Raw genomic sequence first — 72,089 nt, 5'->3', positions numbered from 1 at the left:
ACTCTGTGTGTAATGACTCTATATAATATATGTGTTTCCCTTATTGTATTGAATTACTGAAATAAATTAACTTTTTGAGGATATTCTAATTTATTGAGATGCACTTGTATATTTTAAGGCTATGTAGAAACAGAATTTTCTTAAACGCTTGCAAAACACCCCCAGCGCTACTTATCTGAAGTGAAATACATAATCCAAGTGAGGAAATTCCAACCCTTATTTACCCCAAATGAGATTGTCTGGGCAAACGATCACCAAAATGCCCTATTTCTATTTGTAAATAGTCTTAACAAAGTTTTAGAGAAATGAGTTTCCAGGGCGGCTTGAAAGAACCTCTGGCAATATGTTCAAGATGACAATGACATTAATCCTTGCAGAAGAGTAACAAATTGAGACATTTAGAAATGACAAGTTTTGTAACTTTTTGTGTAACTTGTATGTTGACATATCTTTATTAAAGGGATATTGTCACGCTCCCCGGGTCCTCACCCCCGTTCCCCGGCTCACCTGCCACGCTCTCCGCTCCCCAGTCACCGGATTCCGTCCGTCCCAGGGCTCCGGGCCCCCGATCCCGGCGCCCGACAGCTTCCCTGGACCTGGCCGGCTCCCCTGCGTCCTCCTCGCAGCCTCCTTCCCTGGCTTCTGGCACCCGGGCGGCGCGCATGCGCATTAGGGCGCGCGCGCGGTCACTGACCCTTTCTTAAAGGGCCAGCGTCCATTAACAGGAAATGAGGTTGCACAGGTACAGGGTATATAGGGGGTCATTGTCCAAGGGGGCGGGGCCTGATCTTCGTGTTCCCTGAGCTAGGAGTCAGGTCTCTTGGTGTTTATGTGCCTGTACTCACCTATCTGTCTTTGTAGAGCCGTACCTGCCTCGCCATCCAGTCTGCCGTGTCCTGATCCCCGCACGCTGTCCGTCTGCCATCTGACAGTCCGTACCATCCCGGATCCCTGCGGTGACCCGTCATCTTGCTCCAGAGGTTCCGGACCCCGCCTGATATCACCTCGGCCTCCGAACCTGAGCTACGTCACCAAGACCACCTTCTGTGACTCCGTGGTCCCTGGGACTCCTCCGCTGCCTTCACTTGCACGGACTGTTCTACTGCCCATCAGTGCTTCAGCTGCCGGACTCCCTACCACCATCTCAGAGAGTTCGGTCCAGTGGATCCACCTCCTGGGTCTGCCCGACCGCCCGGCCGTGACAGTAAGATCAGGCCATGGATCCCGCTGCAGCACTAATGGCTCTGCAAGAGGAACTCCAACGCCAGCGTGAAGTCCAGACCCGCATGCTGCAATTCATGACCTCCGTGGACACCCGCCTGTACACATTACAAGCATCAATGACGCCTGCGGCACCCAGGTCCCCCGCCAGGCAAGCCATGGCCCCCGCACCAGTGGCAACCTCGTCAGATGCTTCCCGACTCCGTTTGGCGTCACCTCCTCGTTATGCTGGAGATCCCAAGACCTGCAGGGGCTTCATAAATCAATGTTCCCTTCATTTCACGCAGCTGCCACATCTGTTCGCCTCCGACCAAGCCAAGGTCGCCTTTATAATGTCCCACCTAGAGGGCGAGGCGCTGGCGTGGATGAACCCCTTGTGGGAGAAGGAGGACCCCATGACCAAGGATCTTCAACAGTTCCTGCAGGCATTCCGCAGCACCTTTGACGAGCCGGGACGCGCTTCTGCCTCTGCTTCATCACTCCTCCGCCTACGTCAAGGAACACTGACGGTGGGCCAATACGCCATCCGTTTTCGCACTTTGGCTTCAGAACTCGGGTGGAATAATGAGGCCCTAACAGCCGCCTTCTGGGAGGGACTCTCGAGTCGCATCAAGGATGAGTTGGCGGGTCGGGACGTGCCCTCCACCCTAGATGCCCTGATTGCCCTAGCAACTCGTGTGGACATACGTTTTCAGGAGCGCTCCAAAGAGCTATCTCGTGAGAGACGCCCGTTACGGCATTCATCTCCTCCTCAGAAGCCCTCCGTACCTCAGTCATCAACAGCTGGGAGTCCCGTCCACGAGCCCATGCAGATTGACCGAGTGCGTCAGTCTGCACAACGTAGAGCAGAGCGGCTTGCCCAGGGTCTCTGCTTTTACTGCGGTGAGGGCACACACCTCCTCCGTTCCTGTCCGGAAAGGCCGGGAAACTCCAAAGCCTAGGGTTGGTAGGAGAGGCCACCCTAGGTGCTGGGACTCTCTCTGATCCGGTCACATGGACCGTGCAAGTGACAACGGGAGAGACGCGGTTCACGGCTGAGGCCTATCTTGATTCCGGGGCAGCAGGCAATTTCATCCAGCAAGCCACCGTGGACAAATACCAGGTGCCTGTTATCCCACTCAACAAGCCCCTGGTGATTGCCTCTGTGGATGGGAGACCCCTTTCTGACACCATCTCCTGGACCACCAGGCCGGTTGAACTGCGCATCGGTGCTCTTCACACCGAGAACATCGCCTTCTACGTCCTTCCGCACATGTCCCATCAGATCCTGCTGGGCCTTCCATGGTTACGGACTCACGAACCATCAGTCAGCTGGGGCACTGGCGAAATCACCCGCTGGGGTGCTTCGTGTCATGAGAGATGCCTAAAATCCACACAACCCATCCGACGACCTCCGGTTCCTGAGAACCTACCGGGGCTGCCCTCGGCTTATTGGTCCTTTGCTGATGTCTTTGATAAAAAAGAATCCGAGGTACTGCCGCCACATCGCCCCTACGATTGTGCCATCGACCTGCTCCCTGGAACAACGCCACCACGAGGACGGATATATCCTTTATCTCCAGCCGAAACAAGGGCTATGTCGACTTACATCTCAGAGAGCCTGGCTAGGGGATTCATTCGGAGATCCTCCTCTCCTGCTGGAGCAGGTTTCTTCTTTGTCAAGAAAAAAGAGGGCGATTTACGTCCCTGCATCGACTACCGGGGTCTGAATCAGATCACTGTTAAGAACAAGTACCCTCTGCCGCTCATCCCCGAATTGTTTGACCGGCTTAGAGGAGCTCGTCTGTTCACCAAGCTGGATCTTCGGGGTGCTTACAATCTGGTGCGCATCCGCTCTGGTGACGAATGGAAGACCGCGTTTAATACGCGCGATGGACATTATGAGTACTGCGTGATGCCCTTCGGCCTGTGTAACGCCCCTGCCGTCTTCCAAGAACTGGTGAACGACGTGTTCCGAGACCTCCTCTACACCTGTGTGGTAGTATATCTAGATGACATCCTTGTCTTCTCTCCGGACCTCCCAACCCACAGAGAGCACGTACAGCTGGTTCTACGACGACTAAGAGAGAACCGTCTGTACGCAAAGTATGAGAAGTGTGTCTTTGAGCAGTCTTCTCTCCCCTTTCTGGGGTACATCATCTCTGAGACTGGACTGCAGATGGATCCCAAGAAGGTCTCCGCCATTCTCAACTGGCCTCCCCCTTCAGGACTGAAGGCAATCCAACGCTTCCTGGGATTCGCCAACTACTACCGCCAATTCGTCCCTCACTTCTCTGCTCTGACTGCTCCACTTTCCGCTTTGACTAAGAAAGAGGCAAATCCAAAGGACTGGTCGCCTGCGGCCGACGCCGCGTTTGGCTCTTTGAAGCGGGCTTTTGCTTCCTCGCCTGTACTTCACCGTCCGGAGTTGAACCGCCAGTTCACCTTGGAGGTGGATGCCTCCTCCTCAGGAGCCGGAGCAGTGCTCATGCAGAAGTCCTCCTCCGGGAAGATGGTGACTTGCGGATTCTTCTCCAAGGGCTTCTCAGCGCCTGAACGCAACTATACCATCGGGGACCGAGAGCTCTTGGCAGTCAAACTGGCACTGGAGGAATGGCGCTACCTCCTGGAAGGTGCAGTGTATCCCGTGATCATCTACACGGACCACAAGAACCTAGAATACCTGCGGTCCGCTCAGCGACTGAACCCACGGCAAGCCAGGTGGTCCTTATTCTTTGCCAGGTTCGACTTTCAGCTTCACTTCCGACCCGCGGACAAGAATGTACGCGCTGATGCCTTGTCCAGGTCTTTCATGCCCATGGAGCAGGAGGAAGAGACTACCCAACCCATCATCTGTCCTAGCAACATCATTCCGGTGGCCCCTGTTACCCTAGCCCAGATACCGCCCGGGAAGACCTATGTCTCCGATACCGACAGGCAAAAAGTGTTACACTGGGGTCATGCCTCAAAAACAGCCGGGCATGCTGGTCAGAAGAGAACATGGGGTGCGATTGTACGCCATTACTGGTGGCCATCCCTTCGCACGGACGTCGCTGCTTTTGTCTCTGCCTGCTCCTCCTGTGCCAGGAACAAGACGCCCAAACACTTGCCCCATGGCCGTCTTCTGCCTTTACCGATACCCTCAGTCCCGTGGCAACACATAGCAATGGACTTTATTACGGACTTGCCATTATCCTCCGGGCACACAGTCATATGGGTCGTGGTTGATCGATTCTCCAAAATGGCCCACTTCGTTCCTATGGCCGGACTGCCCTCTGCTCAGGAACTCGCGGAAGCCTATATACATCACATCTTCCGCTTGCATGGCTTTCCATCCCACATAGTGTCCGACAGAGGAACTCAGTTCACCTCCCGCTTCTGGAGGGCTCTATGCAAACATCTGGGAGTGACTCTGGACTTTTCTTCTTCTTACCATCCTCAGTCTAACGGCCAAGTGGAGAGGGTCAATCAAATCGTGACCTCATACCTACGTCACTATGTCAACGCCCATCACGACGACTGGTCCTCGCTTCTGCCTTGGGCTGAATTCTCCCATAACCACCACGTCAGTGAGTCATCCTCCGAATCTCCCTTCCATGTTGTTTACGGACTCCAGCCCGCCGTCCCATTGCCTATATCCCCTTCATCGGATGTCCCGGCTGCTGATACTGCAGTTCGTGACTTTGCTACCATTTGGGACTCTGTCAAAGCGTCCCTTGGGCGCGCTTCCCAGCGGATGAAGAAACACGCTGACAAGAGACGTCTGGATCCTCCGTGTTTCTCTCCTGGTGACCTGGTCTGGCTTGCTTCCCAGTACATCCGATTGAAGATACCTTCCTACAAGCTGGGTCCTCGCTACATCGGGCCGTTTAAGGTCCTCAGCAAGATCAATGAGGTATCCTACAAGCTACAGCTCCCGGCCACGATGAGGATACCCAACTCCTTCCACGTCTCTCTGCTCAAGCCGGTTGTCCTTGGTCCCTTCTCCGCTGCTGCCTGTCCGGCCCCTCCTCCTATTGCCGATGATGACATCTATGCGGTAAGGGATATCGTGGCCATGAAGACCGTACGAGGTCGACAGTTCTTCCTGGTGGACTGGGAAGGGTATGGTCCTGAGGATAGGTCTTGGGAGCCCAGGGAGAACGTGGGCACTCCTCTTATCCGTGCCTTCATGTCCCGGTTGCGGGGAGGGGGGCGTGGGGGGGGGGGTACTGTCACGCTCCCCGGGTCCTCACCCCCGTTCCCCGGCTCACCTGCCACGCTCTCCGCTCCCCAGTCACCGGATTCCGTCCGTCCCAGGGCTCCGGGCCCCCGATCCCGGCGCCCGACAGCTTCCCTGGACCTGGCCGGCTCCCCTGCGTCCTCCTCGCAGCCTCCTTCCCTGGCTTCTGGCACCCGGGCGGCGCGCATGCGCATTAGGGCGCGCGCGCGGTCACTGACCCTTTCTTAAAGGGCCAGCGTCCATTAACAGGAAATGAGGTTGCACAGGTACAGGGTATATAGGGGGTCATTGTCCAAGGGGGCGGGGCCTGATCTTCGTGTTCCCTGAGCTAGGAGTCAGGTCTCTTGGTGTTTATGTGCCTGTACTCACCTATCTGTCTTTGTAGAGCCGTACCTGCCTCGCCATCCAGTCTGCCGTGTCCTGATCCCCGCACGCTGTCCGTCTGCCATCTGACAGTCCGTACCATCCCGGATCCCTGCGGTGACCCGTCATCTTGCTCCAGAGGTTCCGGACCCCGCCTGATATCACCTCGGCCTCCGAACCTGAGCTACGTCACCAAGACCACCTTCTGTGACTCCGTGGTCCCTGGGACTCCTCCGCTGCCTTCACTTGCACGGACTGTTCTACTGCCCATCAGTGCTTCAGCTGCCGGACTCCCTACCACCATCTCAGAGAGTTCGGTCCAGTGGATCCACCTCCTGGGTCTGCCCGACCGCCCGGCCGTGACAGATATTCTCAAGTTTGGAAGTTATCCCCCATCTGTGGAATATTGGATCGCCGGGGGTCCGATCACTGGGACCAGCGGTGGACATATCATTGGTGCAGCCAGGGGCTCAAGAGGTCGGGGGCCCATTTGTACACCAAAGCAGGTGGAATTATGTATTTTTTTGAGCTCTTGGGCTGCAAAGGGCCCATCTATTGCTCTTGCACTGGGGCTCTTTTCTGTCTATGTCTGCCAGTGACTGGGACCCCCAACAATTCCAAGAGGGTCCCTCCATAGACTCATATGACTACAGCAGTGGCCAATTATGAACAATGCCATTCCATTCATCCCTAATGGGACCGATGGAGATAGCCGAGTGCTGCACTTGATTGACTGCTCTCAGTGGACAATCAAAATAATAATCTTGCCGTTATGATGTCTTAGGCTATGTGCGCACAGTGCGTTTTTCGCGGCGTTTTTGCGCGTTTTTCGGGTGCGTTTTTGGCCTCAAAACTGCAGGACTTTGCTTCCCCAGCAAAGTCTATGAGTTTTCATTTTTGCTGTGTGCACACATCTGTTTTTTTACCTGCGTGTTTGAGTTAAAAAAAAAAAAATGGACATGTCAGTTCTTTCCTGCGTTTTTCTGCGTTTTGTTAATGGCTAACAAAAATATAATAAATGATACACGCAAGCTTTCCAGACTACTTGGTCTTAGGTGGTCCTATAAAAATAAATAAAGCCACAGAGAGCACTGTTTGGCCACCAATCCATTCAAAAAGGGCTCTTTAAGACCTCGATTTTTGGGGGTCCCAGTGATCGGGATGTTCTTCTACACATCAGAATACCCCTTTAACTGCACTTCCAAAGCTGCGACAGAGACCGTACAGCCATGTTACCCGATTCTCTGTGCTCTGACGCCCCACAGTGGTTAAACTTATTTTTGTTTTTTACTTTAAGATGACCGATTGTAGCTAATTGATAACTCGTCGGCACCGAGAGGAAATCTTGTATATGGAAAAGCAGCCTTGGATTCTCATACTTAATACTTAGGACGTTCTAACGTTACGTAGCAGAATTTCACACAATTTTGCCCAATCACTAAAGAACACGTCTGACGGGAAAAACTTGAGAAATGTCACATCTGTATGGCCGCGAGGAAAGAAGGCAAAGGAGCGTCGAGAATGAAACTTTTAAACACATCAAAATGATTTTCCGGTTGTTAAAGCTAATAAAGATTGATGATTGGGTGTCGAAAAGTTGGAAACTCTCTAATAAAATTTGGGGGGAAATTCATTAAGACTTGTATTTTTAAACAGAAGGCTGTAGAAAATGCGCCAAATGTAATACTGATTACTGATACAGTCATGTGCGAAAAAATCTGTAAAAAAACGCAGCATACCCCAAGAAAAATTTGGTATGATGGGGATTTCAAACCCCCACCACAGGTCAGTTTACGCTGCGTAAAAACCCCACAGTGGGCATGAGATTTCTATAAACTCCATCCACTTTGCTGGAACTCTAAGATGCTGCATTTTTTGCTATCAAATACTCAAAGTGTGAACTAAACCTTAATAAACTGTACAGTTGTATATGGATACTTGGAGGATAATCAAAGTTTCTTAATAAATGAGGCATAATCACCTAGAGCAGACCTGAGCAAAGTGGGCCTGCTGGCATCATCTGGCCCTGAAACAGCTGAGGGGCTGAAAACAGTAGCCCGTGGGCCGCATCATGCCCTCCGCTGCCTTAGAATATCACCGCTATCTGCATCCTCGGGATACCGTAGCGGTGAATATATTGGTGGAGGATGGAGCCGACAGCTCCTTCTTCCACCAATCACCGCATGCGACAGACATCAGACACAATGACGTCACTTCATCACATCTGCTGTGCGGAGTCAGTGCACCGGAGAAAGGAGCGAGGTGGATATGTATTGTGGTTTTTTTTATTATGTCTGTGAGACTGTAAATACAGAGGCTATGTGGGGCTCACATTGAATACAGTAAGGCAATGTGGTGTTCATACTGAATATAGGGGGCTATGTAGAGGATCATACTGAATATAGGGAGGCTATGTGGAGCTCATACTGTATATAGAGGGCTATGTTGAGGTTCATGTTGAATATAGGTAGGCTATGAGGGAGGGGGCTCATACTGAATATAGGGAAGCTATGTGGCTATGTGGGGTCTCATGCTGTATATAGGGAACTATGTAGAGGCTTAAAATTTATATAGGGGTATATGTGGAGATCATACTATATATAGGAGGGCTACGTGGAGGCTTATGCTGTATGTAGAGGACTATGAGGGGTTTATACTGTAGATAGGAGGGCTATATGGAGGCTCATATTGTATATAGGGGGCTATGTGGATGCTCAAACTGAATATAGGGAGAATATGTGGGGGCTCATGCTGTATATAGGGAACTATGTAGAGGCTTAAACTTTATATAGGGGTATATGTGAAGCTCATACTCTATATAGGAGGGCTACGTGGAGGCTTATGCTGTATATAGGAGACTATGAACGGTTTATACTGTAGATAGGAGGGCTATATGGAGGCTCATATTGTATATAGGGGGCTATGGGGATGCTCAAACTGAATATAGGGAGACTATGTGGGGGCTCATGCTGTATATACTGAACTATGTGGGGGCTCACACTGTACTCTATATAGGAGGGCTACGTGGAGGCGTGTGCTGTATATAAGGCACTATGAGTAGGCTCACACTGTATATAAGGGTTAATATGTGGGGCTCACACTATATATCTATATATAAGGGCTAAGTACAGGCTCATACTAAATATAGGGAAACTATGTGGGGTCTTATGCTGTATATAGCGAACTATGTAGAGGCTTAAACTATATGTAGGGGTATATATGTGGCTCATACTCTATATAGAAGGGCTACGTGGGGGGCTCATGCTGTATGTAGGGGACTATGAGGGGGTTTATCTACTGTTTATACTGTAGATAGGAGGACTATGTGGCTCATGCTGGAGGCTCATTCTGTATGTACTGGACTATGCAGGGGCTCACACAGTATAAAAAAAGGCTGTGTGGGGGCTCATACTGTATATAGGAGTGCTATGTGGACGCGCATACTATATATAATAGGGCTATGTGGAGGCCCATACTGTATATAAGAAGGCTGTGTGAAGTCTCATACTGTATATAGGGGGATATGTAGGGGTTCAAACTGAATATAGGCAGTCTATGTGGGGGCTCTCACTGTATATAGGGGACTATGTGGGTACTCACACTGTATACAGGTGGCTATGTGGGGGTCATACTTTATATGGGAGAGGAGAGCTATGTGAGTGCTCATACTTATATAGTGGGCTATGTGGGTATTCATACTGTATAGAGGATGGTTATGTGGGGGCTCATACTGTATATAGGGAGGGCTGTCTGTGGGCTCATACTGTATATCGGAGGGTGTCAGCATATTTAATTTTAATCAACATTAATGTTAATATTGAACAAAATTAATTTCGGCCTATTGGTGTGTCCCTCTACAACAGTCATAGTTTCTCATGTGTCCCCTGGTCTACAGGCATTGCTTATAGGGAAAATGGTGTCTCACATGGGGATTCGTCTGCCGACATCCATATATGTGCCCACACGACTGCCATGGTGCACAATGAGGCAAAACATAAAGGTTCCCATTCACAGTGGAAATATAGAAAATGGTAAATAGTTCAAATAAAAAAGTATATAAGAAAAATGAAAAATCACTCATCATACAATGGATACATTTTAACACAACCAAAAAAGCTGAAGTGATATCACAGTTACTTTAGACATAATCTCAAGGCCCCTTTTGACTTTCTTGCTTCAAGGGAACAATAAGAGCTGTGTTCTGATCACGATTTTACAGCAGATTGCTTAAAATTTCATAGAGGTAACCAGCGTCTCTCCGGTTAGGTACACAAAACGCCTGTGCCCACTGTCGGTTGTGTATGTTCAGGGGTTATGCGCCCGACAGTGGGCACAGTGAGCATGGATGTCTAGGTCCATGGTAAAATAAGAACGTATAACGCAGGTTATAAAATTCTTTGCGGAGGCCCTCAGTCTGCTGCGCTCTCGTATACAGTAAAGCAAGCGCACACCTGGCAGACAGGGTGAAGGAACACACTTCTGGCCTAAATCTGGTGAATGTAGGCCTACAGGAACATTACATGAATGTAAGGAAAAGTTCCTAACATCTACTATAGGCTAAGTGTAGACGCATTTAACCTTAAAGGGGTTGTCCACTACTTTGATACTGATGGCCTATCTTAAGGATAGGTCATCAATGTCTGATCGGCTGCAGTTCGACACTCCGCACCTCGCTGATCAGCTGTTCTCGGTCCCAGCGGCAGCAGGCAGCCGGAAATGCTCAGTTCCAACGCTGCTCCGTTTTCTAATAGTGGCCACAGCCAGGTACTGCACATCCGCCTACTATTGATTAGAATGGGAGGCAGATGTGCCGTACCCGGCCGTGACCGCTATCAGAAGATGGAGCATCACCAGAAGTGAGCATTTCCGGCTGACGGATGTCTGCTGCCGCCGCCAGTTCCAAGATCAGCTGATTGGCGGGGGTGCAGCGTGTCAGACCCCAGCCGATCAGACATTGATGACCTATCCATCAATGTCAAAGTAGTGGACAACCCCTTTAAACCTTTTTTTCAGCAGCGAGAAATTTGGAGAGACCTAATCTAACACCAAATTGAGTGGATTTCAATGTGAATTTATCAAAGTAAAAGAATATGGATACAGATTAAGGGTCTGTTTGCACAATTTTTTTTTTTTTTCAGGCGATTTTTGAGTGGTTCCACTCCTAAAAACAGCAGAATAAGCGACCAAAAGAATCTTTACATTTCTATGAAAAAAGAAAAAAAAAACAAATTACCTTTCACATGTTCAAACTTTTGAGAGTCTTTAAGGTCTTCCGGCTTTCAAAATCACCTGGTTAAAAAAAGAAATTGCATTTCACTTCTTTGAAGTGTTTCCTAATAATGAAACAAAAAAACGCGTCTGGGAAACACTGTAAAAATGCTTGAAAAAACCTTAGCTAAGGCCATGTTCACATAATGAGTATTTGGTGAGTTTTTCACCTCTATCTTTATATACCGAGGTAAATAAGCTGTTAAAAGATGCTCAAAAGGCTAAATAAAAGAATTACAAGTCATTGTAACATAAAAATGCATATGATCATTCTTTTGAGTATTTAGTTAGATGTTTTTTTCAGGTGGGATTAGCGCAGGGGAGCACAATATTTTTTGTTCCAAGGTCCACATGATACTGAACCAATCCTAAGGGATTATAAAGGAATGCTGACATGAATACATCACCAGAACTATCATCAGTACATTAATACATCACCAGTAGCAGGTTTTGTGTATTTGAGGAGGATTTGGAGAGTTTGTGAACACATGCTAACTTAAACTGAATTTTTGGAGCAGAAACTCAACAAATCCTTCTCATAATCTCAAACCTCTAAAGTTTGTTGACTTTTAAGTTTTAACATACCTATGAAGCACGTTATGGATTGCTACATGGATAGAAGATGAGAACCAAGTGTCAGTACATGAATACAGTGCCAGAATCACCAACAGCACATATATATTTCCCATGCTGAACCTCACTGTACTTTATGCATAAAATATCCACCATCCACTCTGCCCCTCTCCATAATATTTGCCCCACACACTGCCCCTCTCCATAATATCTCCCCCACACACTGCTCCTCTTCATAATATATCCCTCACCCACTGCCCCTCTCCATAAAATCTCCCCCCATACACTGCCCCTCTTCATAATATCTCCTCCACACACTTCCCCTCTCCAAAATTTCTCCCCAACACACTGCCCTTCTCCATAATATCTCCCCCACACATTGCCCCCTTTCATAGTATCTGAAACACACACTGCACCTCTCCATAATATTCTCCATACCTCCATTATGCCCCCCTTTGCTTCATAATATCTTCCACAGCATCATAATATCCTCCATAGCTCCATAATATCGCCCACTACTCCATAATGTCCCACTCTGCTCCATATTATCTTCCACAGCTCATTAATGTCCTTCTTAGGGCCATTTCACACATCCGGCTTTTCGCGGGATTGGTGGATCCGGCGCACTCCAGTACAGTGTGATACAGTACAATGGCAGCGTGACATGCTCCGGTCACATGCTGTCATGTATATGAAGTGAAAGCTGCACACCAAATTCAGAGAAATATGGACAAGCATAACTGCTTGATGATACATAAAGAATGAAAAATACAACTAGCCATATGAAAAATGGAAAAAAAAATTAAATGTGACATTGCATTTTGAGTGTTATGCAGTTTTTTCTGTCTGAGAACCTAGTCCCGCCTTTTTGTCTGTATTTTTTAGCTAGCACTCTGTTCACATATGAATCCCATCCACTCTGCTTGTACTGTAACATGCGAAGTCAAAAACGCGAGTGACACTGATCGTGGTAATGTTTCTGATCTCATCATGCTTTTGCACATTGAGCAGTGGCTGGCGGGCGCTCCTCTGCCCCTGCGCTCCTTTGCTTTACAGTCCTCTGTTCTGCGCTCCTCTGCCCTGCGCTCCTCTGCTTTGTGCTCTTCTACCCTGCGCTCCTCTGCACCGCTCTCCTCTGCCCTGCACTCTACTGATCTGTGCTTCTCAGCTCCGTGCTCCTCCATCCTGCAATCCACTACCCTGCTCTCCACCGCCCTGTGCCCCTCCACCCAGCGCTCTTCTGCTCTGTGCTCCTCTGCCCCAAGCGCCTCTATTCTGCTCTCCTGTCCCGAGCTCCTCTGCCCCACACAACTCTGCCCTTCACTACAGTTAACTGTGCTCCTCTGCCAAGCGCTTCTATGCTCTGTGCTCTTCTGTCCTGTGCTCCTCCACCCTGCGCTCTTCCGCCGTGCTCTCCACCACCCAGCGCCATTCTGTTCCACCCCAAGCTCTTCTGCTCTGTGGTCCTCTGCCCTGCAAACCTTTGCCCTGCGCTCTTCTATCCCGCACTCCTCCACCCTGCGCTCCTGCGCCCCATGACCCGCTGCCCTGCACTCCTCTGCTCTATATCCCTGTGCCCCATGCTCCTTTGTTCTGCGCTCCTCTACTCTGCACTCCTCCACCCAACGCCACTCTTCTCAGCCTTCCACTGCACTCCTCAGCTCTGCGCTCTTTCACGCCTTTGCTCCGCGACCTTCTTCCCCGCACTCCTATGCACTCCTCTGCACTGTGCCCCTCCGCCTTGAGCTCCTCTGCTCTGCGCTCCTCTGCCCCATGGCTCTCTTCCCTATACTCCTCTACTCTCTGCTCTTCAGCCCCACACCCCTCTGCTCTGTCCTTCTCTGCCCCATGCTCCTCTTTACTGCACTCCTCCACCCAGTGCAACTCTGCACTCCTGTTTTGTGCTCCTCTGCCACATGCTTCTCTACCCCGCGCTCCTCTGCCCCGAACCCCTTTGCCCCATGCTCCTCTGCTCAGTGTTCCTCTGCACTCCTCAACTCTGCACTCCTTTGCTCCTCCACGCCTCTGCCCTGCACTCCTCTGTTGTGTGCGCCTCTTTTCCACCCCTCTCCGCCCTGAGCTCCTCAGCCCCACGCCGCTCTTCCCCTACTGCTCTACTCTTTGCTCTTTCACCCCAAGCCCCTTTGCTCTGCGCTCCTCTGCCTCATGCTTCTCCACCCCATGCTCCTCTGCCTAGCGCTCCATGCTCCCTTGCTCTGTGCTCCTTTGCCTCATGCTTCTCCACCCCACACTCCTCTGTTCTGTGCTACTCTGCCCCCTGCTTCTCCACCCCGCGCTCCTCTGCCCTGCGCCCATTTGCTCTGTGCTCCTCTGCTTCTCCACCCCGCGCTCCTCTGCCCTGCGCCCATTTGCTCTGTGCTCCTCTGCTTCTCCACCCCGCGCTCCTCTACCCTGCGCCCATTTGCTCTGTGCTCCTCTGCTTCTCCACCCCGCGCTCCTCTGCCCTGCGCCCATTTGCTCTGTGCTCCTCTGCTTCTCCACCCCGCGCTCCTCTGCCCTGCGCCCATTTGCTCTGTGCTCCTCTGCTTCTCTACCCTGCGCTCCTCTACCTTGCGCCCATTTGCTCTGTGCTCCTCTGCTTCTCCACCCCGCGCTCCTCTGCCCTGCGCCCATTTGCTCTCTGCTCTGTGCTTCTCAACCCCGCGCCCCTCTGTTCCATGCTTCTCAGCTCAGCGCTCCTCTTCTCTGTGCCCCTCCGTCCCACAGAAAATAGGAGGAAAGGGAGTCGGTGTCACCGGGTCCCATATGTTGTGCTGGCCTGGTTTAGCAATTAGGAGCAGAATCCTCCTCAAAAAGACGTTGTGTGCACATCCGTAAGGGTATGTTCACACAGGGCATTTTTGCATTGGTTTCATGCCATAAAAAAGCTGCTTTCAGAGTCCCAGCAAAGCCTATGAGATTTGAGGAATCTTCTGCGCACGCACACACCTAGTTTTTTTTTCCTCCTGGCTAAAATGTCAGCCTCCTTTTTTGCTGTGTTTTTGAAAGAAGCAGCATGTCACTTCTTTCCCCGTTTTTGCTGATTACCCACAGAAATCAATGAGGAAATGCAAAACCTAGGGTTATTTCCTGCCAAGAGATGAAGTTTTGCTGCAGAAAAAACGTCCTGTGTGAACATACCCTACCTAAAGGGTGACTTGTTATGGAGGATTTTTGGAAAAATACCACTACAAGTTTTTAAAAGCCGGAGGTGGCTTTAGCAAAAAAGAACAAACTGCAACAGACGCCATAATGTATTTTTCTACATCTCCTCTAATGGGAGAAAGACTTTCCACTTATTTACTACATGGAGTTGCCGTAGTTGTTCTTCAGGGCTCTGCCGTTGTCATCTCTGTAAAACGTTTTTAAGAAATTCTTGCTTTGTGAGATTTCAAAAACCTGTGATAGGGATGCAACCAAGACAATGGCGCCTTTCCTTCCCGCTGGGCGACATCATTCTGCCATGACGTCATTTACAAGCGACTCTAGTTCAGCTGTTGATATGTCGTCAAGTAGCCCCGCCCAGCATTGAAAACAACTTCCGGTCAACGAAGCAATGGATCCCGGCGGGCAGGGTGAGGAGAGCGGGTGAGGGGCTCGGTGCATGGGGTGGATTTGGGGGATTGCCGTGCTCTTAACCCTTACAAGGGCGGACACTGCTCGGTGTCCTGCCCGGAGGCGGTGCGGTGCTGTCACCCATCCCGTGGGATGACGATGCTGCGTGTCATGTCAGGAGCTGTCAGTGTGCGCAGCCAGACGGGAGGGGATAGTCCGCAGCACGGAGCACATAGTCACCATTGTGCAGGGGGAAAAGGGGGAGTACGTGTTGTCATTGAATGGGGGGCTGTCAATGTCACGTGCCTTTGGGGGGCGGGGAGCACATAGTCATGTGGTAACTACTGGGAGTGTGACACTGGGTGAGTGTTAGTGTGAGGTGGCGTTGGATGGGGCAGCTGTCAGTGTGTGGTGGGGGCCTTGCGTGGCTCCTGGGCAAGGGGTGGCCGTTTGGGCGTCGCGTGGCTCCTGGGCAGGGGGCGGCCGTTTGGGCGTCGCGTGGCTCCTGGGCAGGGGGCGGCCGTTTGGGCGTCGCGTGGCTCCTGGGCAGGGGGCGGCCGTTTGGGCGTCGCGTGGCTCCTGGGCAGGGGGCGGCCGTTTGGGCGCCGCGTGGCTCCTGGGCAGGGGGCGGCCGTTTGGGCGCCGCGTGGCTCCTGGGCAGGGGGCGGCCGTTTGGGCGCCGCGTGGCTCCTGGGCAGGGGGCGGCCGTTTGGGCGCCGCGTGGCTCCTGGGCAGGGGGCGGCCGTTTGGGCGCCGCGTGGCTCCTGGGCAGGGGGCGGCCGTTTGGGCGCCGCGTGGCTCCTGGGCAGGGGGCGGCCGTTTGGGCGCCGCGTGGCTCCTGGGCAGGGGGCGGCCGTTTGGGCGCCGCGTGGCTCCTGGGCAGGGGGCGGCCGTTTGGGCGCCGCGTGGCTCCTGGGCAGGGGGCGGCCGTTTGGGCGCCGCGTGGCTCCTGGGCAGGGGGCGGCCGTTTGGGCGCCGCGTGGCTCCTGGGCAGGGGGCGGCCGTTTGGGCGCCGCGTGGCTCCTGGGCAGGGGGCGGCCGTTTGGGCGCCGCGTGGCTCCTGGGCAGGGGGCGGCCGTTTGGGCGCCGCGTGGCTCCTGGGCAAGGGGCGGCTGTGGGTTGTTGCGTGGCTATGGGCAGGGTGACTGTTATGGCCTGATTGGATGTAACAAATAAGGGGGCTTGTAGTTTGCTCTGTCATGCTGTATGAAGGGGCATTTGTCCTGTTGTACTAGATGGAGGTGGCTGTTGGAATATCAGCTGACACTGTGTAGAGGTGGTGGGGTTGTCAGCGCACGTCTGGGTATATTGGTGGTGGGGTTGTAGCGCACGTCTGGGTATATTGGTGGTGGGGTTGTAGCGCGCGTCTGGGTATATTGGTGGTGGGGTTGTAGCGCGCGTCTGGGTATATTGGTGGTGGGGTTGTAGCGCGCGTCTGGGTATATTGGTGGTGGGGTTGTAGCGCGCGTCTGGGTATATTGGAGGTGGGGTTGTAGCGCGCGTCTGGGTATATTGGTGGTGGGGTTGTAGCGCGCGTCTGGGTATATTGGTGGTGGGGTTGTAGCGCGCGTCTGGGTATATTGGTGGTGGGGTTGTAGCGCGCGTCTGGGTATATTGGTGGTGGGGTTGTAGCGCGCGTCTGGGTATATTGGTGGTGGGGTTGTAGCGCGCGTCTGGGTATATTGGTGGTGGGGTTGTAGCGCGCGTCTGGGTATATTGGTGGTGGGGTTGTAGCGCGCGTCTGGGTATATTGGTGGTGGGGTTGTAGCGCGCGTCTGGGTATATTGGTGGTGGGGTTGTAGCGCGCGTCTGGGTATATTGGTGGTGGGGTTGTAGCGCGCGTCTGGGTATATTGGAGGTGGGGTTGTAGCGCGCGTCTGGGTATATTGGAGGTGGGGTTGTAGCGCGCGTTTGGGTATATTGGTGGTGGGGTTGTAGCGCGCGTCTGGGTATGTTGGTGGTGGGGTTGTAGCGCGCGTCTGGGTATGTTGGGGGTGGGGTTGTAGCGCGCGTCTGGGTATGTTGGGGGTGGGGTTGTAGCGCGCGTCTGGGTATATTGGTGGTGGGGTTGTAGCGCGCGTCTGGGTATATTGGTGGTGGGGTTGTAGCGCGCGTCTGGGTATATTGGTGGTGGGGTTGTAGCGCGCGTCTGGGTATATTGGTGGTGGGGTTGTAGCGCGCGTCTGGGTATATTGGACCTGCCAGGCACTGCTTATGTCTTTAGCAGACAAATGATTTGCTGAGTTACAGTCCAACCTGTTTGACCACTGTTTCTCCCAGTGAGAGCCTTGCTGGGTCAGGGTGGGCTGGTCTCCATACATACCAGATTGGCAGCAGACTCCCTTAAACATCACAGGGTCCTCTCTCCAATATCTAATCTGCGCTTTAGGCCTTAGGCTGAGTCTACATGATGCCTTTAGCAGCAGCGCACGTCAAGGAGCCCAAGATCACGCTGTCACTGATACGTCTCGGCGTAATACAAGTGAATGGGGTCTCGCTGAAGCCCACAAGGTCGTGGCCATAGTGGCTTTGTAGCCTCAGTCCGATTCACACGTCCATATTTCCATGGCATCTTTGTTTTGTTCATCTGAAACACAGCCGTTCATTAGGATTGCCGCGTTTGCTGTGACAGGAGGACTTACCTGTTTGGTTTTTGATGACTCTACATCTTGCGTTCCATTCTAATTTTAGCACTTTGTTTCATTGAGTGCCATCATATGCCATAGAGTAGTCGCTGTATTGTAAAATCCCATAGAGCTCCCCATATCCATCTGTGTGCTATCATACCACAGAGCGGTCATTGGGATACATTAGGCCTGGGCTATGCTGTGACGTGTTGTAGTGCTACTAATGGATTTTAACTATTTAGCTACAGCTGCTGTCCTGAGCAATACATTGAGTTATGTGGTTGATGGACTGTAGCTGTAACTAATTAGTACAAATTAGTAGAGAAAGAAGTATCAGGCAGTTGGAATTTCAGCTCCTGATTGTAAGGCTATGTGCGGACAGTTCACTGCAGAAATTTCTGCAGCGATCTGAAGAGCACATGTGCGCTTTAAATCGCTGCAGAAAATGTCCGTAGTGAGCGCCGATTCCATGCGCTCTGCCTGCAGCTCCTGCCATAGACAGAGCAGAAGCTGCCGGCAAAGCGCACGGAAGAAGTGACATGTCACTTCTTTTTACGCAGCGCTTCGGCAGTAGCCAAAGCGCTGCGCTCTAAAACGCCACGTGCGCACGGCCCCTGCACAATCTCCATAGACTGTGCAGGGGACGCAGGACGCATGCAGTTACGCTGCGCTACAAAGCGCAGCGTAACTGTATGTATTTACGCAACGTGCGCACATAGCCTTACGGTTTCAGGAGGTGATGAACTCCTCTCTCCCCATTGAAAACACATGCTCAGCTGAGTGCTTGTGTATGGGGCAGTCGGGATAGGTATCTGGTGGATGGTTTCCTCTTGTATATGTGTGAGCAGCTTATGCACAGACTGGTGATGTACAGCGTGGCTTTGGAGGCTGCTTACATTAGGGTGTTGCACGATGTTGGGGTGTGGTTCCATATGGTCATGATATCTCCTGGCAATATTTATGTAGTGCACGTGTTATCACTTCAGGAAGTTATCAGCTGGATAGCCCAAGTTTGTTCATTAGGGCTTATTCACATATTGCGCTCTTGTGTGTTTTGCTGCAATTTTCTGAATTTGTGGCAAAAACTTTGACTGTAACTGGGGTATAACCCCTTGTAAGTTGCACGATGAAGTAAAGCATTACACATTTTTTCATTGAAATCAAATGGGCTGCAGAATTGTCCAAAAATATAGATGTGCTTTGTGGCCACTTTCTCCTCTGGTGTAGGGCTGCAGAATCCTTTGGGAGCCAAACTCTCTGCTCTTTGAATGTTGAGACTAGAGATTAGAGTATGTGATGCCCATGTGAAGAAAGTCCCATAAGAGCTCTGTGTTTCTAATACGGTATATTTCAATCAATGTTCAGAGGGTACTTGGAAAAAACAGAAGTGTAAGTTCAAAGCAATGATTGCGTGCCGCCGTATGGCGTGGAGTGGCGGTTGCGTGCCGCCGTATGGCGTGGAGCGGCAGTTGCGTGCCGCCGTATGGTGTGGAGCGGCGGTTGCGTGCCGCCGTATGGCGTGGAGCGGCAGTTGCGTGCCGCCGTATGGCGTGGAGCGGCGGTTGCGTGTCGCCGTATGGCGTGGAGCGGCGTTTGCGTGCCGCCGTATGGCGTGGAGCGGCGGTTGCGGGCCGCCGTATGGCGTGGAGCGGCGGTTGCGGGCCGCCGTATGGCATGGAGCCGCAGTTGCGTGCTGCCGTATGGCGTGGAGCGGCGACTGTGTGGCGCCGTATGGCATGGAGCCGCAGTTGCGTGCTGCCGTATGGCGTGGAGCGGCGACTGTGGCGCCGTATGGCATGGAGCCGCAGTTGCGTGCCGCCGTATGGTGTGGAGCGGCGACTGTGTGGCGCCGTATGGCACGGAGCCGCAGTTGCATGCCGCCGTATGGCACAGAGCGGCGGTTGTGGGCCCAGGAGATGTGGTATGATCAGACCATGCCCCGCCCCTGTACAGTCAGACACAGCCATTACACAGTACATAGCAGGGGGACATATATAGGATTATCTCCGCACAGGAACATTTTATATAAACGCATCCAATTGTGGAAATTATTATCATTCCAAGATCTATTAATTAAAATGAACTTTGTGGGAAACTCCCAGTTGTGGCCACTGGTCTTCAGTCCTCGGCTCTTTGTCGTGAATCCATGGTTTGACAGCGTTGTCGTCACGTAATCATGCAGCTTTGCTATTGGAAGCCTTATTACCCAGTTTTACTAGACATAAGCATTACTGAGCAGCTGAATATGTTGCGACACAAGGACTCGTGTTGCCAGCGACATGCAGGGAAATGCTTTTTAATCAGAAAGGAGTAATACTAATAGAAGTACAAGCCTCCGCGTCCACAGATGAGTGATCGTCATCCTATTCGTTGGCCGTGGTTCTAGATTTACACAGGCTGATTGCAGATGGGAGACAGATTTAGGAACATGTGGTAGATTATGATTGCTCCTGTGAGCTCGCTGTCCAGAGAATCCTGCTGCACGAATGGCTGGAATTCCACACTCACCACCATCTGGCCTCAAGACGCCACATCTTCATGCACATCCATGAAATTAAAGGGGTCAAAAATGGGTTTATAGTGCGTACCCACTAAGGCTGGCTGTAGGGTGAGCAGGGAGGCAAACACTGCCTCTTTAAAAACAAATCTCCACCCTATAAAAAAAAGGGAAGTGATGTAATCATTGGTCATTAATAATATACAAGGGCGTATTATAGTGGTGACAGAGCAATGACACCCTGAAACTATCCTTGGGGTATAGGACAATCACATGCTGACATTTGGGCTACAGGACCTGACACTTGTGGTAGAGTATGACGGTATGCTGACACTTGGGGTTCAAAACAATGGCGGCATGTCACTAGGGTTACAGGCCAATGACACCTTAAAGGGGACCTGTCACCAGATTTGGGGCCTATAAGCTGCGGCCACCACTACTGGGCTCTTATATACAGCAATCTAACATGTTGTAAATAAGAGCCCAGGCTGCTGTGTAGAACGTAAAAATCACTTTTAGTCGCTGCCCTGGAGTTGGGTCAAATGGGCATCTCCGGTGCCTCCTTTTTCGGCCATCTTTGTCGTCCTTCTTCTGAAGCCGCTGTGCATGACGCGTCCTATGTCATCCATACTCACAGGCATTGAGGTCCTGCGCAGGCGCACTTTGATCTAACCTGAGCAGGGCCGATCAAAGTATTGTAGTGCGCCTGCGCGGGATCGGTGAGTGTGTATGATGTAGGACGCGTCATGCACACAGGCTTCATAAAGAGGGGCCGAAAGAGGAGGCACCGGAGAACAGAGACGCCCATGTGACCCAACTTCACTGCAGCAACCGTTTAGGTGAGTATTATAAAGTGATTTTTGTGTTGTCACAGCGGCCTGAGCTGTTATATACAGCATGTTAGAATGCTGTGTATAAGAGCCTGGTGGTGGTGGCCACAGCTTATAGGCCTCAAATCTGCTGACAGGTTGCCTTTAATATCAGGGAAGACACCCAGGCTAGGGTTGGTTGGTTCCCTTTAATTAATCAGGGTCATAGTATCCAGCAGCCACATTTTTAAAGAATAAGGCTCCAATTCAGTGATTATATTGCTTCTCTTTATGAGGAGGCGTATAATAATAATAATCTTTCTATAGCGCCAACATATTCCGCAGCGCTTTACAATTCAGGACATTGATATACAAACAAGTAACAGTTATAGAAAATACAATATTTAGAGGGAAAATAGACAACCCTGCTTGTGAGAGCTTACAATCTACAATGCGATGGGGAGGGAGTAGACAAGCTGTGGTGTTGCGTCCCAGCCCAACCCCCGTCCTGCCCTAGATGAGCCTATTTTGGCAGAGTTGAGAGAAACTGTTGTGAAAATGCCAAAAGTCTCCAGATTTTGAGGCTTTTCATAGTAATTTACTCTAGAATTCTGGTGAAATTGCTTTGCATAATCCAGGCCTAAGACTAGTTTTGCCTGTGCCTGCTCGGATTGGAAGACCTGGCATAAGTATTAGGCCTTAGGCTGCTTACGATCTTGCGTTGTTGTAAATCCGTCAGGTACATCGTTGCGACGCAACAACGGATTCGTAGTTTTTTTAGATATCAACTGACGCAATGGATGTGTTATTTCACAGGATTCCATTAACAGGAATCCTGTGAAAAAAACTGATCCGTTACATCCGCTGTGCGTCCGTTTTTTGACAGATCTGTCATGATCAGTTTGTGCTTGGGACAGCCCAATGGGTGTGCGAAACATGCTGGGCATGCTCAGGAGAGCTTGACGGAATCCAGCACCATAAACAGTTATTATATCTCTTGATGGATTGCGATGGAATCCTGTGCACTGTGGTTCTTTTTTTGCCGCTCCAAAAAACGTTACATTGTACTTTCATACCGCCCAGTCATTCCACAACTGATCCGCCACGCGGTGGACGCAACGCAAGGCAATCCGTCCTTAGTATAAGTCTATGGGGAAAAAACTGAATCCTGCAAAATATTTTGGAGGATACTGTAATTCCTCAAGGCGACGGATTATGACTGATGCAAAACAACGCAAGTGTGAACTTAGCCTTATTCAGGTGTCCATGTTGTCTGTTCATATGGATACAACACGCACCCATTATAGTATATGGTGCTATTCACATGTCCATGGTTTTTCAGACTGTCTCCATGCAAATCACTCGGTGTCCTTTTTTTTTCCCGGCAGCATCGGTGACCAGGGCCAATACAAGTCTATAAGTCCATGAAAAACATGTACAGCCCATGGATGTCATCCATGTATAACCCGTGTGCTGTACGTGTTTAGCATTGACATAGGAGAAGCTGTGTAATTTCTTTTATTTAATTCTCCATGTAAAACATTAATTGACACCATTTTTTCGCCCATGCGTTTTAAATGCGGATGTGTGAATGCGGCCTTAGTAAAAATCTATGTAATCCCCGGATGTTTGCAACATAAATTGCTCGCAGTCATCAGTATGACTTTATGGAAATGGTTCTCGTCTTGCAGCTATTGCTGAGTTGCATGTACACTATGTTACAGACTAATTGCACTCATTACTGTGTCTATAGACATAACTTACAGAATCACAAAAGAAAAGCCATCAGGCAAGTAAGGATATAGAGCAAGTTGAGGTTCAACAGCAAGGATCCTGTCATTATCTGCTTCCTCTGACCGTACACAGGCATCAGTCACACAGTCTATAATCTCACTTATTCCCTGCTCGTTTTTCGTCGCACTTCCTTTAGTATTAGTAGCCGCCATAGTTTATTGCAGGTTTCAAACTGGAAGGAAACCAGAAGCATGGGTCTAGCTTCTTGATGCTGTTCAGTGAGGTGATGATATGGGGCTTATTTTCCTCTAAGTTTGCACTGTCAATATATTAGGCCAAAAAATGGAATCTAAAGTTTTGGCCCTGCAGTCACGTCCCCACATCTTCTATCACTCCCCTGAGACAGGAGGTCACCAGAGGCTGGTGTGGCAGCCACATACCACCGCTTCTGCCACCGCCGTCACATGGTGATGGAGAAAGGACAGCCGCTTCGAGGGCTGATGACACGCTTGTGCGCTAGCCGCCTGGCTCTTCAATCCCCGCTGCTTCTTTTTCTGAAATAAGACCTTATCAAGGGGCGGTGATGTAAGCAGGGTGAGTGATTCCAGTGTGGACCAATGATGATGATTTATTTGAGGGTGGTGATGGAAGCTGTGGGGCTGATGAGACTATGCTTGTGTCACCACCGTCTGATGACATCTCATCTTAGGAAAAGAGGCAGCAGGGACAGGAGGTGTAGTGATGGCCATTGCAAAGCTGGTCAGTTCTCAATCACCTTCTTTGGAAAAGGACATAATCAAGGGATGGCGGTGGTAAGTGACCGCCGCCTGATCTCCTGTTCTAGGGAATGGGGTGGGTGATAGAAACTGTGGGGAAGTGATTGCAGTGCCATTCTCCTGTGATGTCCCGCTATTCTCCCATCCAAAGGAAATGTCACAGTAAGTAAAAAGTGAGTTATAGGAAGAATGGTAAGGAATCTTGTATTAATCCGAATTACAAAAGTGTGTAGGCCTTAAAGATGGATATCTATAAAGCGTATCGGACAACCTCAGTGTTGGCGATTCTTCGGTCATCATCACAAACTGATTAACGGTGTATATTTTTTTCCCCTAGTAGTACGGTAGTCATTGCTGTATGGGGTTTTGTTTTGTTTTTGGTGGGGGGGTTTCTTTTATAGATTTTTTTTTTTTTTATTTTTTAGATCTACAGATCTTTGTTCATGTTGGCATTTGATGACCAGTTTTCATCACATGTCTATGGCTAAATTAGGGGCTCATGTAAACATACATGTTTTTCTTGCATAGTTACATAATATGGCACTCCTAGAAGTCTAAGGGCCCCTAATTTACCTTTGTCGTTTTGTTTTCCTCATTCATTTTGTATGGAAAATTTTTACCACTTGTCTCTTGGAGATATTGAAAAAATACCTTGGAGACAGGGAAAGATAGAAAGAGACAAACGCGGCTCCAATCTGAGTGTAGTGAGTTTTTTTATATATAAAGGTGTTGAAATAGTGGAACTCTCACCTGATTCACAGGATAGAAAGCCTGGAATAATCCAAAAGGAGTTGATCCATTTTCCAATAGGATTATGGTGCAGTATGCAGCAATCGCACGGGATACTATAGAGGAGCCCTCCATCAGGTCTATTTAGTAAAATAAGTTCCAAAGGCTATTACCAGTCGTGTGGCGCTCCTGCTACCAATGGTGGAACATATTGGATGATTTTTGGTCATATGACTGGACCAATATACAAATAAGTAAAGAGATTTTATTTGTACATTAAAATATGGTTAATTATACAACGCGTTTCGGCTCTGATGTTTTACCCTTCAGCCTTCTTCAGGTGTAATTGTGAGAAAAAAGATGTATACATGTGCACGAGCCCTTATATATACCGTAGTCTCCCATTCCTCTGTAGTGTGCAGAAAGCTTATTAACGAGAGAGTCTCATTGTGTGTGATCTCTGGACTGACCCGATGTCCGGAGCTCGGCTTCCTGTGACTTCCTTTGTTCTGTGTCAGCACATCTGCAGGACGCTGTTATCTGGCCGCTATGTGTTTGTATAGGATGTGTCATTGAGGGAGATCTAATTTCCTCAGTTGCACGGAATATGTCTGGCTCTCTGCAGATAGTTCTAATGTTCCTGATCAAATCACATTACGCTTTGTAGAAGAAGTCAGGAACAGGCTTCTGTGGAAAGAAGGCCATTTCCTGTTTGTGGGCAGCTTCCTACGGACTGGTTCCAATTTCACTGTCTCCTCTATTGTGGGCCGGGTTTTTTATGTTTGTGGGTTTGTTTTGGTTTTTTTTGGTTTTTTTTTTTTAACAGCCTTCAGCTTGGTCTCGAGTCATGTCGACTTGATGCATGAACGTTTTGTAGGAAGAACGATCATGCGCAAACCTAAATAGGTCCACCAGGGTCTTCTCTGCCACTATCTTTAGGGTATGTGCCTGCTATCGGGACTCGCTACGTTCTGGTCTGCGGGACCACGAGTCTCCTCCTTAGGAGACCACAGCTGCTTGTACCCACGATCATGGTTTGAGCGACTGCAGTCTCTCGCATGTATTCTCCCTACGGAGCACACATGCGAATCCGCAGCACACAATTGACATGCTGCGGTCAGAAAAGATGCACCCCAGGTCAGTGTTTTCTGCGGAAAAAACAAGCACAGTGGGCACGGGATTTCTAGAAATCCCATCCTCTATGCTTGTACTGTACAACGCAGCGTTTTGGACGCAGCTGGAGCATGCTACATCCAAAATGCTGCAAACACTGATCATGGTCACACACCTCTATAAGTATCAAGCCATCAGCATGCTGGTCTTCCTCTTTGCCTTCTATCCATTTGACCATGATGTTTTTCTCCCGTGATTGCTCTCTTCTTATCATTCGTACAAAGTAGGCAAGTCGTAGCTTGGTGATCCTTGCTTTGAGTGACCTGTCCGACTTGATTTGCTCCAACATTGATTTATTTGTTCTTTTTGCCATCCGTAGTACTGATAACCTCCTTCTCCAGCACCACATTTCGAAGGCATGGATTCTTCTTCTTTTATTGTCCAGGTTTTGCATCCATTTGTTACTACAAAAAAAGACAAGACTATGTATGAGCCGTGTCTTGGTCACCAGTGTAAAGCCCGCTTTACACGCTGCAATGTATCTTACAATGTGTCGGCGGGGTCACGTCGTAAGTGACGCACATCCAGTATTGTAAGTTACATTGCAGTGTGTGACAGCTACGTGCGATTGCGATTGAACGGTAAAATGTTCATCGCACGCACGTCGTTCATTCCTCATGGATTGCACGTCAGGTTGTTCATCGTACCCGGGGTAGCGCACATCGCAGTGTGTGACACCCCGGGAACGATGAACAGATCTTACCAGCGTCCTGTGGCTCCCGGCCCACAATGCGGAAGGAAGGAGGTGGGCGGGATGTTTACGTCCCGCTCAGCTCCGCCCCTCCGCTTCTATTGGCCGGCTGCCGCGTGACGTCTATGTGACGCCAAACGTCCCTCCCACTCCAGGAAGTGGACGTTCGCCGCCCACATCGAGGTCGTATGGACGGGTAAGTACGTGTGACGGGGGTTAATCGTTTGTGCGGCACATTCAACAAATTGAACGTACCGCATATACGATGGGGGCGTTGCAAATCGCATACGATATCGTATGTGAAATTGCAACGTGTAAAGCAGGCTTAATGTTCCTTGATTTAAGGACCTTGTCCATTGACTTCACATATTAACTTCCAGTGTCGTCGCTGCATCTTGAGAGATCGTTGATCTGAGTAGATTGAAGGCCTTTCAGTTCATCACCGTCCATCTCAAATGTGTCCCGGTCGTATCTGGCAGTAGTCAATATCTTTGTCGTCTTTGTATTGAGTAGGAGTTCCATGTTTGGGCTTTCCGTCTTGATACTTTATAATAAGTGCTTCCATCCATCTATGCTTGTTGCTATAAATGTTGCTTCGTCTGCGTATTTAACCCCTTAGCGACCCTTGATGTACTGGGTACATCATAGATCGTGTCACTATGATCGCCGTGGTGAGCCGCACACATATCAGCTGATTTCACAGCTGACGTGTGCCTGCTAGTTGCGAGTGGAATTGCATTCCACCCGCGACTATTAACCCCTTACATCTTGCTGCCAAAATCTGGCAGCGAGATGTATATGCGCGCCGCCGTTAGGATAACTTTCCCCGCCCCCATCGGAAGTCACGTGACTTCCGGTGGTTGCCATGGTAGCACAGGGTCATGTGATGACACCTGTAGCTAACATGAGTCACTTTCTCTCAATGCCGGCATTGAGAGTAAAGCAGCATATCTTCTGATCTCAGCTCTGTAGCTGTGATCTGAAGATATGGAAGAGCGATCAGACTGCTGATCGTTATAGTCCCCTAAGGGACCTAGTAAAATAAATTAAAAAAAAGTTTAAAAAAAAATAAAAAAACCTTAAAGTTCAAATCACCCCCCTTTCGCCCCATTTAAAATTCAAGGATTAAAAAATATACACATACAGTATTTGGTATTGCCGTATTTAGAAATGCCCGATCTATTAAAATATAAAATCAATTAATCTAATCTAAACGGTGTAGCTGAAAAAAAATTCTAAACGCCAAAATTACGTTTTTTGGTCGACGCAAAATGCAGTAACAGGCGATCAAAACATAGCATCTGCGCAAAAATGGTACCTTTAAAAATGTCAGCTCGAGACGCAAAAAATAAGCCAGATACCGAAAAATGAGAACGCTATTGGTTTTGGAAAATGGCGCAAAACGTGCGCCACTTTTTTTGGACAAACTTGTGGGTTTTTTTAACCCTTTAGATACAAGTAAACCTATACATGTTTGGAGTCTCCAAACTCTCAATGACCTGAGGCATCACTGCGACACATCAGTTTTACCATATAATGAATAAAATATCCCAAAAACTATTGTGCGATCACACTTTTTCTGCACTTTTTCCACACTTGAAATTTTTTTGCTGTTATCCAGTACACTATATGGTAAAACCTATGGTTTCATTTAAAAGTAAAACTCGCCCCGCAAAAAACAAGCCCTCGTATGGGAAGATTGACGGAAAAATAAAAGTTACAGTTCTCAGAAGAAAGAGTGGGTATAAAAACAGAGCGGAAAAATACGAAACACCCGGTGGCTGAAGGGGTTAAGATTTTTGATGATGCATCCTGCAATTTTGATTTCTTCTTTCTTCACTCATCATATTTATTAGTTTTATTGGAATATTGTCATATCCAGGTGCTTTGTTTTATGACCGAAGCTTTATCGCCGCAACGACTTCTCTTAAGATCTTCGGTTCGCTATCATTTCCAGTCTTTCTTCCCGTATCACCGAGTTGTTCTTGTAGACGTGTTCCTTGTATGCTTTCCTTGATCTGTTCTGGCTCAGTTAGTTTGTTCTTGTTGGCGTCTTTGAATACTCTACTGTTGCTTGAACCCTTCTTCGTATCTTTTGGTATGTCTTCCTGCTCTTGCCCTTCAGTTGTTCGTTTCCTATCTATGTACACATCTTTTGGTAATAAAGTTCTTTGCTCAAATGGCTTTTTAATCTTTTACGGATGTCTGCGTCTTTGCTTTTGCCATTCGTCTTTCTTTGATTATCTTTAGGGTCTCTTGGGGTGGCCGTGGGGTGTCTCTTCTGCTTCTGGTTTGTCTTTCTGGCTTCTTCAGTAATAGTCCTTACAGGTATCCATACATCATCAGGCTTTCTTTCATCCATGTCCAGTGATATAAATCGGTTGTGCAGACTGTTCCAAAAAAGTTCAGGTATGTTGGTCAAATCGAAATTGGAAATGTCCTGTGGTCTAGTCCGTTAGCGTAGCATAACTCTAATCTTTGCTGTTAAAGGTTCATTATCAGTTTCACAGTGATTTCCTGGCCTTGTTTTCTCGGTAGTGATCGACGGCCTCCATCTTTGTTGAACACACATGTAGTCAATCTGATTCTTATAGGCCCCCATTCGATGATAGCCATGTGTAATGTCTCCATTTGTGATTTTTGGAAGAAGGTCTTCATGATTGACAGGTTGTCTTACAAAAGTCAATCGTCGTCCAGCCTCGTTTCGTTCACCAAATCCAGAGTTTCCAACAACGATCCCATGTTTGCCATGGCACGCTTTGGCATTCAAGTCTCCCATGATGAGTAATGGGGGGGGTTACACTGACGCAGCGATATCGCTGGTGTCAGCACTCGCCCCCGTCGTTTGTGCGTCACGGGCAAATTGCTGCCCGTGGTGCACAAAATCGTTTTGAGCCGTCACACGGACTTACCTGCCTAGCGACGTCACTGTTTCCGGTGAACCGCCTTCTTTCTAAGGGGGCGGTTCGTGCGGTGTCACTAAGCGACCGCCCAATAGAAGCGGAGTGGCAGAGATGAGCGGGACATAACATCCCGCCCACCTCCTTCCTCATTGCCAGCGGCCGCAGGTAAGCTGCAGTTCGTCGTTCCCGAGGTGTCACACGTAGCGATGTGTGCTGCCTCGGGAACGACTAACAACCTGCGTGCTCAACAATCAACGATTTTTTAAAAAGGAACAACGTGTCAACGATGGACGATAAGGTGAGTATTTTCCATTGTTAACGATCGTTCCTTGCTGTCACACGCAACGACGTCGCTAACGATGCCGGATGTGCGTCACGGAATCCGTGACCCCGGCGATATATCATTAGATCCGTCATTGCGTGTAACAGGGCCTTAAGTCTTCTTTTGGTGTCTTGTCAATTTCTTGTTGAATTCGATCATAGAATAGTTGAAGGTCCTCCTCCTCTGCATCTGTTGTTGGTGAGTAGACTTGTATAATTGTGATATGAATTGGCCCTCCTTGTAGTCGTACCGAGATGGCTCTGTCACTGACTGCCTTGTACTTCTTCACAGTGCCAGTCAATTTTTGGTTAAAAATAAAAGCGACACAGTTCCTCCTTCAGTTATCATTGCCAGAATAATACTCATTGTTTGTTTGACTGGAAATGTCCAGATTGAGTCCATGTTTGTTTGCTAATTCCAAGTAGAGTCCTATGCTGTCCATTTCGGCTTTCACGATGTCGAATTTGCCTTGGTTCATGGTTCGTACAGTCTACGTTCCGAATTTTGAGATCTCTGCAGCTTTTGATCTTCCCTATTTTGACCAAGCGATATCATCACCAGGACGTCCTTGTGACTTTGATCCTGACGTGTAATGAGACTTGATCTTAAGGCCCCGTCACACTAAGCAACATCGCTAGCAACATCGCTGCTAACGAACAACTTTTGTGACGTTGCTAGCGATGTTGCTGTGTGTGACATCCAGCAACAACCTGGCCCCTGCTGTGAGGTCGTTGGTTGTTGCTGAATGTCCTGGGCCATTTTTTAGTTGTTGCTGTCCCGCTGTGAAGCACAGATCGCTGTGTCTGACAGCGAGACAGCAACAACTAAATGTGCAGGCAGCAGGAGCCGGCTTCTGCAGAGGCTGGTAACCAATGTAAACATCGGGTAACCAAGAAGCCCCGTCCTTGGTTACCCGATATTTACCTTTGTTACCAGCCTCCGCCACTCTCACTGTCAGTGCCGGCTCCTGCTCTGTGCACGTGTAGCTGCAGGACTCATCGGGTTAATTAACCCGATGTGTGCTGTAGCCAGGAGAGCAGGGAGCCAGCGCTAAGCAGTGTGCGCAGCTCCCTGCTCTGTGCACATGTAGCTGCAGGACACATCGGGTAATTAACCCGATGTGTGCTGTACTAGGAGAGCAGGGAGCCAGCGCTCAGTGTGCGCTGCTCCCTGCTCTCTGCACGTGTGGCTGGTTGCTGGTGAGCTCACCAGCAACTCGTGTAGCCAAGCTCCAGTGATCCCTGCCAGGTCAGGTTGCTGGTGGGATCGCTGGAGCGTCGCAGTGTGACATCTCACCAGCAACCTCCTAGCAACTTACCAGCGATCCCTATCGTTGTTGGGATCGCTGGTAAGTTGCTTAGTGTGACTGGACCTTTACTCAGATTGACCATCGGCTCTTCCTCAGTAGCTTGTTGAGTGCCTTCACACCTAGTGGTGCATCATATAGTACTATATCGAATTGCTTAAATTGTACTCTCCATCAGGTTTTCTTGGCATAATACGGAAGTAGATTGCCAGGCCTTTCCTCCGTGCACTAATGTGGTTGGCTAGGTAGGAGTCCCATATTATTGGTCTTATTAATGTTGTAGTTTTTGTTCAAAAACTTGGGTATTTTAATAGTGGGTACAAATGGATGACCTGTTCCTCTCTGTAGTCGTTCTTTAGTTTGTAGTCTACCATAATAATTTCCCTATAAATTTGTTAGCATTTTAAAGTATCTAGTAAATCAGAGTATGAGAAAACATTTTCTGAAGCCATCAGCATTTTTTACTTCCGTCAGCACAGAATGACGTTTCAGACCAAGTACAGGCACTCGGTGCACAATAACTACTGGACTAAACATTTATGTGCACCGTCCCACGTACTTGTTTTCCCTCTATTTCCACGCCCACCCCCCTTGACATCTCTAGCTTTATAGATCCAGAAAACTATGGACATAGAGGGCAAAAAAAGTATGTGCACTTAAATGTTAAGCTCCGCCATGGTGCACCTAGCACTTGTACTTGGATATTAAGGCTGTGTGCCCACGAACAGGGTTCACAGCGTTTTATATGCAATGTGTTTTCGCTGCGTTCCAAACGCTGCATTGTACAGTACAAGCACAGTGGATGGGTTTCTAGAAATCTGCCTACTGTGCTTTTTTTTTTCTGCAGCGTAAACTGACCAGCGGTGTGGCTTCCCAAGCCGCAGCATGTCAATTTATTGCTGCGGAGACGCGAGTGTTCTCCGCAGGGAGAACCAAGAGAAAGTCCATGGGTACAAGCAGCTGAGGTCTCCTGTGAAGAACACTCGCCACCCTGTAGAAGAGGACATGCTGTGTCCAGAGCGCAGCATGTCCGGATCGTTTGCACATACCCGAACAGTCATTCTGTGCTGACAGTCCTTTTAATTCTGTCCTCTCCATTTGGTCTGATCATAGCTTTGTCTGTAATTTCTCTGCATTTTCTTTAGTTTCGTAGCTTTTTATTTGCCGCACGCTTGGTCCAGAGATTGACACGTATACAATCTAGTGGACACACGTTTCCCGTGACAGCTAGTTAATCTGATGGGTGAAATGGCTAACCACCCCTTTTACATTGTTTTGTTGGTGGGCTCCAAATTAGCCTAACTAAAGAGCTACTTCATAGAGTGCCCCTTATGTGTACTAGGCTTTTTGGGAGCTATTTTGACCACCAGCTTGTTCCAGCTACCGGCTGTATGCTTCTTGCTCTGAATATTGCCTGCTTGCCCCCTTCCCTCTGACTTTCCTTCTCCTCCCCTGACAGACATCAACCTTAACTCTCCCAACAAAGGTTTGCTGTCTGACACCATGACGGACGTGCCAGTGGGCCCAGCAGGATCCAGAGTGCCAGCCGATGCTGCTGGAGGAGCGCTGCCAGAGGGCTTGACCGAGGCCGAAGCGGAGGAACTGCGCTGTGACCTGACCAAGGTGCGTCCCATATTACCTGTTTAAAGGAGGGTTTGGGCTGAAAAGCTGTAACTTTCGAGTGGAGTTCTCGGAGTAAGAGCTTCTTTCAAGTTACCTGGCCATCTGGCTTTTGTCTTCCCTCCAGCATGGTACTGAAATGTTGGAGGTAAACTGACAATGAACTTTATCTCATAGCTTTCTGTGGTATTATTTCCATTCATTTTGCTCTGTAATGATCCAGCTGTGGACATCAGACCGGTGCACAAGTTTGCAACTGTTGTTCCCAGCTAAGGCATTAAAGGGAACCTGTCACCGGATGTTTATAATACTCACCTAACTGTCCATGCGGAGCAGACTGGCTGGATGGGCGTCTCTGTTCTCCATGTCCGCTCCTCCTCTTTCGGCCATCTTTGTCCTCCTTCTGAAGCTAGTGTGGATGATGCGTTCTACGTCATCTACACTAGCCGACATTGAGGTCCTGCTTAGGCAATGCTTTGCTCTGCCCTACTCAGGGCCGATCAAACTGCTCCTTTGCAGGACCTCAATCTCTGCTTGTGTGTATGACGTAGAACGCATCATCCACACTAGCTTCAGAAGGAGGACAAAGATGGCCGAAAGAGGAGGCCTGGACCCAGAGAACAAGGACACCTATCCGACCAGTCTGCTCTGCACCGACCGTTAGGTGAGTATTATAAACATATGGTGATGGGTTCCCTTTAAAAAAAAAAAAAAAACAAAAAAAAAAACTACCCAGACACAACATATGTATGAAAAAAACCACCTAAACTTACAAACACCCTGTTCTAAGCGTATACTATCAAAAAGAATACACAATGTTATGGTAATGTGACGATTAGTGATGCGTGAACTTTTTGATACTTGAGTGTTAAGAGTATAATGGAAGTCAATGGGGAACCAGAGCATTTTTTCGAAACTTTTTTGGAAAAATGCTAGAGTTCCCCATTGACTTCCATTATACTAAAGTACCAAGCGCCTGAGCATCCAAATGCTCGTTATGAGTACCAAACACTTGCTCATCACTAGTGACGTTTACAGACAATTATGATAAAAAAAATAAATGTTAATGCCCTCATCCACACTTGAGAAGGCCGATATAGCCTGGATGGACAGTCAAATTTGTGTGGGGACCGCCCATCTCTCCCCTGACAGATAATGTCGGGGGGAAATAAGGGTCTATCAATTTGGACTTTTCTTATTGAGGAGATGAGGCCAGAGCGGTCTGACTGTTTCCATCTCTCACTTCTATGCACATGACTGTTCGGAAAAGCCAAACAATCATGTATGGTGGAGTCTAGAGAGAGATTAGACAATCATTCACCTCCTGGCAATCTAATGTGCATGGGAACATTTCTTCTTCTGCACAGTACATGTTCCCTTCAGTTTGACGTCTGCCTTTACCTATTGCATCACCGTTATCAGGAGCGTCCACTTGTCTATTTATACATACAGGCTATTTTAGAAGTTATTTGGCAATTCCACATTTATGCAACTTATTGCCTAACTCGCTCATTAGATATTTTCATATTTCTGTGATATTAGATGCCTTTTAGGGTTTGGGTTTTTTTGTCTTATAGGTGGAGGAGGAGATTCTTACTCTGCGGCAAGTTCTGGCTGCCAAGGAGCGTCACGCAGCAGAGCTGAAGAGAAAGCTGGGACAAACTCCGCTAAACCAACTGAAGCTCAACCTCTCCAAGAGTCTGCATGACGTCCAAATGTCTAATGCGTGAGTTGTCCCTTTGTCCCCCAGAGAAATGTTTTACCTTGCTATTACTCCTTAATGCATTGGTGGCATAGCCTAAGAATATTATCAGTGGGGTCCAACTGGACCATTGCTGATCATCAGAATAAATAGTGCTGCCATGCGCTTTCCGTATTCCATTGTAGAGCTACCTACGGATAATACGGTTTACAAACTTTAGGCTGGAAGTAGCAATATTCCCTTAGTTTATTATGATTGAACTTAAAGGGGTTGTCCACTACTTTGACATTGATGGCCTATCCTTAGGATAGGTCATCAATGTCTGATTAGCCGTGGTCTGACACTCCACCCCCCTGCCGATCAACTGGTCCCTGCGGCGGCAGCAAGTAGCCGCAAATCCTCAGTTCTGGCCCTGCTCTGTCTTCTAATAGCGGCTGTGGCTGGGTACTGTACATCCGCCTCCTATTGATTAGAATGGGAGGCAGATATGCAGTACCCGGCCGGTATCCGAAGATGGAGCAGCGCCGGAACTGAGCATTTCCTGCTGCCGCCAGGACGGAGAACAGCTGATCAGTGGGGGTGGGGAGTGTCGAACCCCAGCCAATCAGACATTGATGACCTATCCTAAGTATAGGCTATCAATATCAAAGTAGTGCACAACCCCTTTTAAGGGCCGTTTCACACATCCGGTGCATTCCTGTACAAGTGTGTACAGTACAATGGCAGTGCGCCAAGCTCCGGTCAAATGCTGTCATGTGACCGGAGCATGTGACCCGGAAGTTGCCGCACTGCCGTTGTACTGTATCACACTGTACTGGAGTGCGCCGGATCTGCCAATCCGGCAAAAAGCCGGATGTGTAAAATGGCCCTAACTTACAACCTGGCCCAGCCAGCTCTGTAGCAGTTATACATATGTCTAGTGTCTTGTTCACCTTTTATAATGCCACTTTTTCCTATATCCTAAGCCAATAACGGCCAATGTCATTGCACGTTACATAGCAGGTAATTTCTGACACCCATTACTGACTGCTTTAGTTGTTCGGTAGAGGATCTTTTTAGCTTAGTGTTAGCCCGTTTCATGTATAAGTTGAGTGTAAGAGCTTGTCCACACGCTGCATTTTTGCCATGCGTCTCATGGTTAAAAAAAAAAAAAAAAAAATTGGACTTTAAAAGAACCAGCAAAGTGAATGAGATTTCTGAAATCTTGTTCACACACTGCTTAATATTTCCTTGCGGCTTTGAACCCTCAATGTGTTCCTCCCCCAAATCTGCAGCACATCAAGTCTTTCAGCGTTTGCATGACTGGGGGAAAAGACACCTCAAAAATACGCGTATTTTGCACAGTTTGTTCAAAAAACGTGTGCACATAGTTCTGCCTCTACCTGTGTCACTCGTGATTGTTAATTTTTATGTAAGAGTTCATGGATAATTCTAAAATACCATTGACACTTTTTAAAATGGGACTTAAGCCTGCTTTACATGTTACGATTCTGCATACGATATCGTATGCGATCGTACCCGCCCCATCGTATGTGCGGCACGTTCAATTTTGTTCAATGTGCCGCACGAGCGATTAACCCCCGTCACACGTACTTACCCGTCCATACGACCTCGCTGTGGGCGGCGAACGTCCACTTCCTGGAGTGGGAGGGACGTTCGGCGTCACATCGACGTCACGCGGCAGCCGGCCAATAGAATGCGTAAACGTAAACCTCCCGCCCACCTCCTTCCTTCCGCATTGCTGGCCAGGAGCTGCAGGACGCAGGTAAGATCTGTTCATCGTTCCCGAGGTGTCACACACTGCAATGTGCGCTACCCCGGGTACGATGAACAATCTGACGTTCAATTCATGAGGAATGAACGACGTGCGTGCAATGAACGTTTTAGGCTATGTGCCCACGCTGCGGAAAATGCGCGGATTTTGCCGCGGATTTCTCGCGGAAAAGCCACGGATTTCAAGAAAATCTGCAGCTCAGGCACTTCCCAGCCATTTCTATGGCATTTTGGAAATCCGCAGCGGATTTTGATCCGGAAAAATCTGCAATATGTCAATTATTGTTGCGGATTTTCATCCGGATTTTGGCTTTAAAATTGGGGGAAAAAAATCCGCACCAAAATCCGCATCAAATCCGCGGCAATTCCGCAGTAAATCCGCACCTTTGAAAAGGTGCGGATTTTGCGGGAAAGCTGCGGATTTTGATGCAGAAAAATTCGCAGCTACATTCTCCCGTGGACACATAGCCTTACCGTTCAATCGCACGTAGCTGTTACACACTACAATGTACCTTACGATGCCGGATCTGCGTCATTTACAACGTGACCCCGCCGACACATTATAAGATACATTGTAGTGTGTAAAGCGGGCTTTAGAATCCAATGTAAGCCGCTTTCCTAGTGATTTCCCTTAATTGATGCAACACAGTAGTAAAGGCACAAGCTTCTACTCCGGTCCAGGGATTGCCAAGGCATGTGTTGCTGCATTGTCCGTGCCATGACTCTCTGCACCATTGTTACCCCTCACAGGCGACGTCTGCATGGTACACTGCTTTGTCATTAAGAAACCGGTGTTCATTTTATTACAGTTACGTTAAAACATCAGAGAAACTTGGAGAATGGAACGATAAAGTGACGCAGTCTGATGCGTGAGTCATTTTGGAGCCGCTGTTCTCCCAGCTTACTGTAGGGGGCGCTAAACTTGCTTCTGGAATGTGAGATTGAAGTGTGTGCTATGCTTAGATACAGAGGATGACCAGGTCGGCATATGATTGTGGTGTGATTTGGGAGTAAGGTGTTGAGTAGGTTAAAACACGAGTCATGTATGAAAACTATGCTCTAAATGGCACACTGGACATGGGCAATCATACTGTAAGAGGTTTTCTCGCAGTAACATTTTATCTATGGACGGGACACTGGTTGCAATCAGCAATCTGTGTCCTGTGGATAGAGAAAGGGGAGTACAGAAGTCCACTGTCTGCTTCATTTCCACTCTTTGTATGAAGATGTCAGCGCACAGACTTGACCGCCACTGTATTAAACTGTGGGACATAGGACCCCTTTTTTTTTTCATGATCGGTGGGACCCCCAGGAATCAGCTGAGATTGTAGGACATATTCTTCATTCAAAGTTATGGTTGTCTTCCATTTCAGATGTGTGTTTATTCATTGCATATTGTAGTGTCCCTTTCCGATGCATGATGCTATAAACAAAAATAACACCACAAACTGCTGAATAAACCCCTCACATGTGGGAGAACAGGCGGTACATCGACTGATGCCATTTTATAAATTCCTATGTCTTAGGCTAGGTTCACATTTCCGTCAATTTGTATCCGTCACAATCCGCGGCTCTGGTAAACAACGGAATCCGTTTGGCGGATTCCGTTGTTCCCTAAACTTGTATGAGCGGCGGATTGTGACTGATGATGCTGCATTGCATCCTCCGCCCGACGATCAGTCGTCGAACGACTGACCGCCGGGCGGCAGGAACGCAGCCTGTAACGTTTTTTGAGCAGCGTGATCCGTAGGATTTCGCTGCGCATGCTCTCTCTGGCTCCCTGCACTCGTAACCAGGGTACACATTGGGTTACTAAGTAATGCGCTTTGCTTAGTTACTCGATATTTACCCTGGCTACGTGTGCAGGGAGCCCGACACTTCCCCGCACGGCTCTGCCCCCTCCTGCTCTCGGCATGTGTACACACACACACTCACCTGACGTCCTCAGCGCCATGGTCCCGCTCCACCCACCCCGCACTCCGCCGCCCACACACATTCTCGGCGGCCAAACGATCGGCTGATCACCCGGGGGCCGGCTGCTGTGAGCGATCGGCTGATCACCCGGCGGCCGGCTGCTGTGAGCGATCGGCTGATCACCCGGCGGCCGGCTGCTGTGAGCGATCGGCTGATCACCCGGCGGCCGGCTGCTGTGAGCGATCGGCTGATCACCCGGCGGCCGGCTGCTGTGAGCGATCGGCTGATCGCTCTCATTAGCCAGCCGCCGGGAGATCATCTGTTCGCTCTCAAAAGCCGGCCGGCTATTGTGACCGATCAGCTGATCGCTCTCTCTTGTACAACTGAGTCCGACAATTCAATTCTTGTCATCCATTGTACAACGCATCAGTCACAAGCGCCAAGCAACGCATGTGACTGATGCAAAACAACGGAAATGTGAACCTAGCCTTAGAGGGGTTGTCCTCTGAACCAAGTACATTTTAATCAATAGATCTTGGATTAATAATAAGTTCCACAGTTGGATATGTAAAAAAATATTGTTCCTGTGCTGAGATAATCTTATATATGTGCCCCTGCTATGTGCTGTGTAATGGCTGTGTCTAACCATACAGGAACATGGTCTGATCATACCACAGCTCCTGGGAAGCAAAAAAAGTATACAAACCTTATAGCACAGGATCACAGCGGCTAGGTTCTGTGAGATAAAACATGTTTATAAACGGGGAAATGTTACCTCACAGAATCAGCTACTATCCCATTCTGTAATATCTTTATACTCTCTTTGCTTCCTCCCCGGCCCAGGAGCTGTGGTATGATCAGACCATGTCCCTGTACGGTCAGACACGGCCATTACACAGTACATAGCAGAGACACATAAATACGATTTATCTCGGCACAGTAACATATATTTTTTATTTTTTTTAACACATCTAATTGTGGACTTATTATTTCAAGATCTGTTCATTAAAATGTATGTTATTCGTGTAACAACCTCTTGAAAGTCCAGTTCGTAGGCAATGACATGGGATAGCTAGTGGGAGGGCAACATTTATTTACAGAGCTCATTCATACAGTGTTGTCGAAGCACTGCAGCCAATAAGTGAGCTGAGTGGCCCTTGCCATCAACTCTGACATTGCCACTGATCGGCTGCAGCGCTGTTAATACGGTCAGCGCTGCACACGATAATAGACATGAGCAGCAGTGGAGACTCATCGCTGGACTCGGATGAGAAAAGCACAATTTGTCCCTTTTTAAAACAGACTGCTGCCGTGAAAGAGGCTTTCCAAAACCAGAAAACCGCATAAAGAACGCATATACAGTGACACAGCAATGGAGGTTTTTAAAAATCGTATTATATATTTAGATTTTATTTTTTTTTTTTTTTGTCCTCACGTGTCATTTGGTGCGTTTGACCTCTTCATACACGACCTCGTGTTTTATGTGAGGAGGGTGTGTACGGTACTTTCATGATTTTCTTGCTCTCTGCTCCAATTACGCAAAGCATTTAGATCTCAGTGACTGGTGTGACCGCGATAGCGTGCTAGACAGTCTGTCCACCATCGACTAACAAAATGGCTAATGAGCAATTCCTGCCTGCCAATGGGTCAAAATTATGTCCGCTGAAGTGTGTCTTGAGAATAAGGGAAAAGCCTAGTAATTTGTATGTGGAGGGATGGCGTGTGTGCTTTGGGAGAAGATTTAGGTGGTCAGGGTAAGGGCCGTACGATGCGGCATTGGCAGAGCATCCAAAGTTCTACCCACCCTTGAAGGGCAAATTGGTGCATGAATTTTGAAGCAAAATTGTGCTGCAATTAGTCATTGCGGTGGGTGAAGTTTGGGCTGTATGTGAATAAATGGCCGCTCTGTCTGGACCCACCGAAAGCTGGATGGAGCTGTAGGGTTGCGACTGAAAAAAAACACATTGGCCAGCACAGCTACGGGTCTCTGCTGCATTGTCAGACATTACGGCTACGGTTTCGTAATTGTTTAAGGAGCAGTCACTTGATTTTGCAGGTGTGATAGTTGTGACATTACCACCACGTCTGGCCTAAACGTTGCTGGGTGCTTTTCCATCTGCTCATTTCCCGGCTTTTCATGCTATACTATCATATTATAACATGCTGCTAATTTGCTTTGCTAACTCAATACTCAAGCTACCATGGCTGTGGTTGTTCCAGAACGGCTTAAAACCCTGTTTTCTTTATCAGGCTTGAACAAAGTAGTCTGCAAAATGATTGCTGTTGACCAATATGCTCACAAATTGTGCACTGCTTTGTCCAGCCCTGGTCTTTGTGCGTCATATTTTGCCCCTTGCTCCTCCGTTCTTTGCTTTGTGTACAAATTTACATTCTTTGCCTGTATTTCAGCTACAAGAAAACTCAGGAGACTCTCTCTACTGCCGGTCAGAAGACCACGGCTGCCCTGTCCACGATGGGCACTGCCATCTCCAGAAAACTGGGGGACATGAGGTAAATACATTACGCTACTATACTTCTTTTTCCTTGAAAATAAAAACTATAGTTAAAAAAAAAATAAAAAAAATCAACAGGTAAAAAATAATGTTCTGGACAGGACTTCTGTTAAAGTTTATAGTGAATCTTTTTATACTTAGTTAATATTCGTGAATATTTATATAATATTTATGTTTATTTTAAAACCATTATTTCTAAATTTCAGAGGCCTTTTATTATTTCACTACATTTATTATAACCCAGGGTTTCCTCATTACTCTATTTTTTGCATCACCGCTCCAGTGACCACTTAATTGCAATATATTATTTTGTTTTCCTCTATTTAAAGGGAACCTGTCATCAGAAATTTAGCTTTAAACCTAAAAGTTTCCCCCTCTGCAGCTCGTGGGCTGCATTCTAGCAAGGTTTCTATACTTTTTGTGGCCCCTTTTAAACCAAATTAAATACTTTATAAACTTGTACCTTTTGGTATGTAAATCAAAAAGGTCCGTGGAGCCTCTGATACGAGTCTCAACACATGGTGGTCTCCTAAAAAGAGTCACCCCTTGGCTGGGCCCTTCCCGGAGGGATATCTGGCTGGTTTCTGTGTTGAGACTCTTATCAGAGGCTCCACGGACCTTTTTGATTTACATATTTCCCAGGGGGCAATGTACCTAGGATTTCACTGTCTTGAGCGCCCTCGCTGGCTGCTGGCAGTGTTTTCTCTGGCTGGTGTCCCCGAGATCAGTGATTGTTTTACCTTTTGGTATCAAAATCTTGTAAATTATCCATGGGGGCGGGCTCTCTGGTGTCCGTTGCTGTCCCTCCTACACATTGATGCCGTCCCCCCACGCTCCATTTCGTACATCAGGACGTTGCCCACTGCGCCCGAGGTGCCGCCCACGCCAGGACTGCTGGTGACGTGTGTCACAGGCACAAGTTATAGGCGACGCTGTGATTGCATCGCAAGTGCCCGCCCATAACCTCGTGACCGCACTTTCCCAACTCCCTCCAGCGTTCTGCGCAAGCGCTCGCTGGCCAAATGACCCGACGTCACCTCCTTCCCATCTTACCCTGCAGCAGGGCAAGATGGGAAAGAGGTGACGTTGGGTCATCTGGCCAGCGAGCGCTTGCGCAGAACGCTGGAGGAAGAGGGGAAAGTGCAGTCACGAGGTTATGGGCGGCACTTGCTGAGGACAATCACAGCGCCGCCCATAACCTCGTGCCTCTGCAAAACGTCACCAGCGGTCACACGTGCGCACAGTCTCACAGCGCATGCGCGGGACCTCGGGCGCCCAGGGGCGGCGTCCTGAGGTATTAAATTCAGCGTTGGGGGACCGGCAGGAGAACAGTAACGGACACCAGGCAGCCCGCCCCCATGGATAATTTACAGAATTTGCATAGCAAAAGGTACAAGTTTATAAAGTATTTAATTTGTTTAAAAGGGGCCACAAAAAGTATAGAAACCTTGCTAGAATGCAGCCCAGGAGCTGCAGAAGGGGAAACTTTTAGGTTTAAAGCTAAATTTCTGATGACTGCTTCCCTTTACCAGGATAGGGGGTGTTCTGTTTGTAAGAATAAATGTATGGATTGTACGTAGTCTTTTAAAAAAAAAATAAAAAAAAAAAATGTTTAAAGGGAACCTGTCAAGTGAAATATGCACCTAGAGCCACGAACAGTTCTGGGTGTATATTGCTAATCCCTGCCTAACCGTCCCTGTATACACTAGCATAGATAAAGAGATCTTTAGAAAAAGTATTTCTAAAGATCCTTTATGAGATGCTAATGGATGTAGGGACTAGTCGCAAGGGCATTATTTCCCCTGACTAGTCTGCCCTCTTAACAGGGGCGTGCTAACATACTATTCAATGCCTATTGCCCAGCATCTTCAGCGGTGACACGCGTACTTGTGTCCATCATCACCGCATCAGACGCCGGGCAGTGCGCATGATCAGAATGCTCCGCACTTCTGGTCATGTGCAATATGAAGCTGGGTGTATGCGTCCCCGCTTCAGAGAGGTCTAGTGCGCATGACCGGAAGTGCGGTGACTTCTGATCATGCGCACTGCTGAGCGTGTGATGCATTGACAACAGATACGCGCGTCGCCGCTGGGCAATGAGCATTGAATAGCACGTTAGTAGTAGCACGCTCACAGGGGTGTGCTATAACATGCTAAGAGGGCGGAATGAGCGCAGGAACTGACACCCTTATGACTAGTCCCTGCGCTCATTAGCATATGATAAAGGATCTTTAGAAATACTTTTTCTAAAGATAACTTTATCTATGCTAGTGTATACAGGGACGGTTAGGCAGGGATTAGCAATATGCACCCAGAACTGCTCATGATTCTGGGTAAATATTGCACCTGACAGGTTCCTTTTAAATAAAATTGTATGAAATGTAAATGCATACGTCACCTACCAGGGGTCTTACTCTTGATGGTCACATTTCATTGTTTGTGTTTATGAAGTGACACTTGTTTTACCCATCAAGTTCTTCAACAGATATCTAAAGAACAAAAAGCTGGGTTATCAGAAGTAATGAAAGTACAAAAAGCACAGTTACTGCTGAATCCTCGTAATTGATTTAGATCATCGGAAGTCTTTTTCCACAGAGTTTTGCGCCTTATCTCCCATTCACTTGAATGAGAGACATACTATATGATTAGACAATATTGGCTAATCCGTGGGGATCAACCAATCTCATATTGATGTCCTATCCTGTGCATAGGTAATCAGTATGCAAGTCCCAGACAACTTGTTTTTTATTTGTTTTTCTTTTTTTTTAAGGTGAAAATGAGCAAACTAAAATCAACCTACCAGTGGTGCTTTTAACCTAAAGTCCCTGCCCCTAATTTATTCTTATACTCTCTTTCCGTCATGTTCACCTTTTACTGATGACACTCTGTTCCTGCGATACCATCTTGTACCTGTAACTTCTGACTGGTCAGAAGATATGTCACAAGCTCTCAATGGAAGTCTGAGAGCCAACACGAGGCTCTCATAGACTTGTATTGAGTTGTGACCTCTGGCGCGCCATGAAACGCTGGAACATCCAACAGGTCACAACCTGCAGAGACTGGAGCGAGGGTGACAGAAGATGACTACAGTGGCACGCAAGTATAAGGCCCTGTGCCCACGCTGCGTATTTTGACAAGGATTTTGATGCATATTTTCAGAAATCTGCAGCAAAATCTGCATGTCCATTGTGAAGCCAGCAAAGTCTATGAGAATTCAGAAGTGCTGTGTCCATGTTGAGTATTTTTCACTTGCGTATTTGGTGCAGATTTCTTTTTTTTTTTTTTTTTCTGCACCAAATCTGCACGGGAAAAATACTAAATGGACACAGCACTTATGAATTCTCATAGACTTTGCTGGCTTCACAATGGACATGCCGATTTCTTCATCGTTCCTTATGGGAGACCCAGACTATGGGTGTATAGCTACTGCCTCCGGAGGACACACAAAGTACTACACTCAAAACGTGTAGCTCCTCCCTCCGGGCTATATACACCCCCTGGATGACAATCTAACCAGTTCAATGCTTTGTGTTTCAGGAGGTCACACACACACATGCATTCTGATTTTTCATTTTTAAGATTTTGTTTTTAAAGATATGGAAGAAAAGCGGGTCCAATCTGGACTCCCGGCATGTCCCTTCACACCCCACTGTGTCGGCGGTGCTGTTAAGGTTGACTTTACAAGGCTGGAGCCTTCACATGCCGCGCTCCTTCAACATCCTTTTCAGGCTCTGGTTTGAAGTGGGAGCCGTCTCGGTCCTCTCTGCTGTGCAGGAGACCGGTCTCCATCCGCAGCCCTGTCAGGTTCCTGCCGGACGGAGTGTTTGACCTTCCCTCAGGGACATGGCCCTGCGTCTCAAAAGCTAAGTATTGAGACGTTTTTCAGGGGTCCCGGGTACTTTTATTGAGGGGAGAGTATGTTTTTTGTCTTTTACTGTAATTCCGGCCGGTTCTCGGTGTTTTTCCGGAGAACCGCGCCGGGGGTGCCTGCTCGTCGGCCGCATGTTAAAATCTAGGCCCCGGCTTCAGTTTGGGCCTAGTTTCGGTTTCGGCTTCCCTGCATGTCATTCATGCAGATGCATAGCGTGGCGCCGCCCACCGGCCGGCCAGCAGAGGGGAGGACACTCCTCTCTGAGGAGATGTTCCCTCCCCTGTATCTCTCCTTGGCCCTCCGGTTTCCCGCTCTTGGGCTTCTCCCCGCCCCCCTCCTCCTTCCAGCGCCATTTTCTCAGCGTTCTTACACTGATCGGCGCTGGATGCTGCAGCTGCTGCTTTTTAGGAAGGCTGACGCTTCACTTGGGGTCTGAGCTGTGGAATCCGGAGGGCACACAGAGAGCGGTCTGGTAAGCCACAACCTCTGGTTGTGGGCTTTTTATTATACACTCTCAGGGCATTCTACAGGAGTGTATTCTTGCTGCAGAGCCTCCACCTCAGCAGCATGTCTGTCACTAGGAGCAAGGCTGCAAAGCTGTACGCTATATGCTCTGCATGTAAGCTCATTCTGACAGAGCCAAGCACATTCCCACATTGTGATGCCTGCTCTAATATGGTGGTCCCTCAGCCTGGAGCCTCCTCAGGGGTTCCTCCGGCCGCTCCAGCCCCGGTGACTGATCCCCCGGCTTGGGTAGCATCTTTTTCCAGAGCTATTTCCCAGTCTTTTGCCGAATCTATGGGACAACTGTCCCGGACACTGCTGACCATGCATCAGCCCCCTTCTCAGGGCGCCTCTGCTGCTCCGAGCTCTGCAGAGCCCTCAGAGCATGTTCTAGGACCCCGTCCTCCTAAACGGAGACGTAGGGACCCTTCTCCTTCCTCGTCCCACGGCTCTGATTCACGGGTCGAGGTGCAGGGCGAGGAGGATACTTTTACTGTGGGTTCAGACGCTAGCTCTAGGTACCCCATTGCCTTGTCTGAGGATGATGCGGATGTTAGTGACTTGATTGCGTCCATTAACTCCGTTCTGAACCTCACTCCACCAGTGTCAGAGGAACAAGCCTCTCTGGTAGAGATACATCAGTTTGCCTCACCTAAGAAAGCTCGGAGTACGTTTTTTAACCACTCCAGTTTTCAGGCCACTGTCACCAAACCCAGGGCCTGTCCTGACAAACGCTTTCCAAAGCGTAGTTCTGATGACCGTTTTCCCTTTCCACCAGATGTGGTGAAGGAGTGGGCTCAGTCCCCAAAGGTAGACCCTCCGGTGTCTAGAATCTCAGCCCGCACAGTCGTAGCGGTGGCCGATGGCACCTCTCTTAAGGATCCCACTGACCGCCAGGTTGACCTTCTGGCCAAGTCTGTATATGAGGCGGCAGGAGCCTCCTTCTCCCCGTCTTTTGCGGCAGTGTGGGCTCTTAAGGCAGTTTCTGCCTCTCTGGCGGAGATACATTCCCTCACCAGGGACTCTATGCCTGAGATGGATGTCTTAACTTCTCAGGCTTCGGCTTTTTCATCCTACGCCATGTCTGCCATTCTGGAGGCTTCTCACCGCACGGCGGTGGCCTCCGCTAACTCTCTCGCGATCCGCAGGATCTTGTGGCTTCGAGAGTGGAAAGCAGACGCTTCTTCTAAGAAGTACCTTGCGGGCCTCCCTTTTGCTGGGTCCCGGCTGTTTGGTGAACAACTGGATGAAATAATTAAGGAAGCTACTGGAGGGAAGAGTACTTCCTTGCCACAAGCTAAAGCCAAGAGACCTGTCCAGGGCAGGAACCAATCGAGGTTTCGTTCCTTTCGTTCCTCTAACTGGTCATCCTCTAAGCCCTCAGCCTCGTCCACTACCGCAGCCAAGGATCGTAAACCCATCTGGCGCGCGAAGCCGCGTCCTCAGAAGTCCGGAGGAGTCGCTGCCACTAAGGCAGCCCCCTCTTGACTATCTAGCTGCGCCAGCAACGTCCTTGGTCGGTGGCAGGCTCTCCCACTTTGGCGACGTGTGGTTTCAACACGTCTCCGATCAGTGGGTGCGGGATATAATCTCCCACGGCTACAGGATAGAATTTTCTTCCAGCCCGCCAAACAGATTTTTTTCTGTCCACCCCCCCCGCTCCAAAGCCGCCGCCTTCTCTCAGGCCGTGGCATCCCTGCAGGCCAACGGTGTTATTGTTCCGGTTCCCGCTCGGGAACGGTTCAGAGGTTTCTACTCCAACCTCTTTCTAGTCCCCAAGAAGGACGGTTCCTTCCGGCCCATCCTGGATCTCAAGCTTCTCAACAAGCATGTTCAGGTGCGGCGTTTTCGCATGGAATCTCTGAGATCGGTAATTGCATCAATGACCCAAGGAGATTTTCTGGCATCCATCGACATCAGAGATGCCTATCTGCACGTGCCTATCGCGGTTTCACACCAGCGTTGGCTCCGCTTTGCAATCGGAGAGGAACATTTCCAGTTCGTGGCTCTCCCCTTCGGGTTAGCCACGGCCCCTCGTGTTTTCACCAAGGTTATGGCAGCAGTGGTTGCGGTCCTGCATCTTCAGGGGTTGGCAGTAATCCCCTACCTGGACGACCTTCTAGTCAAGGCCTCATCCAGGGCAGACTGCCAGCAGAGTGTCTCGCTCACTCTCGCCATGCTTGTTCAGTTCGGGTGGCTTGTCGACCTGCCCAAGTCCACTCTGACCCCGACCCAGGGACTTCTGTACCTAGGGATGCAATTCGAGACTCTGCCGGCACTTGTGAAGTTGCCCTTGGTCAAACAGCAGTCCCTTCAGCTAGCGGTGCGCTCTCTGCTGAGGCACCGCCGTCATTCCATCAGACACCTCATGCAGGTGCTGGGTCAGATGGTGGTGTCAATGGAAGCGGTTCCATTTGCACAGTTCCATCTGTGTCCCCTGCAGTTGGACATTCTCCGCTGTTGGAACAAGCGGACCTCTTCCCTGCACAAGCTAGTGGCTCTGTCGCCACAGACCAGGAGCTCTCTTCAGTGGTGGCTTCGGCCCCTCTCTCTGTCACAGGGACGCTCCTTCCTGACTCCGTCCTGGGTGATTCTCACCACGGATGCCAGCCTCTCCGGTTGGGGAGCAGTTTTTCTCCATCACCGAGCACAGGGCACTTGGACTCCGTCCGAATCAGCCCTCCCGATCAATGTGCTGGAGATCAGAGCTGTGTTTCTAGCTCTCCTAGCCTTGCACCACCTGTTGGCGGGCAGGCACATTCGAGTCCAGTCGGACAACGCGACAGCGGTTGCCTACATCAATCACCAGGGCGGAACTCGCAGCCGCCTGGCGATGTTGGAGGTTCAACGAATCCTCCAGTGGACGGAGGACTCCAAGTCCACCATATCAGCAGTCCACATCCCAGGCGTAGAAAACTGGGAGGCCGATTATCTCAGCCGTCAAACCGTGGACAGCGGCGAGTGGGCCCTGCACCCGGCAGTGTTCAGATCAATCTGCCGCAAGTGGGGTACTCCGGAAGTGGATCTAATGGCATCCCGGCACAACAACAAGGTTCCGGTTTACGTGGCTCGCTCCCATGATCCTCAGGCCTTCGCAGCGGACGTGCTGGTTCAGGATTGGTCCCAGTTCCGTCTGGCCTACGTGTTTCCCCCTCTAGCTCTCTTGCCCAGGGTTCTGCGCAAGATCAGAATGGAGGGCCGTCGGGTCATAATCATTGCTCCGGACTGGCCCAGGCGAGCTTGGTACCCAGACCTGCTCCGCCTGTCCGTAGAGGTGCCGTGGCATCTCCCAGACCGCCCAGACCTTCTCTCTCAAGGTCCGTTTTTCCGCCAGAATTCTGCGGCTCTCAGATTGACGGCGTGGCTCTTGAGTCCTGGATCCTGACGGCTTCAGGTATTCCCTCTGAGGTCATCTCCACTATGACTCAGGCTCGAAAGTCTTCTTCGGCCAAGATTTATCACAGGACTTGGAGGATCTTCCTGTCCTGGTGTCGCTCTTCCGACCATGCTCCTTGGCCGTTCTCCTTGCCGACCATCCTGTCTTTTCTACAGTCTGGTCTACAGCTAGGACTGTCCCTCAATTCCCTCAAAGGACAGGCGTCGGCTCTGTCGGTATTATTCCAGCGGTGTATTGCCCGACTGGCTCAGGTGCGCACCTTCATGCAGGGCGCAGCTCACATCATTCCTCCTTACCGGCGGCCTTTGGATCCCTGGGACCTTAATCTGGTCCTCACGGCCTTACAGAAACCCCCCTTTGAGCCTCTTAGGGAGGTTCCCTTGTTTAGACTTTCACAGAAAGTTGTTTTTCTAGTAGCCATAACTTCTCTCAGGAGAGTTTCTGATTTGGCTGCGCTCTCTTCGGAATCCCCCTTTTTGGTGTTTCACCAAGACAAGGTGGTTCTTCGTCCGACTCCGGGCTTTCTCCCTAAGGTGGTGTCTTCTTTCCACCTTAACCAGGACATTTCATTGCCCTCTCTTTGTCCGGCCCCTGTGCATCGCTTTGAGAAGGCGTTGCACACCTTGGATTTGGTGCGGGCGCTCCGAATCTATGTGTCACGCACCGCCGTTTTTAGGCGGTGCACCTCACTTTTTGTGCTAACCACGGGTCAGCGCAAGGGTCTCTCTGCTTCTAAACCGACCCTAGCTCGTTGGATTAGGTCGGCTATCGCCGATGCCTACCAGTGTTCTCAGGTGCCTCCCCCGCCGGGGATTAAGGCGCACTCGACCAGAGCTGTCGGTGCCTCCTGGGCTTTCAGGCACCAGGCTACGGCTCAGCAGGTTTGTCAGGCTGCCACTTGGTCCAGTCTGCACACTTTTTCGAAGCACTACCAAGTGCATGCTCATGCTTCGGCAGATGCGAGCTTGGGCAGACGCATCCTTCAGGCAGCTGTCGCCCGTTTGTGAAGTTAGGTTTTGCCTACTTCTCAGTTTGGTTTATTTCCCACCCATGGACTGCTTTGGAACGTCCCATAGTCTGGGTCTCCCATAAGGAACGATGAAGAAAAAGAGAATTTTGTTTACTTACCGTAAATTCTTTTTCTTATAGTTCCGACATGGGAGACCCAGCACCCTCCCTGTTGCCTGTTGGCAGTTTTTGTTCCGTGTGTTTTCACTGGCTGTTGTTGTAGACAGAGTTCCGGTTTTTCCGAGTTTTACTCTATCTCTACTTATGGGTGGATGTCCTCCTTCAGCTTTTGCACTGAACTGGTTAGATTGTCATCCAGGGGGTGTATATAGCCCGGAGGGAGGAGCTACACGTTTTGAGTGTAGTACTTTGTGTGTCCTCCGGAGGCAGTAGCTATACACCCATAGTCTGGGTCTCCCATGTTGGAACTATAAGAAAAAGAATTTACGGTAAGTAAACAAAATTCTCTTTTTTTGCTGTAGATTTTTGAAAATACGCATCAAAACTACACAGCTTGGGCACTGTGCCTAAGGCCTCTGCCACACTCACGTGAAAAAAACGAACCGTTTTTTCACGTACCTGTTAAAGGGGTGGTTTGCTACCTGTGTGCGTGGCACGTACGTGTTCTCCGTGTGTTATACATATCACACAGAGAACGGAAAGCCCTGCCTTACCTGATTCTTACGGTGCTGTCTGTGGTGCTGAATGACAGTGTTCGGCACAGGCCACGCCACGCTGACGCTGCTTCCGGCCCCCAGTGAAGGAGAAGCGTTGTTCAAATTCACTGGGGGACGGATGCCGGTGACAGCCGCGGCAGAGACTGCAGGGTTAGTGGAGGTGAGTATGTGTTTCTTCGTCGCTCCATTGGGAGACCCAGACGATTGGGTGTATAGCTACTGCCTCCGGAGGCCACACAAAGCATTACACTAAAAAGTGTAAGGCCCCTCCCCTTCTGGCTATACACCCCCAGTGGGATCACTGGCTCACCAGTTTTCGGCTTTGTGCGAAGGAGGTCAGACATCCACGCATAGCTCCACTGTTTAGTCAGCAGTAGCTGCTGACTATATCGGATGGAAGAAAAGAGGGCCCATATGGGGCCCCCAGCATGCTCCCTTCTCACCCCACCGGTGGTTTGTAAGGTTGAGGTACCTATTGCTGGTACGGCGGCTGGAGCCCACATGCTGTTTTCCTTCCCCATCCCCCTGAGGGGCTCTGAGGAAGTGGGATCTTACCGGCCCCAAAGCCCTGAGGCCGGGCTCCATCCACAGACCCATTGAACCTGCTGGATGTGGAGCGGGAGTGCCGTTCAGGGACATGGCCCTGCACCATTCAGGTACTCTGTGTCCCCGTACACACAGGCACAGCACACTCCAGACTTGCTGGGTGTGCTAGTGCGCCGGGGACAGTAAAGGGTTACAGTCACTGCAGCCTAGCTGAGTGACTTTATTTATTGGGAACTACCGCGCCGGACGCTCCGGGAGCGGCGGCGCGGCTGGGACTTGTAGTGCGCCGGGGACTTGGCGCCGACCGCGCTTTTACGGCGGCGGCGCTCATAAATCCAGTCCCCGGCTTTTGCGGCCTAACTCAGCTTCGTTCCCGCCCCCACCCTGTCAATCAGGGTAGGGGAGAGACGCTGTACAATCAGCAGCGCCGAGGGCTGGAGCCTTATTTACATGCTCCAGCCCTCTCACTAGACACTGTGGGACGCAGGTTTCCCGCTCTGACTTGGGGCACGCCCACGGCCCGCCCCTACTCACACGAGCTGGGGAAGGACGCCGGCAGCCATTCCTGCAGCCCGAGCTGAGAGAACGGACTCTGGGCAACCAGGGCGACCACACACCCGCTTATAGGCGGGCGGTAAACGGCACCTGGGGTGCTGACACTAAATACCGCAGTTTGTCTATTTGTATTTAAGTACACTGCATAGGTCGCTATTTCGGGCTATATGCCCTCTTAGATGGCGACACACCAGCAGCAGGAAAGCATGAGTGCTACGGCACAGGCTTTCTATGCTGCTTGTATTGCACGTACTGAAGTGTTCATGTGTATTTATGCTTGTATGCTATACACTGCACTGTACGGTCACTAGTCTTGGCTATATTCGCCATAGAATGGCTAGACTACAGCAGCAGAAAAGCAAGGGTGCTGAGGCACAGGTTTTTTTTTTTTTTCTATGCTGCTTGTATTGCAGGTGTTGCAGTTGTTCATTTGTACTTATGCTTGTATGCTATACATTGCACTGTATGGTCGCTATTCTGGGCTATATTCCCCTAGATGGCTAGTCTACAGCAGCAGAAAAGCAGGCTTTCTATGCTGCTTGTATTGCATGTGCTGCAGTGTTCATTTGTACTTTATGCTTGTATGATATACATTGCACTGTACGGTCGCCATTCTTGGCTCTATAAGTCGGCAGCAGCATATAAGCAACACAGGCTTTCGATGCTGTTTTTGCTGCATGTGATACTGTTCCACGGCACTGAACCCCATTGTGTGCAATGCTCCCCTGTAGCACTTGGTCAGCCGGGGTCTCTACTTGACGTGGCCAAAAGAACCACCTCTCAACCCTGTCCAAGGACAGGGACGGAGTTGCAATGGGATAGAGACTTGCAGTCCGGACAGGCCATGGGCAATCTGGATCATTGCTCCCTGGCCACCCTCACTTGGATTAAAAATAGGTGCTCCGGGGGGGTCCCAGGAGGCTCTCTGTATGATGAGGTAGACGTAGCTCATCAGGACTTTGATCCTGACACCGCTCTCACTCCGGATACACCGGATGGTGACGCCATAAGGAATGCTCCTATAGCGTCCATCAATGGAATGTTGGATCTTTTCTCCCTCAGCTCCCCCAGCGGAGGAGTCAGCTTCAGAGTATTGTTCTGGCCACGCTGACTGCAGAGAAGCAGTCCAGGAACACCACGCTTCCCAGATAAGCGTTTTCTCCAAACGTATTAAGGATACACGTTATCACTTTCCCCCTGACGTGGTCAGGCGTTGGACCCAGGGTCCAAAGGTGGATTCTCCAATCTCCAGGCTTGCGGCTAGAGCCATAGTTGCAGTGGAGATGGGACTTCACTTACAGATGCCATTGACAGACAGATGGACTCTGGTTGAAATCTGTCTGTGAAGCTATCGGCGTGTCGGTTGCTCCGGCATTCACAGCCGTATGGGCACCCTAAGCTTTTCAGCTGTTCTTGTGCAGCTGGTCTTGAGCACAAGTACATCTGTGCCGCAGGGGCGTCCGTAACCTCGCAATGTCTGCATTGCGACTTACCCTATTAATGCTGTCCTGGAAGGACAGCCGAGGTTTCGGTCCTTCCCAGGCTCGGGCAGGTCCCAATTGTCCTCGTCCAAAAGGGCTGAAAAGCCTCAGAGGGGCTCAGCTGCCGGCCGGGCTCAATCACGCCCAAGGAAGGCAGCCGGAGGAACCGCTACCAAGGCGGTCTCCTCATGACTCTCAGCTCTCTCATCTTTCCGCATCCGCGGTTGATGGCAGACTCGCTCGCCTTTGGCGACATTTAGCTGCCACAGGTCACAGACCGGTGGGTGAGGGACAGTGTGCCCACGTGCACAGGACAGAGTTCTGTTCTCGTCCTCCGACTCGATTCTTCAGAACGTCCCCACCTCCCCACCGAGCAGATGCTCTTCTGCAGGCAGAAGGAGTGGTAATCCCGGTTCCTCTTCAGGAACAAGACACGGTTTTCCTCCAATCTGGTTGTGGTGCCAAACAAGGATGGCTCTTTCCGTTCCGTTCTGGACCTAAAACTGCTCAACAAGCACGTGGAGGCCAGGCGGTTCCAGATGATACCCTCCGCTCCGTCATTGCCTCAATGTCTCAAGGAAATTTCCTAGCTTCAATAGACATCTAAGATGCTTATCTCCACGTGCCGATTGCTACAGAGCACCAATGTTTTTCTACATTTCGTGATAGGAAATGACCAGCTTCAGTTCGTAGCTCTGCCATTCGGGCTGGCGACAGCCCCACGGGTGTTCGCCAAGGTCATGACGGCAGTGGTAGCAGTCTTGCACTCACAGGGACACTCTGTGATCCCTTACTTGGACGATATACTTGTCAAGGCACCCTCTCAAGAGGCAGGCCAACTCAGCCTGAATGTTGCGCTGGAGACTCTCCAGACGTTCGGGTGGATCATCAACTTCTCAAAGTCAAACCTGTCACGACCCAATCACTAACGTATCTTGGCATGGAGTTTCATACCCTCTCAGCGGTAGTGAAGCTTCCGCTGGACAAGCAGCGGTCACTACTGACTGGGGTGCAGACTCTCCTTCAAGGTCAGTCGCACTTCTTAAGACGCCTCATGCACTTCCTCGGGAAGATAGTGGCGGCAATGGAGGCGGTTCCGTTTGCGCAGTTTCATCTGCGTTCACTTCAATGGGACATTCTCCGCCAATGAGACGAGAAGTCAACATCCCTGTACAGGAAAGTATCCCTTTCACAGACGGCAAGGACTCTCTGCAATGGTGGCTTCTTCCCACCTCATTATCACAGGGAAGATCCTTCCTACCACCGTCTTGGGCGGTGGTCACGACAGACGCGAGTCTGTCAGGGTGGGGAGCGTTTTTCTCCACCACAGGGCTCAGGGTCCGTGGACTCAGCAGGAGTCCACCCTTCAGATCAATGTTCTGGTAATCAGAGCAGTGTATCTTGCCCTACTAGCCTTCCAGCAGTGGCTGGAAAGAAAGCAGATCCGAATTCAATCGGACAACTCCACAGCGGTGGCATACATCAATCACCAAGGGGGGACACGCAGTCGGCAAGCCTTCCAGGAAGTCCGGCGGATTCTGATGTGGGTGGATGCCACGGCCTCCACCATATCCGCAGTTCACATCCCCGGCGTAGAAAACTGGGAGGCAGACTTCCTCAGTCGCCAGGGCATGGACGCAGGGGAATGGTCCCTTCACCCGGACGTGTTTCAGGAAATCTGTCGCCGCTGGGGAAGGCCGGACGTCGACCTAATGGCGCCCCGGCACAACAACAAGGTCCCAACCTTCATGGCACGGTCTCGCGATCAAAGAGTGCTGGCGGCAGACGCCCTAGCGCAAGATTGGTCGCAGTTCCGGCTCACTTATGTGTTTCCACCTCTGGCACCCTTGCCCAGAATGCTACGCAAGATCAGATCCGATTGCAGCCGCGTCATACTCGTCGCCCCAGACTGGCCGAGGAGGGCGTGGTATCCGGATCTGTGGCAGCTCACGGTCGGCCAACCGTGGGCACTACCAGACCGACCAGACTTACTGTCCCAAGGGCCGTTTTTTCCATCGGAATTCTGCGGCCCTGAACCTGACTGTGTGGCCATTGAGTCCTGGATCCTAGCGTCTTCAGGATTATTCCAGGGGTCGTTGCCACCATGAGACAGGCTAGGAAGCCCACGTCCGCTAAGAACCACAGAACGTGGAGGATATTCTTATCCTGGTGCTCTGCTCAGGGAGTGTCTCCCTGGCCATTTGCATTGCCTACCTTTCTTTCTTTCCTGCTATCTGGGTTAGAAAAAGGTTTGGCGCTTGGCTCCCTTAAAGGTCAGGTATCTGCGCTATCCGTCTTTTTTCAGAGGCGTTTGGTACGCCTTCCTATGGTGCGCACGTTCCTACAGGGGGTTTGCCATATCGTTCCCCCGTGCAAGCGGCCGTTAGATCCATGGGATCTGAACAGGGTACTAGTTGCCCTCCAGAAGCCGCCCTTCGAGCCTCTGAGGGAGGTTTCACTTTCTAGACTATCCCAGAACGTGGCTTTTCTGGTAGTGATCACATCTCTTCGGAGAGTGTCTGAGCTGGCAGCGCTGTCATCCAAGACTCCCTTCCTGGTCTTCCACCAGGACAAGGTAGTGCTGCGCCCCATTCAGGAGTTTCTCCCGAAGGTGGTATCCTCTTTTCATCTTAATCAGGATATCTCCTTGCCTTCGTTTTGTCCTCATGCAGTTCATCGGTATGAGAAGGATTTACATTTGTTAGATCTGGTGAGAGCACTCAGAATCTACATTTCCCGCACGGCGCCCTTGCGCCGTTCGGATGCACTCTTTGTCCTTGTCGCTGGTCAGCGCAAAGGGTCGCAGGCTTCTAAGGCCACCCTGGCTCGATGGATCAAAGAACCAATTCTTGAAGCCTACCGTTCTGCTGGGCTTCCGGTTCCTTCAGGGCTGAAGGCCCATTCTACCAGAGCCGTGGGTGCATCCTGGGCATTACGACACCAGGCTACGGCTCAACAGGTGTGCCAGGCAGCTACCTGGTCGAGTCTGCACACTTTCACCAAACATTATCAGGTGCATGCCTATGCTTCGGCGGACGCCAGCCTAGGTAGAAGAGTCCTGCAGGCGGCAGTTGCCTCCTCGTAGGGGAGGGCTGTCTTGCAGCTCTAACATGAGGTATTTCTTTACCCACCCAGGGACAGCTTTTGGACGTCCCAATCGTCTGGGTCTCCCAATGGAGCGACGAAGAAGAAGGGAATTTTGTTACTTACCGTAAATTCCTTTTCTTCTAGCTCCTATTGGGAGACCCAGCACCCGCCCTGTTGTCCTTCGGGATTTTTGGGTTGTTTCGGGTACACATGTTGCTCATGTTGAACGGTTTTTCAGTTCTCCGATGTTACTCGGAGTGAATTTGTTTAAACCAGTTATTGGCTTTCCTCCTTCTTGCTTTTGCACTAAAACTGGTGAGCCAGTGATCCCACTGGGGGTGTATAGCCAGAAGGGGAGGGGCCTTACACTTTTTAGTGTAATGCTTTGTGTGGCCTCCGGAGGCAGTAGCTATACACCCAATCGTCTGGGTCTCCCAATAGGAGCTAGAAGAAAAGGAATTTACGGTAAGTAACAAAATTCCCTTCTTTTTTAATTTTTAACATGACACATGTTTCTCCGGCGCGTGTCACATGGGACCGCATCCACACTACATCCGTGTGGTACGGGTACGGGCCGTGTGACACCCGTGCTGCCGGAGAAAATGTGGACATGGCGTGAGGAATACACGAACACACATAAGTACGGAACGGACACGCGTTCCGTTCCTAAATACTTACGTGTGTCCAAACCATTATGAAATCACATGTCCACGTGTGTACGTGCCTCCGGTACGTGAAAAAACTGGCAAACACGTACCGGGGGCACGTATGTGTGGCAGAGGCCTAAGACAAGGGACAGGGAACTTACATTTAAAGACCCACTTCAGTGGTGAAATAAAACCATGCTAGAGTGGGGCACAACAGTGCCCTTTTTTTCAATCTACGTTATGGAGATGTGTTCAATCAGTTTGACAAAAGGTTGCTTTGTCCCTTATTAGCCTGGGTTGCTCTATAAATATACTGCAATATGTTGAAACATAACTGTGCTGTGATTAAAAAAGAAAAATCACAACTTATTTTTCACTTTTGCCTAATCTAATTACTGTCTGTCTCCCTGCCGACACACTCCAGCCTGGTTATGGCTAGAGCAGCTTTTATGCCCCTGGAGATGATCGGAGGGTAAGCGTTTGTGTGCCTTGAGGTGCTCCTACTCCTCTGAATCAGCTACTTACCTTCCTAGATGTACTTTCACTGTGAAATAAAAAAAAAGCCTGCGGTTTGCAAGTGCATAAAATAAAAGGATTTTGTGAAAATGAAATGGTATCTGATCTAGTCGTCTACCCAAAGGGCACAGTTTGGAGGAAAACTGGAAGCAGCCTATAAAAATTAGATTGAGGGCATTGATTAATATGAGAGTAAAGTGTATAGGTTCTATAAAAACATGAGCATTTTTACAACCATTTTGGGAAGCTCCATTACATTTAAATGAAGCGCTAAACCAGACCGTAGTATTGATCTTATTTACGTCATTGGTCCCATGCAGACCTGTGTGTCTCCAAGGTTATAGACTAAAAACATGCTCTGTAGGTAAGCTTGTCACTGCCTTCCATCTGCGTCCTACTATCCTGACCATAGCGAGATAGCAATCAGATGCCTGCCCTCTCTCCTGATTCCCCCATACACAGAAGCACTCGGTCGCGTGCTCATTTATTTTCAATAGGGAGAGAGAAGAAAGCTGATACAAACTCAATCCTTGTCAGGTGTTTGCCAATTCCAATGAACTAACCTTGGTCTCCTCAACATCTGTTATGAGGCACAGATAGTCGGTATGTCCGTTCACTCAGTTCATCATGGCGTGGTCTAACCCTTAAGTGCGCCTTCCACCCCTCTCTGGGTCTATGAAGCTAGAGCTGTCAAAGAAAAGGTGAGGATGGAGGGGAAAACAAGCAAGTGGGAGGGCGCATTTAAAGTGTGACCCTCGTTTTCGTTTTTCTTTCCTAAATCAACAGTACACATGAAAATAAGCAACTTTGTAATTTATCTTATGAGACAAATTTGCTTCTTTCTCTGCCAGAAATGACCAATAAGTTTCAAAATTCTCAATTCTGAGGTAAAATCTGTATTCAGTGTAGACTTTGCCATTACAGGGAGGGGTGGAGCTCTGCCTCTTGCTCCTCCCTCTGCCTCTAGCTCCTCCCTTCCTCCCGTCATTATGGAATCTCATAAGACTAATTTCACACATCAGGCTTTTCGCCAGGTTGGCGGATCCAGCACACTCCAATACAATGTATACAGTACAATACAATAGCAGCGCGACAAGCTCTGGTCACATGCTGTCATGTGACCGGAGCATGTGACCTGGAAGTTGCTGCGCTGCCATTGTATTGTATCACACTGTACTGGAGTGCGCCGGATCCGCCAACCTGGCGAAAAGCCGGATGTGTGAACCTGCCCTAACACTGCTTTCTCCGTAATGGGAAAGTCTTCACCGAATACAGATTTTACCTACAAAGTTTTGAGAAGTTTAATAATGACTGATTAATTCTGGCAAAGAAAGAATCTTATTTGTCTCATAAGATACAAAATTACAAACAGTTCGGGATATTTAGCTTTCGGGTGAAATTTCAGGATGATCCTAACATGCCCTTTAACCTTTTCAATTGAACTTAATGTGACCTTCTCTAATCTTCTGAATTCTCATGTCCAACTGTTCAATGTCTCAGTTACTTTTTGCCCATCTTGCTGATCTCTAAGGCCGGTTTCACACATCCAGCTTTTTGCCGATTTGCCGGATCCAGCGCTCTCCCATACAGTGACTACAGTACAGTGACAGCGCAACAAGCGCCGGTCACGTGCTGTCATGTGACCGGCGCATGTGACCCGGAAGTTACAGCGCTGTCACTGTACTGTATTGTCTGTACGGGAGAGCGCCGGATCCGGCAAACTGGCGAAAAGCCGGATGTGTGAAACCGGCCTAACAAGAAGCTTAATGGCGACATTCACAATAGGTGTTTGATCCTTGAATCACCCAATACATTTCAGGGTTCAATTAGAATTGGTAGTAAACAGTCCTCCTCATTATGCTGTTCACATTTTGATATCGAGACCAAGATGACACCTAACAGTTGATCAGCAGTACCTCTCCATTGCGAGGCTTCAAGCAGAATGTTCTCAGACGGAAGTGGCCACTGACTTTATAGTGTCAGTGTCATCAGCAGGTTGTAACAGAGACTGGAAAGATTGAGACACAAAGACGTAGAAGTGGAATACAATTGGCCTCATCTCTCACAATGATTAACGCTTCATTGTGAACAATGCGCTTGGGAACTGGATGATCCATGCCACATATCTCTAGGCACATGTAAGGGAGGTTAGAGGCACAAAAGTGTCACATCAGCCCATTCAAAACTAGAAGACTTGCAAGTGTACCTGACCACCCCACCTGGCACAGATGTTATCGTCTTGCTGAACGAGGAACCAGTGGGCCTCACTGCTGTTCACTGATGAAAGTAAATTCACACTGTGCAGAAATGATGGCTGCCAACAATGTTGGAGATGTCAAGGAGGGTGCAATGAATCAGCCACTGTTTTCACCAGACGAGCTTGTGGTGGAGGTGTTAGTGTGGTCAGGTGTATCTAGTCAGTACAGAACTGCCCTACACTTGGTTATTGGTACAGTGACAATCCACTACTACTTAAATAACATCATTAATTCATTCATTGTGCCTTTACATGAACAACACATGCTTAATTTCATTTGTGGGCGACCATGTCCTCTTCATTGAGGTTGCTTCATTGAGAAATGGCTGGTGGGTGATCTCAAATGGACCTACTGTCATGATTAAATATCACACTAGTGTGAACTTTCAACGTTTAACATTAGTTTTGCCTTGAAAATCAAATATCCCTAACTTTTAGTGAGTAGTGGATATTGCAAAGTTTTTTTTATTTTCATGTGTACTATTGATTTATGAAATAAAAGTTAAAACGACAGTTACGCTTTACATGTTTGGCCCCGCCATGATGCACCGAGCGCCTGTGCTTGGTTTGAACAGTCATTCTGTAAAGGAACTCTGTCAGGTGATTCATACTGCTCAATACCTGGGCAGTGGGAATATCAGGATTGTAGCCATGTTTTATTTTATCATTCACTGGAAGTCTCCCAGTGTTTCACAGAAAATAAACTTTGATCATCCGGCTAGACTAAACTAGTCCAACTCTGCCATCGGCCAACTCTTTCCAGCTCTACTCCATGTGATTGACAGGTCTCTTTAATGCACACCCAAGGGAGAGACATGTCAATCATCTGCAGAAGCGCTGAGAAGAGCAGGCCAATGACCATGTTGGACTAGTATCTTCTTCGGCTTTGATCAATGACTGGATCTTTAAAGTATATTTTCTTTGAAACTTCAGAGCATTTCACAGAGTAATATACAGTGCTGCTATCCTAAATTTAGGCTGTGATATAAACTGGAACTGAGAACCATCTAATGTGTATGTGATTCATGCTGCCCGCCATTTGGGCGGAATGAATCGCCTGGTAAGTTCCCCTTTAAATTGACAGGTTCATCCTACTTTTATCTACTCTGTATGCCGGCCTTGGAGAGGAGACTACTGGATAGATTAGTTTGCAGTCTGTAAACCTGTAGAAACATGACTCTGCTTAGACAAGACAATTTTAAAGCAATTGATGATGGAGCAATAAAAACCAGCATCAATTGTCAAACCTTTGATCCAATTCCTGGCACCTCCTTGGCCTGCAGTAGCATAATGTTGGGCGCACTCAATGGTTTTGACTGTTCAGAGATGGTTCGCTTTAGCCGTGTGTGTATATAGGATGCCTTCTTGTCTCTAATTTGGGGATACTTCGTTGTTCTGATTTTTGTCTGCACCTCCATTCTCTACCAGGGCTCTCCCTTTCTCTCAGTCTTTTAGGTAAGAGGACCCGGCCTCTGTTCTGTGTTCTCCATTACACATACAGTATGTAGGGTGTACAATCATTGTGTATTCAAAGCCTATTAATCCACACACCCAAATTATGTTACCTCTTGCAGCCAATTTATTTAAGATTTTTTTTTAAGGGAAATGAGTTGCATGAATAACATAATACACTACTCTGTTATTGCAAGTGAAATGTCCTCCTTATTTAAGCATCCGTCCATGATAAAAGTAAATAGACTTATGATGTTTCAAAGCAGTTCTACCTGTATTATGTCAGCGTGTTAACATTTACCAGAACAATCGAGCAATTATTCAGATGCATTAAGGACATTGACCCTTTCCTGCAAATAAAATTAGTATTATGCGGTGTACTATCCGGAGCCATAATATATCCACAATATCCAGTCACAATATCCAGTCATGTGATGACACTTCCACAAATTCTCATACTTGTGATTCTAAGATATAGCATCAGCAATTCTAGTTTGTTTCCGTTCTACAGTAATCCTTGTACATGTCATGCACTATTCTGTCACTGTGCTGTGATTCTCTCATTATGTGGCCTGTATGTGTAGAATAGTGGCTGTATACTGTCTGTCTGTCACTGTCCCTTTTGCTGGTACTTTGCTGGAGGCGATTTGTGTTGTTTTATGTTGGATTCTGATGTATGCAACAAGCAGCCAGGCCCGTCCAATCCACCCTACTTCACAAAGAATATTCTATGGAATGAGGGGCGCACTAAGGCTGTTTTCACACATCCGTTTTTTGCTGAGCGGCACAATACGGCGCTTTGCAGAAAAAACGCAACCGATTTTTTTTTTTTTTTTTTTTTTTTTTTTCCGCATAGACTTGCATTAGCGCCGTATTGTGCCGCATGGCCTTGCGTTGCGTCCGTTTTTTGCTGGATGCGGCATATTTAGCCCATGCGGCGGCCGGATGGAACGTTGCCTGACACGTTTGTTTGTGCGGCGAAAAAAACGGATGCGGCGCGATTTACAGTGCAAGCCTATGGACGCTGGATGTGGCGTCCTGCGGCAAAAACCGCATCCAGCTGCCGGATGCGGTTTTTTGAACTGCGCATGCTTAGTATCAAGCCGCATCCATCAAAAAACGGACGGGCCGCATGGAAAAACTTATGCAACGGATCCGTTTTTTTCGCCGCATCCGTTCCATAGGTTTTTGAGACTGATTGTGATGCACTGCAAAAAAACTGGTGTGAAAGCAGCCTAAAAGATACTCTATGAATTTGAATGCAAATAATTTTCCTCTGGTATCAGCCATTTCTGATCGGGAGGGGCTGACTATAGTGTTTTTCAATGGGTAGAGTGATTGGAAAGTGGAGAAAACAACTTCCCAACCCCCGTGATCACTACTTCGCCTTATATCTCCATGATAGTTTAGCTGTTTTATATAGCACTCCTCTGCCCCCCAAACCTCTTCCTATTACTTGCTGATACTTTCTATTACCATTACGTATAAGGTTTGCATTTACTGCCATAAAAGCAAATGAATTTGGGTACCTAGACAAATGGGGACCTCAGAGTGCACTCACTTATATAGCGCTATTAATTCCACAGCGCTTTACAGACGTGATCATCACTGTCCCCATTGGGGCTCACAATCTAAATTCTGTCTTTGGAGGGTGGAAGGAAACCAGAGAACTTAGAGGAAACCCACACAAACACGGGGAGAACATACAAACTCCTTGCAGATGTTGCCCTGGTGGGATGGGATGATTTGGCATGTTGCAGGCAAACACTGGCGCTTACTGACTGCTTGGTTGCTGTCCACGTGTGCTATACTTCTGGTCTCTTTTCTTCGCTAATTCTGATTTCTGCTCCCACATGCCTTCCGAGTAGCAGTTATTCAATCCGCCACTCCATAAGCATGCCGGCAATGAGGTAATGTATAACCACAGGGTTCAGGCTGTAATTGCATGTTCTGAATGTTTCAGGGTAATTTGAGTTGGCATTTCTTAAAGCCTATGCTTTGCACACATTAAGGAAAATGCTGTGTATGTTTTTATCAATCTGTATATTGGGACATATATAAACATAATTGTCGCCTATACCAATAAAATGCACTTGTAATGTGTAGAAAAGCATCTGACTAGCTTCAATAAGCCACATCATAATTTTATTGTCTGTGTACACGCATGCTGAGGGTGTGCAAAAAAACTTAATTAGGTTTTTGGGGTTTTTTTTTGTTTTTTTTTTTTTTTTTTAAATCCCCGGTAGCCTGTGTGTCCAGAAACGTTCTGTGTATGTCAGATATTAAAGTGCCATTCATCCATTCAATGCCAAGAATCATATTTTGGCATCCATTGGGTTGGCATATTTTGAGTTCTTATTAAATCTGCATGAATAGCGTAGCATGCAGCACTATTCCAAAAAGATGCTTGAAACAGTGGGCATCGTATGCCATTTCACATGCTCCATCAGCCAATGCTCTTGATGTGAATAGATAGTAACCTGCATTGGTACAAGTATGTATATATTTTTTTGTAAATTGTATATAACACACAATACTCTTCTCCATGGGTAATATTATTTCCTACGCTGACCTTTAATTTTTTTTATATCTTTTATAGAAACTCGGCCACCTTTAAATCCTTTGAAGAACGTGTGGTGAATTTAAAGGTAAGAGAAGTGTCTCGGCACAATATACCGGTTAATATGATTGGTAGGTATAGCCAGGTTGTATCAAATGTGATACTAAAATGCCTGGGTGACACATGACTTTAAATTCCATAAACTTTCAAAATGGATGTATATCCAATAATACATTTATTTGACTAAATAACAATCTGTAATAAGAGTGTGCTCGGCACTGCTTGTGACTTGATTGCGCATTGGGGAGCTCAGGTACTCACGGTTCATGGGTTAAAACTTCATCCGTGAAATAACGACCACAACGTACAGGCTTGTTTCACTGCATGATGTGCTGGCACTCCAAAGAGATGCATTGGCAGTCTCTGAATGGCTCTCCTGGGGGATAAAACAACATTCTTGGACGTTATGCACACGCACACATACATATATACACACATACATATATACACACACACATATATACACATATACACATATATATATATATATGTATATATATATATGTATATATATATATATATATATATATATATCTCATATACACACACACATACACACACATATACACACACATACATACACACACACACACACACACACACATATATATATGTATGTATATATATATATATATATATATATATATAATACATACATACATACATACATACATACATACATACATACATACATACATACATACATAGATATACACACACACACCCCTCCCTCCAGAAATTATGTTCATTGCTGACTGCATGTGCGCAGAGACCCGAACAGGCCAATCATTGACTTTCCATAATGCTCATTACTCGTATCTCGCTCGCCCAAGCAATCTGACCAGCTAGAATCGAGTAGCGAGTATTTTAGCGCTCGCCCATCACCACAACACGTTCCCTTCAGTAGGGGGACGGTGTCATAGCCATACTGAACTAGCCTTCACAATAGTGACCACTAAAAAGACTGACAACGTGCCAACAGAGGGCATGAAACACAGCATCATAAGTGCAGTTCATTGCAGATCAGTGATCCATAACTTTCTTCCTTAATTTCTATGAAGATTGTATTTGGTGTTATGTAATTGTATGTATTTAATTGTCTTTTCTTTGTTTCCAGCCCAGGGGATCTACAGACGGAGAAAATGGCAGTCAAAACTTGCACTCTCCAGATAATCAACCACAAGATTCTTCCCCATTCTAGATTGTATTGGTCATGTCACCTTCAATTTTTGTTTACTCATTTTGTCCTGTAGCAACCTCACCATCTCGAAGCCCTAAAGGCTGCCAGCAAACAGAATAACACTAACCTTGGCCCCTGAAATGATGTGATCCTGTCTGAAAATTTGAACTTTCCCTCTCACCTTTTCCTTTACAACTGGATTTTCTGTTGAATTGCACCTGAAGCAATACAGCGCATCAACGTGTTCTTCCTGCATAGAGGAAGACCTTTAGCTTTAGATGGCATTGATTGAATGTATTGTTATCAGTTTAGACCTTTTATTGTATAGATCATAAAATAATGTCCCTTTCCCCATGTAGGAGCGTATCGATACCTTTCAACATGCACAAAACGAAACTCCAATATTCTATCCACTTTACCATTAGTTGTGCAGTACCAACACCTTAGACTCGTAGAGGGGGTGACTGATTTATTGCAGCCCTTTCCCTTTCATTTGATTAGCTTTTGTTTATTGGTTTATATATTCTTATTTTCCAGGTCATCGGAGTTGATTTAGAAGTTCTTGGTGTAATTAATCCTAAAATTTTAATTTCTTGAACTTTTAAATCAATCTGTAAGGGGTGGTGGTTTGTGGCTGTGTTTTTGGTTTTTGTTTTTTTGTTTGTTTTTTTATTTTTTTTTTCTTAGGGAGCCAACAGATTTAGAAATATTATCTACTCATCAATGCCAGTTTCAAAAATGGTAAATCTCGAGCCGACAGACTGCCTCACATGATGCACACCTTTAAGGGCATGTTCATGATTTTCTTAAACTGTATAAAACTATAATTAATGTGTTTTTTTTTACATGATTATGAAAAAAAAAAACCTCAATACGCAATTGCTGCACCACAGCTGCAAAATCTGAACACCACCTTAAAGGCCTGAATTCCATTGACCCACTTTAGGCTTCCTTGGCTTTCAGACATTTATTATAATTTCATACGCCTCTCATGAATAAAATCACGGTTTGCCTCCAGAGCGCTGTCTCATAGATCAGATTAATGCAAAGCTTGTCACCAGGCTCCTCCAATAGTTAAAGGGATATTAACATCTCCAAGATCCTATCCCAATAAGTAATAATATTAGTAAATGCCTTCATTTAGAAATGTATAGTTCTCCTGATTAGCTATGTCACCTACCTCATGTGCAGGGCATTGAAGCTTTGGTATCGGTTTACAACTACTCAAGTAGTGACAGTTATTTAGTTGCTAGTTGGCTGTAACCATGGATACCTAAGCTGCTGCAATGTCCTGCACATGATGTAAGTGACATAGCTAATCAGGTGAACTACTTACCTCATGTGCAGGGCATTACAGCTTGGGTATCTATGTTTACAACTACTCAAATAGTGAGTTATTTAGTTGCTAGTTGGCTGTAACCATGGATACCTAAGCTGCTGCAATGTCCTGCACATGAGGTAAGTGACATAGCTAATCAGGAGAGCTATACTACATCTCTAATTTGAGGTATTTTCTAAAATTATTGGGATAGGACCTTGGAGATGGGAATACCCCTTTAGTAATATAATTTTAGCATAGTTTTGAGAATATTTTTGTTTGTAGACCTGAAACACTATGGGAGAGAGAGGGTACAGATAGAAAGTCAACAATCAGCACTGGCAGTCTTGTAGTTATATAATGACATGTTGGCAGCGTACAGGAGCTTACTATTCCTAACACTTGTTTTCGTTATGGTGTGATTATTTGCCTGCTATGTTTTTTGGGGTTCGAGTTTACAATGCTTTCTGCACTTAACTCCTGGACACTCTAAGAATGTCTTGTGTCCTCGCAGGAAAATAAGTGAATGCAGAATACTTGCAACTGCTTTCAAAAGGTCTGTCACCTCTCTGATACTTGAAACTGCTCTGCTGCAAATGCCCTCGGCAGCCCGAGTGGAGAAATGCAAAGATTAAAAATATATATAAAAAATAATGTGCTTACATAGAATTATATACCATGCTAACATTTTCTGTGGGTCATAACGATTGCCTGTGCAGTGTACATGCTCAATGTATCACTTCATTGTATTTTTTTTGCTAGTAAAGGGCATATTTAAGTGGCGACTGTAAACAGCAGAGGTAGGGTCTGTTCACAGAGAGGAAAACTTAAGGATTTCATGATTTATAGGAATCCAGTGGTTTACATCAGCGATCAAACTGTTTAGGGAAAGCACACGAGAGGATAGACGTAAGATATGTTGTGTATCATTATAGTAAGTAGTTATAGTCACATAGAAAGTACAGACATCGGCATGCTACAGTTCGGTAGATCTGGCAGCCTTTCTGAAGACCTAAGAGTGTGGTTTTCTAATTTATAAACACAAGTAAAATGTCTGTTTTTAACACGCATAGGAGATAGTGCACGTTAATGGGCACCTGTCACGTGTAAAAAGCTATTCACCTGCAGATATGGGGTTAATTTGTGGGTTAATAGCGTTTTAAACCTGTCCGGCACCTGCACATTGAGCCCTGCTACCGGGAGGACAAGAACTTTATTCCTCCGGGTAGTGTTCCGGTTTCAGTCATGGGGAGGCGCCAGCACTGCTCTATGTACGGAGAACATCGGCTGTAACCACACCCCTCGGACTGACTGACAGGCGACACAGCATTAGAGCAGGCTGTCAGTCAGTGCAGGGGCGCAGTTATAGCTGCCACTATCCATACACAGCAGTTCCGCCCCCACTACTGATACCAGAACGCTGCCGGGAGGCATAAAGTTCTTTTCCTCTTGGCAGCAGGGTTCAGTGTGCAGGCGCTGGGCAGGTTTCAAACGTTATTACCCTGCAGATTAACCCTATATCTGCAGGTTAATAGCGTTTTTACATGACCGGTTCCCTTTACATAAAAAGCAGACACATCTTTGTAGTTTGTAGAAAACACTCTTTTAAAGAATTGTAGCACTGCAGCACCAAGATACAGTCCCTATAACATAAGGCAGTGAGTGTAATTTAACTGATCTGAAATATTCTTACCTTAAGGAAGATTAAATGGTTTCCAGCGAGAAGCAAATAAATGGCACTGTTATACCTCTGCTCACATCCTGCTCACTTGTTGACTGCATCATTAAGTGTAATCATGTCTTGTTTCCAATTTATCACTGTGATACATATAACCAAAGCATTCAAATTGTGTTAACACCTGCAAACACCTGATTTATTCACTAGGGGGCTTCTTCTTGGCCCACCGCAGCACTGAGGGGGTGGGAGTTGGGATTCAACAGTTTAGTCAGAGGGGTACAACCTATAGAATTATCTGCTGCGGGCCTTATGTTCTTCATACTCATCGCACTGCAAAAGGGGAGAATCCAGGGTTTTTCTGTTCTTCTCACCCTTTAACAGTGGATGCAGAGCTATGTCAATAAAATATTTACTAGTAGAATCCGTGTGTGGCCTGTTTTCTTGCTCTTATTTGGGTATTGTCATTGAACAAGGGCTTATTTTAGGGAAACAAAAACGGGTTTATAGACCCCTCTGGAAATAGAACACGTTTATGCTTTGAGAGTGGGATCCTTATTTTTCTCTAATGGGATCTAATATTGTTTCGGATAAAAAAATGTGTGTATATACAGTATATACCGTACATATATGTATATACTGTGTGTGTATGTATGTATGTATGTGTATATATATATATATATATATATTATACATATATATATACTGTATGTATGTGAATATATATATATATATATATATATATATATATATATATATATATAATACATATACCTATATTATATATATGTGTATATGTGTATATGTATATATATATATATGTGTATATGATATATAGATGTAGAATCCATCTCGAAGAAAGAAAGGCAGCAACCACCGTACTTCAGTGTTCAGAGTTTAATCTTGAATGCATTTCAGATACATCAGGAGTGGGGGGGAGATGGGGAGGGGCAGTGGGGTGAGGACGACGGCACGCCGTTTCGCACAAATGTGCTTCGGCAGGTCCTGTGATCTGAAACATGGAGACCACACCTCTTATTGGGAACGTGGATTCTCCATGGTAACAAGGGAATTAAAAACGTGTTTGTTTTTTTACTAATACCAGCTACATAAATGGAATGAATGGGGATTACATATAATTTTACAAAAATCTTATACATTTTTTTTATCAGTAATATTTCATAAGATTTTTGTAAAATTATATGTATTCCCCATTCATTCCATTTATGTAGCTGGTATTATTAAACAAAAACAACACGTTTTTAATTCACTTGTTAACATGGAGAATCCACGTTCCCAATAAGAGGTGTGGTCTCCATATTTCACATAACAGGACCTGCCGAAGCACATTTGTGCGAAACGGCGTGCCGTCGTCCGCACCCCACTGCATCTCCCCCCACTCCTTATGTATCTGAACTGCGTTTAAGATTAAACTCTGAACACTGAAGTACGGTGGTTGCTGCCTTTCTTTCTTCCGGATGGATTCTACAGATGGACTTATCTTATAAGGATTGTGTACCCGTACAGACTTAAGGGAGCTTTACACACAACGATATCGCTAACGATATGTCGTCGGGATCACGGAATTCATGACGCACATCCGGCGTCATTAGCAACATCATTGCGTGTGGCACCTATGAGCGAGTGTTAACGAAAAATACTCACCTGATCGTTGACACGTCCATTTATAAAAAAAATCGTTGCTGGTGCTTGGACGCAAGTTGTTCATCGTTCTTGAGGCAGCACACGTCGCTACGTGTGACACCCCGGGAACGACTAGCAACAACGTACCTGCGTCCTCCGGCAACGAGGTGGGTGTCTCGTTAATGCGGCTGGTCTCCGCCCCTCCGCTTTTATTGGCAGGCCGCTGTGTGACGTTGCTGTGACTGCGCAGGAACCTCCCCCTTAAACAGGTTGTTCGCCGCCCACAGCGACGTCGCTAGTAAGTACATGTTACGCGTCCTAGCGATATTGTGCACCACGGGCAGCGATTTGCCCGTGACGCACAAACTACGCGGGGGGGCTTTCACGAGCAACATCGCTAGCGATCTCGCTGCGTGTAAAGCCCCCTTTAGTCTATTCCAAAAAGGTACATAAACGACTGAGGATTTCCAGCAGTGCCCGGTGTTTCTCCTGTATTTGGCCTATTATATAGATGTGTGTATGTATATCTTACGGCTAACTTATACTGTCTTGTAAAAACTAATTTCTTGAGTCTGCCAGTGTCAATTCACCTGCATTGTATAAGGAAGTCCTGTTATCAGTCTCGGTATGAGGTCTGCTGCCATATGGAACTCTTCAATGTGTCTGTTTCTTGTGGTAGATCCTGCAGAACCTAAAAACTAATTTGGTCCCTTAGGGTATATTTTATGTTATGTGGAATCCACAGCGGAAAATAATCCACTTCAACTCAGCTTGTCTTAAGCTTCCCATTCATTAATTTTCTACATGTTTCGTAGCAAATGCTACGAAAGTAAATGTGGCCTTCAGGAATCCAGCAGGCTTGGATTTCCAGCAACTTGAGTGTCACAATAACTTTCATTGTGTCCTGAAGTTGGCAGCCTTGACCCTATTCAAAATGCAATTTTAGTACTACCAGAGTTAGAGGTGGTCCACTACAAAGCCTAGTGGCCATATCGATGTAACTCTGTGACAGAAAGCTTTTTCTAAATACCTTCTGATGTCCATTCTACCTGTGACCAGCGCTATCGCTGTCCGCTCATCCCCTGGCTGCAGTGACCTCTGATGTTTGATGATGTCACGTCAACTTCTAGAGTTGGAAGCTGACCTGGCATCACCGAGGAGGGTCCCAGTCTCCATGAGTGACTGCACTGTTGGCGAAGTTTCATTGCACGTCACACCCCAGCATCTAGCGCATTCTCTCCTTCACCACAGAGCGAGGTAAGCACAAGCGATGCTGGGCTGTGTCGTGCGTGGACGTGACCTCACCGGACATCAAAGGCCACTGCAGCCCAGGTCATGTGTTGTGGATGAGCAGAGAGCGAAAGCGCCGCTCACAGGCAGAATGGACAACACAAGGTATTTAGAAAATGCCTTCTGTCACAGCTTTACACCGATGTGGCCACTATGCCTTGTAGTGCACCACCCCTTAAATAAAATCAAATGCATTATCCAGAATAAGGACCAACAAATCTCTATGCCTTTTCCTTGTAAATTCCTTTTCATTCTTACTTTACTAGCCATAAGACTCCTTAAGGTGAATTGGATCTATACGCGGATTACTTCCACAGCAAGATGATTGACAAGTAGATATGTATTTTCTCTATCGTTAGTTTGTGGTAGTGTTAAAGATATTCGAAAAAATTATACAAACCGTGAATATTGGAAATGGCTTTACGGTTACACCAAAAACTACAGTTTAATAGATCTTAGAATAAAAATTTTGATGTATTTAAAAAAAAAAAAAGTTCGTGTGGGCCGGGGAGGAAGGACACTATGGGCAACAGAAAAAAACTTTTACAACTTTTTTTTTTTTGCGGACTGTCTGTAAATTTATAGACAGTTGACCACCCAGTTAGCAATTCTCAAGAGTAGTATGTGGAATCTGTAAATGAGTGCAAGTCACCTCTGCTAAAATTGTAACTGTAGGCTAGGAGCCGGGAGACTACTAATTAGAGGTGATTTACATATAATCTCATGACTTGTTACAGTGAAACCTTTAGGCTATGTGCCCACGGGGAAAGTGTCCTGCGGATATATCCACAGGAGCTCCCAGAAAACCACAGCACAATTTTGTCTGTTTACATGCTGCGGTTTATTTGCGGAATGTCCTGCAGATATGCTGCGGTCATTCTGCATTGAGGATACAGTACCATGGCTTCGACACTGCATCCTCAATGTAGAACAAGTGCTGGAGTGATCAGGGAGTTCATACTTACCTCCATCACGCAGCACTTCACTTTCTGGCCGTGTCTCTGCAGGAGAAGGTGGGCGGGTCTGAACTACCTCCGGTTATCACATGACCGGAGCTCGTGCAGGCCCCTCCCACCTCCTTCTTCCTGCTTCTGCCTCCACTGCGCTCCTCTGCACTGGAAGAAGTGACTCTAGTGTTTACTTTCAAGTCAGGTAAGTATGGGATCGTGCGGAAAAATCTGCAGGAATAATTGACATGCTGCTGATTTTTCTTAAGGGAATTCTGCATTATTTCTGCTGTGGAAAAAAAACTCAGCATAGGCACAGCACTCACCAAATGCCATAGAAATGGCTGGGGACTCGCTGTACTGTGGGTTTTTGAAAAATCCACGGAATTTCCACAAAAAAAATAGCGGCAAATTCCGCAAATTTTTTCCGCAGCGTGGGCGCATAGCCTTAGACTGTTTTTTTTTCTTTTCTTCAGTGGCTATTTTATCTGAGACACCCCTTCCCCAGAATTCCACTTTTCATCGTATATTTTGTTCTTCTGTTCTGACATACATGTCACAGAAAACCTTCCCTAGTGGTGAGGGGTCTGATTAGAGCAAAAAACTGTTGCCTGTGATTTATTTTTTTTTAAGACTGTACTATATTAATACATTTTCTTAATTTGTACACTGCATGGCCTAATGCTGAGGAGGACCATGTATATTTAGCTTCCAGCTACACAGGTAAGCTGGAAAGTAAATAACTGGTATTGTCATTTAGGGGTTAAGATGGCACCTTCTTGGATTTGTGCAAACGATTGATGAGTGACAAGTCCTAGATGGAGTCTTTTTCTGTATTATTCAATTATGGATCTGATTGAAGAGCATGTATACTTTGGAACAGCTATGATCTCCATTTATCTAGCAACCCTGTGGAGTTCACAGACAAATATGAGGAGGAAATTGCACTTTTGGCTCGGCAAAATGTGGAGAATCTTCTCTACTCTGACCTAGTCTCTGTAGATGTTAATGGAGAAGCTTGTCCACAGGAGGGTAAGGTAAAACCTACTAGAACATCTTATGCTCAGAATACAACTAAACTTCTACTCGTAGAAGAGCAGCCGTTTTCTCTACCCCATCTCTGGTAAGAATGAGACCCGGGCAGCAG

At 47.9% G+C, this 72,089-nt stretch overlaps 1 protein-coding gene across 9 annotated transcripts; it reads left to right on the top strand.

Moving 5' to 3' along the window:
- Positions 1-15,129: 15,129 nt before the first annotated feature.
- TPD52L2 (TPD52 like 2) lies at positions 15,130-67,485 on the top strand. Of its 9 annotated transcripts, none has more exons than XM_075350480.1 (9): positions 15,130-15,201; positions 32,235-32,371; positions 33,946-34,094; positions 36,653-36,712; positions 40,167-40,268; positions 60,245-60,271; positions 62,137-62,178; positions 62,868-62,916; positions 64,006-67,485. In XM_075350480.1, exons 1-9 carry the CDS (start codon positions 15,183-15,185, stop codon positions 64,087-64,089), a joined length of 669 nt encoding a protein of 222 aa, XP_075206595.1. In that variant the 5' UTR covers positions 15,130-15,182; the 3' UTR covers positions 64,090-67,485. The 9 variants fall into 9 exon arrangements, with proteins under 9 accessions (XP_075206595.1, XP_075206593.1, XP_075206596.1 ...); XM_075350478.1 differs by having other exon boundaries at positions 32,208-32,371; XM_075350482.1 differs by having other exon boundaries at positions 15,144-15,214; positions 32,208-32,371.
- Positions 67,486-72,089: the final 4,604 nt, after the last annotated feature.

This window comes from Anomaloglossus baeobatrachus, chromosome 5 (assembly GCF_048569485.1).
Source record: "Anomaloglossus baeobatrachus isolate aAnoBae1 chromosome 5, aAnoBae1.hap1, whole genome shotgun sequence".
Taxonomy (NCBI): Eukaryota; Metazoa; Chordata; class Amphibia; order Anura; family Aromobatidae; genus Anomaloglossus; species Anomaloglossus baeobatrachus.
This window is presented reverse-complemented; position numbering and strand designations above follow the sequence as displayed.

Coding starts and splice junctions, on each gene's coding strand:
- TPD52L2 (XM_075350478.1), top strand. Junction 32,372..33,945: donor TGCGCTGTGACCTGACCAAG/GTGCGTCCCATA, acceptor TTTGTCTTATAG/GTGGAGGAGGAGATTCTTAC. Junction 40,269..60,244: donor AGAAAACTGGGGGACATGAG/GTAAATACATTA, acceptor ATTCTCTACCAG/GGCTCTCCCTTTCTCTCAGT.